Consider the following 60,599-nt stretch of genomic DNA (forward strand, 5'->3'; position numbering starts at 1 on the left):
TGACAATGCGCTTAAGAATTTTTTACATTCAAGGTTTGATTTGAAAAGCTTATACATAACACCTTTAGAAGTATCAATCCCAGCATTTCACGCTAATATAAAATGATCCTTGATTTTTATTGTATGAACAGATTATTACAAATATTAGATATTCCACAAAAGGAAAAATATTCTATGCATACAGCCGATTATTTTGTCCATCCTATTTTCTCTCCCAGAATAAGTGACAGAGTACTTAAATACATGTAAAATACCTGTGTTTTTATATCTGGGCTAAACATTAATTTACAGCAATAGGGCATCATTCTGGTAAACACCACGATAGATTAAGGAAAGCGTCCCGCATCACCATAAACTCGTACCATGTAATTTAACTTTTAATATAATAAAATAATTGTTAAAGAAATAAATGAACACCTTCAACAAAATCAAGGTTTTCAAAACCCTGTATTCACAACCATATGATAAAACTGGCACAACCATTTTATGAGATAAATCTAACTGACATTTGACCACAAGGGTAATTTGCCAAATTTTCTGATCACCACACCATGTACCCCATGGATTGCTTTTTACCTTGGTTACATGTTTTCTAGCTTTTAAAGAGGACCCAGATCTAGTCTTGGCTACATTAACTTTCAGTTTCCACTCTGTGCAATAAACGTGAAATACATTCAAAAGATCGTCAACATACCAACGTATTAGAAGTTTCAAATACGTAGTAAAGATCTGTAACCTGATTATCTTATCACGCCAGCAAGAAATTTTCTAAATCGTATACAGAAACAAGAAAACTGGAGATAAATTTTCTCCCTGGCGGACCCCGACATTACAAAAGAAGAAAAGAAAGTTGTCGCGTCATTCACTTTCATCAATGATTTAATTTTCTACTATATTTGAAGAAGTTACGTACCACTGATGCCGTACTTTAAAAGTTTACTCAACAGATCATCCTTGTGTAAAAGGTATACATTGTTCAAATGAAAGGTCACATACTTTTCAAAGTGGAGATATATTTTGTAATCAAGCAACAGTGATTTCTCAAGCATCACTGAACTGAAAAAAAAAGACATAACTTATTTGAAAGCGTCCTTAAATAAAGAATATAAATTCGAAATTATTCAATTGATCGCATTCTCAGTTAGCGCAGTCAAGTTTGTTCAAATCATGATCGCATTGGGTAGGGGCAACAATACAAAATCAAAGTTTTTATAATTGTAAAACATGTATATTAAAATCTTTTTCTCAAGAGCCATGATTTAATCATTATTACATGCCTAGATATAGACCATCTTATACGTAATCCACCAACGTGTTCTTGTTCTTCATCTTCTTTCAACTATAGTCCAGCTGGACATGTCATTACTGTTGATGTTAATATAGTTGAAAATGAGGACCTCAAATCTCTTATTCTAAATATGTCCTATATACAGGGAACCTCGGTCTTTTAATTGGCGACAGAACTTCATCTCTATTATGAATTCTGTTGAAGATTATGCCAGACGATGGGCTACATATGAAGAAAAACTTGATACTGTCACATTTACGATGTCACATGTTTGTACAGTATGTTATCAGTTATCCTGTAGGGTCCTCTAGTCAAACACCCTTCAGAGAACCCCTCGATACCTGTATTTATTCACCTGAGTTAGGATTTCACTCTCTTCGGACCGTATTCCACGCAATACAGTAGCACGGGTTCCTGCAAATTCTCTTTATGATCCTTAGCTCAAAAGCACTAGCCAAGTGGACTGCACTCGTTTTTTGCTCAAAGCAGGCAAAACAGAACAAGTTTGAGAAAAGAAAATGTCATTCATCTAGTAAATGACGAAAAGTATATACAATACAGGGGGTAATTACAACCAAGTAAAAATTAAGATCATATGCTGGAAATTACTAGATGACCCCCTGTTACATTAGACACATGAAAACAAAAGTACGTACCATCTATCCTTCTGTGTTTAGTAAACCAGAAGTGATAAAAGAATTAGATAGGTTACATGAGGAATATGTTTTGGTTCCAGCTGACAAAGCTAGTAACAACATTGTCTTTGTTTGTAAGGCTCATTATTACAACTGTATTTTAAACGAACTTGGCATTAATTCCACTTTTGGTAATCATACTTATACTCCAACTGCCCTTTCAAAAGACGAAATTCTTCAAAACCATGCTACAGTTTTAGACACATTTAATATTCCAGTCAATGGGTCGAATGAATATGAGTTACCGTACCTATACTGGATTCCTAAACTACATAAAAACCCTTACAAACAAAGATACATTGCTGGATCCAGTAAGTGCTCTACCAAGCCCCTATATTTGCTCCTCACGAAAATGTTAACAGCTGTGAAGGAGAAACTTCAAACTTACTGTGCGACTACATATGCCAGAAGTGGTGTTAATCAAATGTGGATTCTAAAAAATTCTAAAGAACTTTTAGTAAACTTGAAATCACAGAATTTTTCCCAAATCAATAGCATTAAAACCTATGACTTTTCAACACTATACACGACCATTCCTCACGATAAATTAAAGACTAGACTTTTTGACATCATAGACAGTTGCTTCTTCAATAAAAACGGAAAACGGAAATATTCATATCTAGTGATCAGTCATTCAAAAACTTACTTTGTTAAACACCACTCTGATTCCACGCACAAGTACTCTGAAGTTGAAATAAAAAATATGCTAGAGTTCCTCATTGACAATATCTTCGTGGTCTTTGGTGATCAGGTCTTCCAACAGTCTGTTGGAATTCCCATGGGCACGAATTGTGCTCCTTTGTTAGCTGACCTGTTTTTATATTCATATGAAGCAGAATTTATTCAAAAACTTATACGTGAGAAGAAAAAATCTTTCGCTGTGACCTTCAATTCGACTTTTAGATATATCGATGACGTTTTGTCTATTAACAATGATAGCTTTCATTCATGTGTCGATTTGATATATCCCTGTGAGCTCGAAATAAAGGACACCACAGAGTCGTCCACTTCTGCTTCATACTTAGATATTTTATTGAAAGTAGACATTAACGGCAAACTGACAACTCAACTGTATGACAAACGGGATGATTTCAGCTTCTCCATCGTCAACTTCCCACATTTATGTAGCAATATTCCATTATCACCTGCATATGGTGTTTATATATCTCAACTGATTCAATATGCAAGAGCTTGTTCTGGGTATAGTCAGTTTTTAAATCGAGGTAAGGTACTGACAAACAAGTTGATGGTACAGGGATTTCAACAGTCTCGATTGAAGTCAGCATTTCGCAAATTCTATGGTCGTTATAACGATCTAGTTCGTCAATACAACCTTGCATTGGGTCAAATGCTGTCTGACGTGTTTCATACCGATTGTTAAGCCGTTCTTGGCACACTGATTTGACTGCGGATAACTCCGTTTACCTGATCAGGATATGGGGCTCACGGCGGGTGTGACCGGTCAACAGGGGATGCTTACTCCTCCTAGGCACCTGATCCCACCTCTGGTGTGTCCAGGGGTCCGTGTTTGCCCAACTATCTATTTTGTATTGCTTGTAGGAGTTATGAGATTGATCACTGTTCGTTATCTTCACCTTACATACATCTATGAAATTAACATTGAGAAAGAGAACATATATACACAAAATAAAAACATCCGATAGGGGGTCGAACAAGAGGACCCCCTATTGCATACACATATGTAAAAAGACTAGCATAAAAATATTGCCTGCCCTTTTTGTCAAACTCCTAAGTTTAAGTTAGAAATTCGTAACAGACACGACTTCTGAGGTGAGTAAAGCATTTTACTTTTACATTTTTTCTTGTTAATTTTACGGTCCTGGGATAACTGTTGTTTCAAAGTGTTTATAATTTTGTTTGATAAATTATTTCGTTTGTATAGTGTGCATTTATCTAGGAAATAGTGAGTAGAACGTATCCATATGGCTCTCGTATTTTTAGTATCATAATGTGAATGTAATTCATACTGATTCTAAAGCGTGTAAGTCACAGTAAATGCAGATTAGTTTCTAGTGAACTAAGTGTGTAATTTGTGAAGTAAGCATTTTATGCAACTTTAAGTAATGCAGCGCTGCCGCGTGTAATTACATAATTTCCCCTAAGTATGGTGGACTATGTGAGTAATGACTTGTATCAATGTGTGTAACTTAATGTGTATTTATTGTGTATGTAGGTCCCGGTGTAATGACTCGTGATACTTGGTGTTCAACGTAAACCGGACCAAATGTGAACATGCATTGCTAGTAACGAATACCTGAGCCAGCAGTGGATAATGACTATGTACAATATGTCTGCAATATAAAGCGAAAACGTTTGAAATCTTGTTTTTGATTGTTAATCCTGGAAGCCAACACGGTCAACCTGTAACAGATACATTGTCAGAATGAGTTAAATTAAAACAAAAGTACGTACCATCTATCCTTCTGTTTAGTAAACCAGAGGTGATCGAAGAATTGGATAGGTTACATGAGGAATGGTTTTTTTGGGGTTCCAGATGACAAAGCTTGTAACAACATTGTCTTTGTAAGGCTCATTATTACAACTGTATTTTAAGCGAACTTGACAGTCATTCCACTTTTGGTATTCGTACTTATACTCCAACTGCCCTTTCAAAAGAGGAAATTCTTCAAAACCATGCTACAGTTTTAGACACATTTAATATCCCAGTCAATGGGTCGAATGAATATGAGTTACCGTACCTATACTGGATTTCTAAACTGCATAAAAACCCTTACAAAGATACATTGCTGGATCCAGTAAATGTTCTACCAAGCCTCTATCTTTGCTCCTCACGAAAATATCAACAGCTGTGAAGTAGAAACTTCAAACTTACTGTGCGACTACATATGCCAGAAGTGGTGTTAATCAAATGTGGATTCTAAAATCTTTTAGTAAACTTGAAATCGCGAAACTTTTCCCAAATCAATAACATCAAAACCTATGACTTTTCAACACTCTACACGACCATTCCTCACGATAAATTAAAGACTAGAATTTTTGACATCTTAGACAGTTGCTTCTTCAATAGAAATGGAAAAAGGAAACATTCATATTTATCGATCAGTCATCCAAAAAACTTACTTTGTTAAGCACCACCCTGATTCCACGCACAAGTACTCTGAAGTTGAATAAAAAATATGCTAGAGTTCCTCATTGACAATATCTTCGTGGTCTTTGGTGATCAGGTCTTCCATCAGTCTGTTGGAATTCCCACGGCCAAGAATTGTGCTCCTTTGTTAGCTGACCTGTTTCTATATTCATATGAAGCAGAATTTATTTACAAACTTCTACGTGAGAAGAAAAAATCTCTTGCTGTGGCCTTCAATTCGACATTTAGATATATCGACGACGTTTTGTCTATTAACATTAATAACTTTCATTCATATGTTGATTCGATATATCCCTGTGAGCTCGAAATAAAAGACACCACAGAGTCGTCCACTTCTGTTTCATACTTGGATATTTGATTGAAAGTATACTATAACAGCAAACTGACAACTCAACTGTATGACAAATGCGATGATTTCAGCTTCTCCATCGTCAACTTCCCATATTTGTATAGCAACATTCCATTATCACCTGGATATGGTGTTTATATCTCTCAACTGATTCGATACGCAAGAGCTTGTTCCGCGGATAGTCAGTTTTTAAATCGAGGCAAGCTACTGATAAACAAGTTGATGGTACAGGGGGTTTCAACAGTCTCGATTGAAATCAGCATTACGCAAATTCTATGGTCGTTATAATGATCTAGTTCGTCAATACAACCTATCATTGGGTCAAATGCTATTTGACATGTTTCATACCGATTGTTAGGCCGTTCCTGGCACACAGATTTTGACTACGAATACCTGATCAGGATATAGGGCTCACGGCGGATGTGACCGGTCGACAGGGGATGCATTTCTATCGCATTTTCAATACATGATGTATATAGCCAACCTAACCTCACCCTGGTATCTGAACCCCGAGGTCACCAAGTCCACAATTTAAATAGAGAGTTCAATGTCCTGTATAATCTTGCAAACATTTTGCCTCCTTGATGATCAGAAGAAAAGAAGATTTTCTAAGGTATAATTCTTTTTCAACATATGATCAATTCAATTAGCCCCAACCTAGGGTATGAACCCAGGGGTCATGAATTTATCAGTTGGTAAAGGACTCAATGCTCATTATAAGCATGCAAAAATGTTATGTCCAGAACTAAACAAGATTTTCTAAGATATAATGTATTTTTATTGATTATCAACTTAGCTACATCCTGTGGCATGAACCCTGCACCCAGGGGTCATAAATTGCACAGTTTTGATTGAAGGCTCAATTCTCATTACACATGTACATGCAATTATAATTGCCAACAGATTGAGTGTTTGATGTCCAGAATTAAAGAAAATTCCTAACATATATTAATACATTTTCAACATATATAACCAACTTAGTCCCATCCTAGGACCTTAACCCTGAGGTCATGAATTTCAAAGTTGTAGAAAAAGGCTCTTTTTTCAAAGATGAGTCCATTAGTTTATCTGCTTAATGTCCTGAAGTAAAGAAGGTTTTTAATTTGATATTACATCAATTTTGATGGTTTTGGCCACACCCTCGGGCCCCAGAAAGAAACCATGAAATTCACAATTTTGTTCCCCTCGGCCCATCGACGTTACAGTATATACGAAAATTCGTTGAAATAGGTTCAACTGTCCCAAAGAAGAAGCTGAAAATGTTCAAACGTTTACGACGAACGAAGTACGACGACGGACAGAAAGAGGTAAAACAGTGGGTCATCTAAGCAGCACAGGTGAATTAAAAATAGCTATTTTGCAACCTACATGCTGTTGTTTGCCTTTAAATATAATGAACATTTATTCATTTAAGCACCATCATATTTGAATATAGTCTCATTACGCTATCATTCTTGTACATGAAAGGTGAAGATAACGAACAGTGTTCAATCTCATAACTCCTATAAGCAATACAAAATAGAGAGTTGGGCAAACACGGACCCTGGATATACCAGAGGTGGGACCAGGTACCTAGGAGGAGTAAGCATCCCTGTAGATCGGCCACACCTGCCGTGAACCCTATATCTTGATCAGGTAAACGGGGTAATCCGTAGTCGGAATCAGTGTATCAAGAAGAGCCTAACAATCTGGATGAAACTCGTCAGACATTCATTATTATACCCGCATTTTCTGAAGAAAGTTTGAGTATATTATTTACCCTGGTCCGTCTGTCACACTTTCTTCTTCCTCAAATTCCTCTTTTAAGCAGTTACCCGTTAATCTTTTGGAATATGATAGGTTCTGTCCTGTAGATTAGTAATATTTAGGCTTCGGAATTTTCAATTTTACCCTGGGTCTCAAATGGAGATCGAAAAACGATGTTTTCTCTAAAATAAAGAATACCTGGTTCCTAAAATTCATTTTACAATTGGAAGATGATTGGTTGTGTCTCGTAGATGTGCACTAACTTTTCGGAATTTTCATTTTCACCCTAAGGGTAAAAAACGATGTTTTGTTTTTCTTATAAAAACAAACAGGTTCCCAGAACTCTTCATACGTTATACGCAATAGTCAAATCATCTTTTGGAAGATGATTGGTGGTGTCCTGTAGATGTGCAATAAGGTTTTGACATTTCATTTCACCCTGGGGGAGCCTGTGGGGATCCGGGTTAGAATATGTCCTCAGTACCCCTAACTTCTCGTAAGAGGCGACTAAATGGGGCGGTCCTTCTGATGAAACCTTAAAAAAAACGAGGTCCCGTGTCACAGCAGGTATGGCACGATAAAGATCCCTCCCTGCTCAATAGCCATAAATGCCGGGCATAGGCCTAAATTTTGCAGCCCTTCATCGGCAGTGGTTACGTCTCCATATAAGTGAAATATTCCTGAGAGGGACGTTAAACAATATTCAATCAATCAATCATCACCCTGGGGCCAAAATGGGTGTAACCAAACGAAGTTTTCTCTTTTAAAAAAAAATATGGTTCTCAAAAATCCTCTAACAATTTACGGAAGAGCCAAATCATCGTTTGTAAGATGATTAGTTGTGTCTTGTAGATGGGCATAAAGTTTTCGGAATGTTCATTTTCATCCTGGGGGCGAAAAGGGTTAAAACGACCAAAATTCCCAGAGCGTCTCTTACGCAGTATCCAAATCATCTTTTGGAAGGAAAATGGTGGTGTCCTCTATATTTGCAATAAGGTTTCAGAATTTTCATTTTCACCCTGGGGGCCAATTGGAGGTTGAAAAACGCCGATTTTCTCATTTTAAAAAACTCCTCTTCAATTTAATGCGGTAGCAAAATCATCTTTTGGGAGAATATTCGTGGTGTCCTTTACATGTGCAATAAGTTTTCGGAAGTTTTTTTTTCACCTTGAGGAGCAAATGGGGTGTAAAACGACTAGCACAAACCTGGCGTTTAGTGCATTGTGTCATGTGCAACAAGAATATATTTGCTTTAAGGGTTGGAATCTCAACCATTTTAAAGATATTTGAACAATCCCCAAACACTTGCCCATCAGAATACTAAATTGATGTATTTTGATACTTGTATGTGCAGCAGAAATATATATGGTTTAGGGTTAGGACCTCAATTGTTGTAAATATATTTCGACAATTATTAAATATGGTTTGGGATGAGCCTAGAGCATTTGCTCAGCAAACTACTCAATGCATCTTGACATATACAGCAAAACATATATGTATATGGTGTAGGGAATATCATATGGTAACTATTGTTACATCTTTACTAGTTACACAAGTACGACGGAGAATATATTTAAAGGCGAACACTAGCGAGCAGGCATTACTGTCTTATGACAGCATCTAGTTGAAAAATTGAAATTGTATTTGACCCAAGAAATGGTTTAATTGCAACATCTGAGGTAAGTCTTAAAGGTTTCATTGATGCAAGTTTCATCACTGCAGAACACAAAGGAACTGGCATTGAGAATGCCACGGCTGATTAATTTAGTCACTAGTCCAGAAAATACTGGTCCTTTGCAACATTTGATGCACGTCTCATTGAATGTATCGTGGAATTGTTTATGCATTTCAACGCTCATTGTAATTTTTTTGGTACATTTCAACGTCGTTTAAATTATTTACATTTCCCCCGCCTTCATGCGATGACAGAACAATGAAAAATAGTGATAAATGTTTCCCCCTGTGTTTTTTCTTACATTTGATTAAATTAGTTCAGATAAAAATTATCCCTACAAAACACTGATCGCGCAGTTATTTCGGATTTAGAGGTCTGATTTGTTCTTATTTGCATTGACCCCTTGTATTTAGAGTATCGCACATCGTTTGGCAACCTTGACGTTAACTTTGCTCTCCTAAATTTCTTGGATTTTAACAGATAAAGATTAATGAACACGAAGTTGGTGGGTTGACACATGGCTTCCTGTTTGTTCGCATGTTGCACATCAAAGAGTGAGTGGAAGGAAATTCGTAATTATAAACACCGTATTGTAGAATTTTTTCGAAGAATATTTCACCTTCCGAAACCATCAATATCACTTAGGTTTCCTATTGTATATTTATCTTGTTTCATCATAGCAGGGCTTTAGAACAAAATCTTAGTTTGAATGTAAAGTGCGTTCTATTTCTGCTTTGCTAGCTAGAATTACTTCGGAATTGTTAAATTAAAAGAAATTTCTTATGGTCCATGGAAGATAAAAATCTTGAGATTTTGAGAAGCTTTAAGTACCCATGCTGACGAACTCCCCATTGATATATTGGGCATGATTGCCATTTGCGACATGCTTTTTCAGATCTTCATTACGTCAAAACTTAGCATTCAATTGATACTCACTTTTCATGTATGTAACACCCAATTTAAATATGACCTTAACGTTGCCATGATTGTGCTGAAAATACTATTAAAATTTTTCGATGAAAGAATTCTCACCATACATTATCGAGTTCCATATAAATGACTTTAATTTTGGTTACGCAAATATACCGAAGGTGTGGCATTTCTAGAATGAGAAATTCGAGAGCAATGGCTAAAGCGAAAAAAATGTTGCAAATCAGTATCAAAACGACGCAAGTATTCCTCGCGATAAATATATTTTTTTTCTGATGATGATCGTCAAATTATACAGTGTCTTATAAATATCGGCATTTTCAACAGTAATGTTTTGTTTCACCAAGAGAATTAAGATGATTATTAATCGGAAAAGTGACACCCACAAAGAAAATAATAATTTCATGATAAAGGTGACAAAAAAGATTGATACAGATTCACCAAAGAAAGAATCCGAGTGGAAATTAGCAGCATTAATACTTCCAGATCATATTTCTTTATTCAAGGACCTAATACCATCAAATTTGTCAACATCTTATTGTCCATTGTTGTGAAAGTAATCAAAACTGATCAAAGTATCCGTTCCAGCATGTCATTGCACTAATGAGGAATATTGTGTATGTATACGAGGATTTCACCTTTTGCCAAATGAAATTCCACTAGAGACGAATTCAGTTATTAAGAACTTTACACCACGAAAATAATATTTCAGTTATTAAGAACTTTACACCACGACAAGAAACATATATATATATAATATAGATATATATAATTGAACCTCAAGACATTGTTTTATCAGTTTGGGCATCTCAAGATATTCGATATATCTATGCATTGGGAAAAAAGATCCTTGGTGGTAAGACATGTCAGCAGTTTCGGAATTTTAAATATAAAACGAACTTTGCTCAACCTCCAGTACAGAAATTGTCTGATGTCCATTTATGGAATACCACCAAGAGTTAGACTTTCTCCCTGTTTAAAATGTACAGATCATGGAAAAAAATCTTATCAATCTGCGAGAGCTTAACAAGAATTATTCATGTATACAGATTTGTTACTTGTTTGTTATGAACTATAATCATCACAATATGTTTTCACGATAGGATTGTGGTGATGGGAGCACATTATGTAGAATCATGTATATGTATATTTACACTAAGCATACCTGTATTCATCTGTAGTTTGTCTTACCTTCGGAATTAACCAAGTTTTTGTAGAATCAGTACTGTCAAGTCAATCTTGAAAGACCAAAATCTACAGAAACTGACATTGTGGTGGGGATGATTCATTAAAGGGTTTATTGTGAACAGTATCTAAATACTTTCACGAAAATTTAGAAACATATTTGTAAAATGTAGAACAACCAATCAGTCTTCCCATTTGATTCAATAGATCGAACATTACTCCTCCATATGGAAGTATGTACGATCTCTCTAAAGGTAACCATGATTTGGGACGAATATCATGATTGACTTGAATGCAAAATGGCTTTTTGTATGATTTGTATTGGTTACTTTTGATTTGTAATGCTTACACTTCTCCTAGGTACTTGGTCCCACCTCTGGTATATTCAGGGGTCCGTATTGCTTAGGAGTTATGAGATTGATCATTGTTCGTTATCTTCACCTTTCAGCAAATATATTGAAATTGTGTTGTTTGATGTTTACCAGTTACAAATGTATGTTACACAACAGATAAAATAATTTCTATACTTATTTTCTCCTCCGAACTTTGAACTGTACTACAAGAATACTGCATACACATGTATTCTAACGATATATTTACTCCATTAGAACATAATAGAGTAAAAGGAAGTGGAAGAAAGAGGCAGGAGAGAAAGAAATGGGGGTGGGGTAGGGAAGGTAATTTGAAGGGGTGGAAGGAGAGAGAAGACTGAGAGAATAGGAGAGAGAGAGAAGAATGAGGGAAGAGGAGAGAGAGAAGACTAAGGGAAGAGCAGAGAGGACAGGCAGAGCAGACAGAACAGATCGGAGTTACGGGTGTTCTCATCACAATATAATTTCCGGGTCTATTCCCGTGGATCCTATAGTTAAGGAATGAAAGAGAAAATCATGTCAGAAGTCGATAGGACTACCCTAGGTAGAGAGTCCTTGTAAATATTAATCCTATCGGAATTTTACAAAATCCTAAGGGTTTTCCTATGAGAGAATTAAAAAAAAATCTCAGAATGTTAACAACTTCTGATAGATTTTTAATCTCTTCAATATATTTTTTGATTTTCTTACTTCAATATTTTCTCTTAAGTAAAATTAAATTTCTTACAGGACTTTCAAAATGCCCATAGAATTCAGTTTAAATTCCACAGGAAATCTAATTTTCCTGTGAGGTTATTTTCCTGGTTTTATTTTAAAGGTACATGTGCATTTCTTTCCCATGACACGTTTTCATTTTTAGGACGAAAACAGAGGATGACGTTGATTTTTACTTGGGACTTGTCACGTGTATACGCCATCCTGCTACAATGTACTGGGGAACGATCTGTAATTCTAATATCTCATTAAACAAGTCGCTGTATGCAGTGAACTAATACACATTGAAGATTGATGCAGATTTTATTTTGAACAAACAAATTTATATAACAATTTTCATTTTTTAAATCTTCATATGGTTTTTTCAAAATGGAATCGTCAGGCCTGAATTACGTATAGAAGTAGTTCTAATATTCAATAACCAATTAAATGTATTCATTCGTGAAAACACTTCGTTGAACACACATTAGTCTCCATTAGAAAAAGATCGTAGGAATTATCAATTGATGCACCGAAACTTCGAACAAACAGGCTATAAGTAAATAACGTTTTGTAAAAATATCCATTTCTCGAATTCTAGGAGTGAATGGGTCTTCACCCTCGCAGAGCTGTAAAGCGGAATCTTTTTTCCAAACTGGAATCTGAAAAGATATTCAAAAAGAACATTGAGCTACTTTAATTATCATCTAGACAATTATATGCACTAAAAAACTTTTAAGACTCGTCGGCACCCACTACCTGCATTTCATTGTTCAGTTAATTGCTTATCATTGGTTATTTGAAAAAAATTCCAGTTTTGATACGAAGTTTAAGCTTGCAACAATAAAAACAAAACTAGTTCAAAAATACAATTAGATAGCCATAAAACATATTTCTTGATATGAACTGTTCTGTCAGCTGGAATTGTGTAGTAAACATGTGTACATATTGAAATTTTCATTCATCTCAGTTACACGACTCTTTGGTTTGTCGGCTTAGAATTAGGTTTTCCTATCACTCTTACAACACTCATTCACGTGTACTTTAGATACAGTTAGATACCATTATCAGTCGTAACGTTTCACTCTAAAACTGCATCATTTGTTTTACAGAAATCTACGGAAAGTGGGAAGTTTAAACATGACAACACATATAAAATCTAATCAAAGACAATACGTCAATGACCTCTTATGTCAGAGTTAAAAGGGCAGACTCTTTCATCAAAAATCAAACTCCCCCATCATTGCATGTTCCACCCTCCAGGTGCTCCGGACCAGGGCACTTCCCTCAACCTTTGAGATGAATGCGCTTTTGTCAACACCAACTCCAATGTCAAGCTTCGGTTGATTGTTCGATTGCATTACCTAATTAGTGTATTTACAGTGATTGATTCTGATACTCAAAGCCTGTTGAAAACCTCACTTTTAATTTATCCCACACCATCGCATAGTATCTATTACTACCGTAAGCGCCTTGGGATGCAAATTACAACACTAGGAATTTTTTTCATGTCTGCAAGTTGAAAGCAACGAAAGACTAAATAAGGATTTTTTACACGCCATCTTTAAGCGACATGACTGCGTTTCCGCCCCTTTTTACCCTTTGTAGATTTCAGCCCTTGTACACGTATTTAATGACTTGCAAGGTTTAAGCTGGTAGTTTCCTGGTGTGTTTACACATTAGTCTAAATAGAATTCCAAACAACAGCTACCGGAAGTAACCGCACGGGCGGATAACGAAATAGAATGTGGTCAAATCGGTATCTTTTGGATCTTATAACACGAAATAAATCAAAGAAATCGTATTCATTATGGAAATTCTCCTTGTAGAAGAAATGTTATACGCACGAATTTATAAATATCGCTACCCGTATTTCATGGATCTATTTCCAAGCTAATTGCAATTTTTGTTTATATCAGCCAAGCGCTAAATGAGATAAGACGCAGCGGTTTTACTGATATTTACGGTGAATCAATTTTCGTATCATATAATTGCTACATGCCGTAAATAAAGATATTTTTGTTTAAATTATTCTTTATTACTATTCCGAAAAGTGATTTTCAATTCGAAAACCAAGACAGCAATTATCTAAGTTGGAAATTTGCATATCGGTATCAAAATCATAGTGCTAATTGCGTCATCTCTCGGAATGATACACAGTCCGAGAAAGGAGAAAGCGCGGCTGTGTACTGTACGATTAGCATTTTCTTCTCCTAAACGTAATGCTAAACAACATTACATAACAATATAACGCTAATAAAGTTGATAGAATTATAAAAAGGAAAATGTCTTGAACCCATAATTGAGGTATGTCACGAAATTAAACAAGAATCTAAATAAAGGTATTTTGTTTGCGTAAAAAGAAAATCTTGCTATTTTAATTGCTCCACATTAATGAAAACGTTATTCATAAATGCTTGTTTCCATCAAATTGTGATCTATCATTTACTGAAGTGACAATTGATGACTTGTGTGTACTCGCAATACGAGTTATTGCGCAAGGTAAAATTACCTCTGGTTGTCATAGAGAGTTGTTCAGATGTTCATTGTAATATCAAACTCTAAATGAACCGAATATTCCAAACATACCCCGAACACTAGCTCTAGATGTGATGTAATTGTTTTCGACATACTCACCGTACCCAATGTAAGTGGAGTGTACGATGCGTTGTCATCATATACATGTACAACTATTTGCATCCATGTAAAAGATCAGATTAATGAGTAATGTTCTGCTTTCTGAAATGCTTACATCTAAAAATACTACTCCTCTCCATATGAGTGAAAGATTCTCGAGAGGGACGTTAAACAATATACAAGCAACCAATCTAAAAATACTACTTGTCTCCATATGAGTGAAAGATTCTCGAGAGGGACGTTAAACAATATACAAGCAATCAATCTAAAAATACTACTTGTCTCCATATGAGTGAAAGATACTCGAGAGGGACGTTAAACAATATACAAGCAATCAATCTAAAAATACTACTTGTCTCCATATGAGTGAAAGATACTCGAGAGGGACGTTAAACAATATACAAGCAATCAATCTAAAAATACTACAATATTGTAGGTAAACTCTTCGTTTGGATTTGGTACCATCAAAGGTTTTGGGCTTCATGGATGTACGTATCATTTGACGTCCACTGAAAAACTGTCTTGAGGATTCGGTTAAGCAAACTTTTCTTAATGGCGGGTGATTTTTCTGCTCAGTTAGGGCCACCACTCCAGCATAAACAAAGTAAGCAGTAAGCATTTCGCAACTAATTGGAAAAGGGAATCTGTTTAGTTTCACGATTTACATGTATGTGTTGGTTAGTTGAACTAGATAAATAACTGTCAAGACTTTTAAAGATTTCTGTGAATTAGTCAATTATTTATTATTCATAGAAGGTAATAATCATTGACTTTTATGAAGTGAATTCGATGAATCAACTACCTTCGGTGAATATTGTTCTCCTGGGGTAAACTTCATCGTACTTCATCTCATAAAAGTGAATTAATGTACAGTTGTATATTCTTCCTTTGGTTTGAACATATTTATTGAACTTTAAATGGTCAGGTGGGATTGGGCACAAGCTCCGTTACCTAGGACACCCTCTCCCTTCGTACTGGAAATAGCTCTGTGTTCGTTTGCTGAGGTCAAGAATTAAACATAGCTTTCCCTAACACCCGGGGGGGGGGGGGGGGGGGGGGGGGGCATTGCCACGGAGACGCATTGAATATATATTTACTAAGCAATATACAGTTTTTGATACAACCTATTATCACTGTCACAAATTAAAGCAAGTCTGTAAGATTTACAGATTATATTGGCAATGCAAAAATAGAACGCTTTCTCTTTATTAGAACGCTTATGCATTAAAAGAAATGACTCGGCTAACAGAATGTGTAATACAATATTAAATAAACGGTAAAAACTAGTAGTAGGAAATATTTTCAATTTACTAATGGTTTGTCAGTAAAAAAAATATATACAAAGTTAATTTCAATGCATTTCATTTCTCGACAATAGCACTGAACTTTCAAATGGACATTAAAAAACTATATATTAAATATATATTTACAATGTACGCATCGATTATACAATTTACCTACATGTTTCCATTGTTTGTGTACACACAAACCGGACATCCTAGACATTTTTGTACCGCGTTTAATCCCAGTATCATAGTTGTATACAGCTTTAAATTCCTTCATAGTTATGTTCATTGTTGACTTGTATAAATCTGTCTGCATACAGTTTTCATGTATATTCAATTTTAAAGAAATAAACTTCCTTTTTAAAATACATGAACTACAACTCTTCACGCCAGTGCACTCTATAATGTATACCGCCGTGAGACGCTATGTATACCGCCGTGAGATGCTATGAAGTACATCGCCGTGAGACGCTATGACGTATACCGCCGCAAGACGATATGAAGTACACCGCCGTGAGACGTTGCAGTTCACACCCTCCAATATATTTTGAAATGAAGTTTATTTCTCATTTGTACATTCTACTTTCATTTCTGTCGGAATTTCCGGTCGGTAAAACAGACATACTATATTTATCTGTATTCATACGCGCATTGTTTACAGCTGCAATGCATTCATGAGGCAATGACTAGCAATACAATTTGTAGATTGTAGATTTCATACAAAATCAAAACATTAAAAATACAAATATCATGTTAGGGCAATTCAATATTCACTGTATAGGTTTAATTTCTTAGTTATGGCCTACAAAGAAAATCGGGAATTTTTCAGTGTCAGCGTAACAAATGATTAGATTTCCTTAGAACTAGATCACTTAAGTACACCTGTTGGATAGCGTACATTATTATATTACCGACAATATACATACTGATATTATCATTTAAATACTGGCATATCATGTGGTAGACTGAAGTGGGAATTCACCAACCGATCTCATATCAAAACTTCAATTTAAGTTAATCCTTTGTAGTGTTCATAGCTTCCGTACAAATTTTGTCATTTGCGACTGCAATTTTCTTTTTAAAAAAGCAAATTAAAATAGAAGAAAACTTTTTTTAAAAAGGGGGGGGGGGGTAATTTAGCCTTGTTCTAGTACAAAGAGTTTGGTTGATCGAGATTATCCGAGTTGAAAGTTACACAAACGCAGTCACCCGGGTACGTGGGTCACACTGGATTGCTAAATTAGATATTTAATTTCATGTACAGAATGAACTTTATCGCACAAAAAGGAGAAAATTGATTGTATTATACTGATTTAATGCTACTTGAATTTATTAATACTACCATTATCTAGCCTCTAATGACTAAAATTTTATTCTTGCTCAAAACAGATATGAGTTTTGAAATTAATTGTTATACAATATCTTATGGGTTATAGAACTTGAAAAGTGATCGATGTGAGACCTGGGTGTTTCTCTGGTAAACAAAGGAAAGGTTATCTATACTACAGTTTATCTGTTTTTCTATTGAGCTACAGCAAATCATATAACGTGTCATACAGTTATATTAATCTAGAAAGCATAATTTTCACTGTTTCGTTAATTAAACTCGTATCTGAAAATGCCAAATTGACGGAATGATTGCATATTATCGTCAGATAGCATCATTTAATTACACATTGATTTGGGTGAATAAGGACAAGGCAAATGTGCAAATATTTAATCAACCGTTAAAACGAGAAAACCGGCCACGTTTTTTCTATATTTCTGATGATTCCCTTGCCCCATCCTCCCCCAATGCATTGAAAATGCCTTTGATCTTTAGAACAATTAAAGATGGTGTTTAGTTTTTACTTCAACACGCTATAGGTGACTTGTTTTTGTTTCAGTGGATTCGGGGTTCCTACATTAGTTGTGGACATAACATCAGAGGTACCTAGAAAAAAGATTATACGGTCGATGTAAAGGATAGAATTATCAATTACCTAAATAATATTTGCCACTCAAAAGGTTTCCATTTATGCATACTGTACGTAATTCCTGAAAGCTTTTGAATTGTGCTGTCGACCGGGTTTGCCCTAAATTAATCGGCAAAATGAGATTTTGATCCTGTATTAAATAACCACCACTCAAACACTTTTGTCCATTGTTCATGCATATTTGCAGCAACTTTCAGTCTGAGTCAACTGAAAAACAGAAATAGAAAACAGTTCAATTCTTACCTGCATCGATAGAATTCGTTGAATAATCATACGCATCGTTCAATAGTCTTCCAAGAATACTTTTGAATTCTTCATCTGAAAGCTTGTCTTCAAGACTTGGAACTCTTTTGCCACGGAGACCGAAAAAGCGAGCACGTTTACTGTTTCTCACAGGGGGAATTTCCAAATCGTTGTAGAACCTTTTTCCTCGTAAGGGAGCAAATCCAAATCTTTTCTCAGCACTGGTTACTGGAATGCCAGCTTTTTGTAGGTCTTTATGGGTTAATAAGAAGTTTATTAAAGGTTTATTTACTCGCTGTGCACTATCTATAGAGTCGTCCGTGTCTGATGATTCCTAAAGAAAGAAATAACAAAAAGATTTAGTTTGAATTTGTTCACTGGGACAATCTTGTAATCATTCAGTTCTCTCTTTCATTAATTATCTTTCTACCCAACAGTAGTAGCTTTTCTTTATTTCCCAAATCATTCATATTTTAGATTGTTGCCTGGTTGAACTTTTATTACACTTCTTGTGAGCTTAATTTCCAAGTAGTCAATCTTCTCATTACATTTTCAGTGAAGGTGCATTGCTTCATGTACATGTATAAATCATAATTTATTTTTTGAATACAATGATAACTTGTTTTCAAAATTTACACAAAGTGCCTATGAGTCTACAGCACTTACAATTCTACTCATTTTATGAGATAGCTTTTGTATAATACTTGATATTGTTAATAGCAAAATGAAATTGCCTTTGCATCCGAGGACTATTTGAAAAGAGAAATAACTACATAAATATACATGCATGTAGCTATGAGTGGATGTTTTGCTAAAAATATCAATCGTTATGACAGCAAAAACCACACCAGACTGAATATGACATACATTTTTAAAATGTCCAACTCATCAGGGGTTTTATGATGCAATCGTTCCTTGCATCGATCGATTCTTTCGCCTGCATGCTGGTCAAAGTTTGCAACTGTGACTAATATGTTTTGAGGCAGATATACAAGTACAAGTGAACCTCCCAAGTCCATTTTTTAAAGACTTTGCATCGCATGTATAACTTGTTCCACGTGTAACTTTATGTGTGACGTCTGAGTCAATGTACTTACTGTTACAATTGCCGGATGCATTTATGGACACCAATTGTTCATGTGTATTTTACACGGTAATGACGTATACAATATATATAGTGTAGAAATTGAATTACAGGCATTGATACTATAAATGTGGTTTTATTAAATTTTCAGTTCATACCTCGATGAACAATATAGTGTTAATCCTACAATGTGGTGTAACAGGTGCTATACAGGGAATACTAATACTTCAATGACACTAAATATTTAAAAAGTTACTATAAGGTCATTGGTTACTCAATCGAATTTAGTATAGAATTTTATAAAGTTTGTACAGGTATTATCGACTACTAGTACACGATACATATCAAAGTAAGACATTTTCCCTGAGGGGCTATTATCTTCTTAACTCAAATTAATGAATACAACGAAAAGGCACAGGTAAGTCAAAGAAAACCAACCTTTCTGTTAAATCTTTGTTTAGTGTACGTACGTAGCAAAGCCTCGTGATATTATATACTGGAATTGTTTGCCGAAAACTATTATAGCACAAAGTAGTATTGAAGTTGAATACGGTGCAAACTCGATGTCAATTTCTTGTATAATAAAAAACAACGTTTACACTGGGGTTTTTTGTGTGTAAATATTTCTGTTGGCATTTGAGATTGTTATCATAGTCTGTTGTCCGGTACCGTCTAAACTATTGTAAAAGGCCCAAATTTGATCAAATGGATGTGATAAATCATTGTAAAAGCGCTAATGAAGAATAATTTGGTAAAATGGATATTTTCTCCCGAGATTCATATGAAATTTGACACATAGGTCACACTAGATAAATCTTATGGTTAACCAGGAGCGCCTGAAACTACTTAAAACTACGTCCTTACAAAGTATCGCAAAATTCTGGTGTTCACTTTATTTATTCCCACACATTGTGATCTACATCTTCAATATTACAAAACAACACATTTGTCTTTGTTTACGCAGAAGCACAAGATTGAGCAATTTTCCTCAGCAACAATATATCAGATGTGCAATTACAACTGATTTACCATTATTTTTTTCCCTTTTGTAGTGAAAATAAAATTTTGTTATATCTGCCAAAGTTAGGGGAGAAATTCTGCAGATTTTGAAATGTTGCTTTCTTTAAGTAAATACATGTACATGAAAGGTGATGATAACGAACAGTGTTCAATCTCATAACACCTATAAGCAATACAAAATAGAGAGTTGGACATCTATCAAGGTCATCACTATGCCTCTAGTTCCAATGCAACGCTTGGATTAGTTCGATGAAAATCTAACTAGTTGAGTACCTCTCGTGTTCACTTCATATAAAAAAAAAAATGGCAAAGTAAGTATCTCTCTCTATGTTTGTTAATCGAGTCAAATAATTTTGGGCTAACGAAGGAGTTGAAAAAGCCTCGAGACGGGGCTGTCTCATACACACAGTACTGAATGCGCAACGTAACACCACATTATTATGGATACTAGTTATATTCGCTCTTTGATGATCACCAACGTTGGTCTGCGTTAGCACCCAGAAGATAAATGAAATTGGCATGTTTCAGTGATTAGAAAATGTCAAGAATTAGCATGATTTAGTATTTAAAAGATGTCAAAAATTGGCATGTTTAGTATTTAGAAGATGATCAGAATTGGCATGTTTTAGCACTATAGATAATGACTTTAACTGACATGTTTTAGTACTTAGAAGATGGCAATGATTGGCTCATCTTAGACCTTTACAAGGTAACCTTAGACTGTGATGTTTAAGTACTCTGAAGGAGACCAGAACTGTAATGTCTTAGTACTTTAGAAGATGACCTGAACTGTAATGTCTTAGTACTTTAGAAGATGACCAGAACTGTAATGTCTTAGTACTTTAGAAGGTAACCTGAACTGTAATGTCTTAGTACTTTAGAAGGTGACCTGAACTGTAATGTCTTAGTACTTTAGAAGGTAACCTGAACTGTAATGTCTTAGTACTTTAGAAGGTGACCTGAACTGTAATGTCAGTACTTTAGAAGATGACCAGAACTGTAATGTCTTAGTACTTTAGAAGGTAACCTGAACTGTAATGTCTTAGTACTTTAGAAGGTGACCTGAACTGTAATGTCTTAGTACTTTAGAAGGTGACCTGAACTGTAATGTCTTAGTACTTTAGAAGGTGACCTGAACTGTAATGTCTTAGTACTTTAGAAGGTGACCTGAACTGTAATGTCTTAGTACTTTAGAAGATGACCAAAACTGTAATGTCTTAGTACTTTAGAAGGTGACCTGAACTGTAATGTCTTAGTACTTTAGAAGGTGACCTGAACTGTAATGTCTTAGTACTTTAGAAGATGACCAAAACTGTAATGTCTTAGTACTTTAGAAGGTGACCTGAAACTGTAATGTCTTAGTACTTTAGAAGAGATACCACAATTGGTTTGTGTTGGTATTTGAAAATGACCAGAACTTGCGATAGTACTTTTGAACTCGACTTTAACACGGCACTACAATTCTCGTACTTTGCTGAGTGGTGTTGTTTGCCGTATGAGCAGCAAGAAACTCTCGTTCACAAATTATAGCACGCAATGTTTTTCTAGTGTGAAAAAACGCCAATATATGCTATTCAATTGCATTAAATTTTTCCTTTGGTAAACAGCTTTCGAACGTCGAATAACCAAAAAAAAAAAAAAAAAAAAAAGTAAGAAAAAAAGAAGGTTAATAATAGTAGAATTTTCGTTTTTGCACCTTATAACTCAAGAAAACTTCAGTGACTGCTGCGTGTAAAAAATTAATCTGTATAGCAAGAAGAAGTAATTTGTAGCCGAGGCAAAATCAAACAGCGGCCTTCTGACTGGAAACGAAATTCAGTGACCGCTATGTGTAAAAATTTAATCCTGTGAAGCAAGGAGACGAACCTTTAACGCTTAAACTATCGCCTTAATATCGCATGGGATTGATAATTCCTGTCACAGGGTTGTGTGAGCGTGTCGTAGATCACTCTTACTTGGGCTCTTTTATTATATCTCACTTGCCTTTTACGAAGTGATTGGATGCCATTTAAAATAATCTGATAAAATAATTTCCTCGTTATTATCCTGTGGTTTTTATCAGAATTTGCTTTCAATCCTAAAAAAATATAAACGCAAAATAAAGAGCTAGGAAAATCTGTATTATTGACTTTCCTTTATGTTAAGAAATGCACCATTCTCATCTTTCAAATTATCTATACGTCCAAACACTTTAATTATATACCAGTACCTACGGTCATTGTCCACGTATTCATAATGGAATAGATACATGTACACGGAAACTGCAAATTACGAGGAATTTTCTTAATCTCAGGACTATAATTCTGTTAAACAAAGGTCAATCAGAATCAAACCAGGATTTCTTCCTCTCATCATACCGAAGTTCAGAATCGAAATTACAGACTAATTCCAAGACATGACATTCGTTCTTGATAGACATAATTTGGCATTAAATGTAATCATGACAAACAATACGTAGATCGCGGTTTGATTTCACTAGAAACATTACATATCCTTTATTAACTCGAAATTGAATTTTAAAATAAGAACGATTGTTCGTTTCTTCTCTTTTTAATTAGATTGCAATTAAATTTTTATTCTTTTCTAGGAATAAATGAATTAATTTCTTTCCCCAATACAATGCAGTTTGCACATTTAGAGAGAAAAATCATCAGCACTATAACGTTGAATTTCATTTAGCTGAAAAATTAATGAAATGTGTATTTTGATTCCCCAGCAATATTATATACCCGTTATTAATTAAAAACAAAATAACGAAGGATCTCTTTTTTATTAAATTTTAATCAAACTTAACCTTTTCTAGGAACTAAGCCGTATGTAAATTGAGAGAGGAAAAAATAATCGGTACCGTGTTGAATTTTATTTTCCTGAAAAATTAATGGAATGTTATTTTGATTTCCCCTGTAACTTTCATATCTGTTATTAATTCGAAAATAACGAACGTTTTCTAATTTCCATCTCTTTTTCATTGAATTAATTAAACTTTTACCCTCTTCTAGGAACTAAATGAATTACTTCCTTCCCCATAAACATTGCACTATGTAAATCTCGAGGGAGATAATCGGCATCAAGTTACTTTGCTGAAAAATTAATGGTATGTGTTTGAATATTTCTATTTCCAATGCTTTTGCCATTAATACATCTACAAGTTATAATAATAGCTATTTCTTCATTTATATAAATGCGTTACAGTTGTGAAGAATGCGCGCATGAGTAAGTATAAATACATGTATATTAAGTCGATTTCAAAGACTGGGAATTCCTACAGAAATGAAAGTAGAATGTAAATATAAGAAATGAAAGTAGAATGTAAATATAAGAAATTAACTTCATTTTTGAAAATACATGTAAAGTTGTCCATTGCACAAGATGAACCTATCGGACTGGTAGTAAATTTGACCTTGGACACACTGACTTGCCGAGGAATATGATTGATTGATTGAATATTGTTTAACGACCCTCTCAAGAATATTTCATTCATATGGAGACGTCACCATTGCCGGTGAAGGGCTGCAAAATTTAGGCCCATGTTCGGCGCTTATGGCCTTTGAGCAGGCAGGGATCTTTATCGTGCCACACCTGCTGCGACACGGGACCTCGGTTTTTGCGGTCTCATCCGAAAGACTGTCCCATTTAGTCGCCTTCTACGACAAGCAAGGGATACTGAGGACCTATTCTAACCCGGATCCCCACGGGACGCCGAGGAATAAGTTGATTGATTGTTTATTTTACGTCCCGTCGAGAATTTTTCATTCATATTGAGACGTCACCAGATGACGGTGAAGTACCACATTTTTGACATGCTTTGCGCTCAGGACCGAAGCTGTGAGGTTTTTTTTTAAATCGTGCCAACGCCTGCCGCGACACGGGGCCTCCGTTATTATATCCGAAAAACCCGTGATTCCCACTTCTAAATCCCGCGTGTTTCGCGAAGGAGCATTAAGTTGGACGCGGCCATGACATGAGCGGGGCTCGAACTCACGAACTCCCAGTTGCGAAGCGAGCACTCTACCACTGTAGAGCTACCGGGGAATCATGCGCATGTTGATGTGTATGAGCCTACCAAGTATGAAGTTTAAGAGTAAACCATTCTCCGTTGCATCATCCATTCTATTCATATTTAACATGTTTTGCCTGGTAGCTAGTTTAGTGACGTTAACCTTGGATATACTGACCCTCTAAGCATTAGGGATCATATATCAGATTACCAAGTATAAAGCGTTCTCCATTTACCGTGTATACTCGCTGAAGTTGGTTCGCCTATAAGTCGGTTGTATAGTTTTTAGGTCATTTTGGAGGGAATTGCCATTGACCCATTTGTAAGTCAGACTAACTTTTTTCAAGAATCGGTTTACATTTCAAATCAATGCTCTAATGTTTTTACCTGTGTTTCAAATAATATTTTGAGAAATGCGCCGATATTTGATACCCCCCCCCCCCCATAAAAAACAAATCAATTTCTTATCAATACTCTTATGTATTTATCCGTGTTTCAATGTTTTGGGATATGACATCGATATTTCACTTTTTATTCTCGGCAAATTAAACAGTTACTACTTTGTTTATTTCGTCCATGTTTAGTTGTTTTAAAATACTAGGCTATACCGTATATACTCGCCTAGAAGTCGGATTTTTTGGGGTTAAATTTTGGTCCAAAACACTATGTCCGACTTATAGGAGTGTCCTAAGAAGATTAGTATTATTCTGGACGGCGTAAGGTATAGCCTATTATTTTTTAAACAACAAAAACATGGACGAAATAAACAAAATAGTAACTGTTTAATTTGTTAAGAATAAAAAAAAAAAATGAAATATCGATGTCATATCCCAAAATATTATTGGAACACAAATAAATACAAAAGAGTATTAATATGAAATTGATTTGTTGAGAAAAAATATCAAATATCGGCGCATTTCTCAATATATTATTTGAAACACAGGTAAAAACATTAGAGCATTGATTTGAAATTATCAACTGATTTAAACAAGAGGTACTGTGAGCAATGCTCACTAAGAATACCCCCCGCTTACCCCAATCTCCGAAAGGGTGTTGTTAATAGACATAAATTACCTCTTTCCTGAGTGTTAAAACATGGTATGCCTTTGTAGAAGAAAATTGAAGATATTCTCCGAACATAAATCCATGGAATAAACCTATAATTTTGACCTTGAGATCATAAAGAGGTCATGAATGTACATGACACATAGTCTCATGGTGATACACCCATGTCTTATGGTATGACTATGTCAAAACCCTGTAATCAATTTTGACCTTGAAGTCAAAGTTCAAGGTCATATAGAGGTCATGAAGGTACCCGAGGGAAAGCCTTCTCCAGCAGTGATGTGGGAGACCTACCGATCAGTATGTGAGGGAAAGCCTTCTCCGGCAGTGATGTAGGAGACCTACCGATGAGTGTGTGAGGGAAAGCCTTCTCCAGCAGTGATGTGGGAGACCTACCGATCAGTGTGTGAGGGAAAGCCTTCTCCGGCAGTGATGTAGGAGACCTACCGATCGACATTACCTACCATGTGCAAAGCAATATTTCATTCCTTCTTTGAAGTGGGGGGGGGGGGGGGGGGGGGGGGGTTAACAAAAAATAAAACCCGTCAAATCCAGTTTCAAAGTTTGATGATCTCAATATATGTTTAGAGATCCTCAATCACATTTCTCAAATCATGTTGCCATGGCTTACTCTTAGGTACCATAGTTATCATCCAGAAAGGAGACATTTATTTTTGTATCATCAAGGAACATAACACGAGAATGAAATCCGTTGACTTCGATACACTATGCAGAATACAGAGTGTTCGCCAACAGCCTTTATGCAATAATTAGGAAACCAACGTGTTAACGCCAGCCCGCCTTTCATCAAAGAAGTCTCATAAACTTACTTTGGTTATTAACTGGAATGGTGGTGCTTTAAGAGATCTAGAAATATGGATGACGTCAAGTATGGCCTGATTTTACAGACGTCCTGCGTCAGGTATACAAGAAGAAAAAAAGACGTGGCGTAATATTTGAGGATTCGTAAATACATTTTCCGGCTGTGATGATGTTATTTCAAATTATCCGTTATGTTTGAATATTTACATTTCCAATGTTTTTGCCTTTGATGTCGGTACAATATATAACGAGGAGCCATTTTCTCGTAAAAGTGTTGTAGTTTAGAACATTGCGCGTATGAATTTTGATAAATATAATATGTCTATTCTAACGACTGGGGATTCCGAAATGAAAGTAGAACGTAAATTTAAGAAATAAACATACATGTAGGTATGAACTGCCACGCTTGACGTCAGTATATTTTTTATGAAGCGCGGAGCTAACGCGCTGCAAGTATTCCGGCACTATGCATCGCAATTCATAACCTTGCGCATTTTCAAAAATGTTTATTTTTTAAATAACAATATTTGAAACGCTAAAATATTGTATAACGGCCACAGTGCTTTGTCTACCTATCTACATGCAATGTCAAGTCGAAGGGTTTCTTAATAAAGGAAAACTGTAACAATATTAAGTTCCTTGTCACACTCTGTTGAGTGCAACTATAACTCTCTCATAATTGTCGTCACTTACCGCAGAATTCCAGATCTGATCAGACGTTCCTGTCGTAACAGAATACGAAGTAAGGAAAAGTAGGGAGAACAAGGCTTGATGCAAATTCACCATTCTACAAGGTTTTTCTTTCTTTCTGTGGTTATTTGTTGAGGAAACTGCAAATATATAAATTGTATTGAAAATATTTCAAGCAACAATTCATAAGATTAAGAAAAGTAGCAGTGTTTTGTATCGTTATAAGAAATAGAGGTCAATTATAGGTGTCTATTCACTTCGAGTCCCGTGGGGATCCGGGTTAGAATTGGTCCTCAGTACCCCTTGCTTGTCGTAAGAGGCGACTAAATGGGGCGGTCCTTCGGATAAACCGCAAAATCCGAGGTCCCGTGTCACAGCAGATGTGGCACGATAAAGATCCCTTCCTGCTCAAAGGCCATAAGCGCCGAGCATAGGCCTAATGTTAGCGCCCTTCAAAGGCAATGATAACGTCTCCATATGAGTGAAAGATTCTCAATCAATCAATCAATCAATGGTCCATCGCTTTCTTATTGCACAAATTCCGAGAATGATTTTGATTGCAAAATTATATGGACCAAAAGTTGAAAAGATTTCTTTATTCAAAATACTATTTCGTCATCCCGTGTATGACCTTCCATGCACACCTAGCAATAACAAAATAGGCAAACAATTAAACTAAACACGATTAAAAAGCAAACAGATGTGACGAAGTACCATCGATGGAATGTGAAATTGAAAATAATGCGGTGTTGTTTTGTTGTCATTATGGGGGTTATGACGAACGCAAGCATTGTGGGAAAATTAAAGGACAAACATATCAAGCGCGTCATGCAAATGTTGAATGCGTTTTTGATCTTTCAATATTCATTTTTTCAACCATGTTATGTAAAGTGATAACAATAAATGGAACATTAAACCAAGTGGTCGCATGATTTTTTTTGACTGGCTGGAAAAGTTCGAAGTTTGTTTCTTTTGGGTTCGTCCGGTAATTCATTGAAAATAAAATTAAGAAACTTTACAGTCTGCTTTTATTTTTGTTGATATTATTTGCTTAAAACAACATCCCAATATATCAAATTTGGGACATTTCACACATGTCGTTTTTAACAATACGAAAGTTTCGAGATAAGAGCTCTTCTATATAGAAGGTACACTTTACATTTAGTGGAACTTTTGAATGTAGAAGTGGGACAGAGTGGACCTACAGTCAGCGAGGAAGATGATGGAATGTATTAAGAGAGGCTTCTGTTTAAATATGTAAATGTAAGAAATACAAAATTCTATCGAAATAAATGTTTTACATTTGTACTAAAGTGGGAACATACAAAAAATAACAATATCATATTTGCAAGTAATAACCTAGATATGATACGCAAGAGCAGCGAAATCACGTGATATAATACACTGTACGAATTCCACGTATTTAATTACTCCCAGAATACTTATCATTTACTTTGTGTATCATTGGAATTCGAGTGATGAAAATGCGTAACTTACTGAGCACATTCACCTTTGCAGTGGTGGGTATTTGCGTTCTCTCCGTTGCGCAAGCTTCACTTTCACTAGTGTGAGTAGCGCACGGAACTCTGGGTAGAGAATGGGGTATTTGTCCCACCCCTCTTGTAAACAAATTGTTTCGCGCCTAACTGGTCGAGAGTTCACTAAAGGAAAATAACTTGGATGTATCGCGAAGATATGATCGTAGTTTGGCATCGTGCCAAGTACTCAATTTACACGTCATCAGAATGTACTCCTGGGAATTGAGCTTGTTCAAACATTCAAAGAAAAAAATTTTTTTTACTGTAAATATCATAGTAAAGTAATTTCGCTGTGTTCTGTAAATTTGATATTGAATTATTTTCACTGAATTTGCACAGTTAGCATTGTTTCGTGAATATATGCAGAGTAAAGTGGTATCTTGGAGTATGTATGAACCTTCAACCCCTCTAACCAACAATAAACTCGTCCACACAACGCCTAACCTGCGATGCTCGTTTACAAACATAAAAGAAAACAAACATATGTTAATATAATCATCGTCTCTTTGTCATTTTGTAAAACGAATATATGTTTATATGGTGCTCATTATTTGAAATTAGGTTCCCTTGTCTAAAATTTTAGCTTTTGAATATAGGATTCTATTGTTTGGAGGACGTTTTCTGGGACATGCGTTATTTCAAATTAAACGAGGACGTGAAGGGGCCCACATCGAAGACCTTTACAATATATTCATGTTCGCAGTGCAAAATGACACAGGGAAGTTGAACTCCCAAAAAGCTATCAAATATAGATATAAAAGATTATTTTGGAAATAATTTTAGCGACAAAAAGTTAACATAAAAAAGAGTACCCGATTTCACTGTAAATAATCTGCTTATAAGTAGTTTGATATAAAATTTGGATTCTTTTTACGAGGTAGACAACATATACATTCCGTATTAAGATGTGCATTAATTGATCATGGTCAAGAAAACAATAAAAACATAAATTCGTCTCCGATTCCTGTCATATTTCGTTGATTTAAAACGCTTTTCAAACACGACAAACATTTTACGAAAACCAATCTTTTTGTGTTAATAGAGCCCTCACATGAAATTTCAATGCTAATTCTCTAATGGTATCTAGACATCATTACGTCATTCGCAAATCAAGGGAAAATAACTTAAAGCAATACAGGTCATCCTTGCTTCATGTAGACTTTTTATGTCAAGGAGAAAAAAGAACAGCAATGGTTTAGTACTGACGTAATATTGGTAAAAATAAATGTTAGGATTTTTTCAAACACGCTGACCCTCTGGTCGTTGTGTTACTTCTCTCAAACATTCAGCCATTTTGATAGTTCATTTTCTACAGAGGGCACCGTTTGGTTGAAATTGATAAATTCACCCTGAATTTACGCTCACTAGCTGTCACTACAGATGTAAATTTCAAACATTTTCACGCCGCAAGCGATTAAAGCCTTGCACTAAACCCAGATGGGCAGTAAATTCAACTCACATATGCAAAACTGCCTTGATTAGACGCAATTAAGTTCACCAAGGAGTTCTGAAAGGGGACCAACGCACATGACTTACGTGGTATACACCTTTAGTGTTCTGAACTTAGGCCAATATGCAGTGAGGTTTTCGCTATCGTGCCAACAGTAACTGTTATATAAGACCTTGATTTTGAGACCTGCGATTTCCCCTTCTAGTTGGCAAAGATTACAGTCGCTACCTATTTTAACGGTCTGTCGAAGTCAATGCTTCCCACAGCCTACTGCTCAACGAACTGATCTACCGCAGCAGTAACGCGCACTGTTAAGGGGAAAAAAAGATTTTTAAAGCCAATTTGATTATAGGGACATTAATGGCTGACAAATCTTATTTTCTGCCTCTTTATATTCTATCTATCAGTTGGGGTTCCAGATAAGAATAGGTCGTCAGTACCCCTCGCAAAATTCGAGGCCCCATTTCACAGTCGGTGTGGCACGATAAAGATCCATCCCTGCTCAAAGGCCGTAAGCGCCGAGCAGAGGCTTAAATTTTGCAGCCCTTCGCCGTCAATGGTGACGTCTTCATATGAGTGAATAATTCTCGAGCGGGACGTGAAACAATACACAACCAACCATCTATCTCTCTATTAGAATTCATTTCCAATATCTTTTGCAGGTTGCTGCAATTATTGTCATATCCACATGCATTCACTTTCCGCGGATAGGAGGTTATGGTTAATATGTGCAATTACATTACCACTACACCAGAGAGACTTAAAACCTATACGTACACGTATAGTCGAATATAGGAACTCTATAAATATGTGATATAATAGTCGCCCTTGATGAGTGGACACTTGTTAACGACTGTGTTGGACAGAATCTATACGAGTTTGCTAAACCGGATTATGAGGGCGAGGAAATATTTATTTTCCCATTACTGGGTTCGATTGACCTAAGAGTTATGTTACTATTACGATAGAATTTCAACCCTTTAGGTTTCAGTGATAATGTTTATATGCACGGAAATAGGAAAGGACTCTGCAAATCAATTTACCGTTCTACAACAATGATATTAAAGATTCTCGCTTAATCCCAAGTTATTGAAATCAATTACACCCAGGTACTAGTATAAGAAAGGTTATCTTCATGAAGGCGAAATGAAAAACGAGGTGATTCATCTCGGAGATCATAAAGGAGATAACAGTGTGGTAACCATGAATTTAATTCAAACCCTTAAATAGAAATCTATGATAGTTTGATGTAGGGCTGAATCAAGAACTAGTTGTTTTGAACCGTGAAAACAAACAGTCGTAAGGCAGGTTCATTTGATCAGCGGATGCAAATCAAATCATGAAAATTATTAATCATAACTCCATGCATTTTGGTATAGAGTGTGCTCTCTGGGATTCTTTTTCTTTCGATATTGATTTGTGGAAAGTAACTCAGAATTTGGGTCTACAAAATAACAATGAAACTTATAAATGTTTGTTTATAAGTTTGATATACCCCATGTATCACATTTCACCAATACGACCCAGTAAGACCGTATATCTGTTGTACATTTGTAGTGAAGCTAAGAATTAGGAACCACGCGTCGTGTCAACTCCTTTAAGACACCGATACTAGGTGTTAGAAGTCTCTTACCAACTGAGACAAGATTAAGGCGAACTGCTACTGACAAATTCTTATATATATATAGGTCCCTGCTTATACTTTATTTGTAAATATACGTGGTACTTTTTTGTAACCAAGAGGCCCATCGACCATGAGCTTATCCAAGTCATCATGCTCTTGAAAATCAGAGCAGCCATGTCAGAATTAACAATTAATGCGATCAATTAAGTGATTAATTACTAGCTAAGAAGAATAAAAGGTCCGCGATTGGTAACTTAGGAAGAAACGACGGTAAAGAGACAATTCAAACCGGCTCAGTCAATCAGAAACGCTACCCGTCATTCCGATTCACGTCTTAAAATTGCAACATATGTAAGTGACTTCACATATCCAGCTGGCTATAACTATTCAATTCTATTTCGATCAGTCAGAAGCCAAAGCGGTCGTCTTTGTTAGAATTTTGAACAACACGTGGACCTTGGTAATCAGAAATATAGAAATGTTACTGAGCGCAATATAGAGACAACTAAAACAGGAAGAGAACTACCGAACGTTTAAATGTTTAGCAGGAGTCTGATAACACTTCTAGTGTTTTAATGTTTAACAATTCCGTCAAAATCATTCATTTTAATTTTGTACCAGAATGTACACATGAATAGTAACATTATTGCAGATTTTCTGGGTTATTCAACCATTACATGTACTTATAATGCTATACTGAATTTTAGAAATGGTTTTATTCTCTACAATGCTTATATATATTTTTCCTATTCTGATAGTAATTTCTTCCTTACGGAAGTATAATTTATAATACCAATAACGGTAGTCAGAACCCCAGCTACGCCGAATCGGAGGCGTTAAAAAGGGACATCTACGGTTTATTCGCTAATCGGTCAGCATAAGTCGTTGTCTTTCGGATGATGCCTTAAAACAAAGCCTCCTTGTCACGGTAAAGAACCCTTACTGTTAATGATTCTCGAAGGAATGTAAAATTGCAAACTACTAATAATTATATAAAATCTTATGAAATGTGGAAGGTTCTGTATCTTGCAATGATTTTCAAATATGTACATGTACTCTCTATATGGATCGCAATGCACTACACTGGTACTTAGTGACGAAAATCATCATCAGGAAACTAAACCGTGTATTGTCATGACTCAAACACCGCTATAGTTGTGGGGAAGACTGTTCCCTAACATTGTGATTATATATTTAATCCTTCGTGGTGCTATATATTTGGTTAAACGATAAGAAACTCCCGAGAATGAATTATATCTATGTGTAGTCTAATAACGTTTCAATAGATCGAAATACGCTTTACTTTGACCAAACATGTGGAATGCAGTTGTTAAAAAAACAATAAGAACCACACGATGGCTGCTAAAGTGCACTACTGGATCAAAGTGGACCTACTTTAATTGCAGGGGAGTGTGAAGAGCTGTTTTAAGTTCTTTTTTTTTTCATCTCGATATCTAGATGTAAATTTACACGTATTAATATTTTATCACGATGGCACAGATAACCAGCAAGCGTAATGAAAATAAGTGGAAATTAGTTTTTTCAGAATACCACGTATCATTACTATTGTCATCACGTAATTAATAAGAAGTCAAGTATCAGAAATCGTCCCTCTATATACATGTATGATTCTGTTCATCCTGACCCATATTGTACATGTATATTTCTTAATCATACAAAAAGTACTCTTATTTGCAAGACATTAAATTTTATTCCCCTTAATATTTGTTAACAATTATAAATGATCTAGAAAATATCTGCTTTAACTGGAAAAGTTCTAAACACAATCGACCTTTTTTCTTTCCCCGTCTTGTCTTTTTTCCCCCAATATCCCATTTATACATTAACACTTTCAGTTATATTCATCTTACCTTAAATAAATAGGGAAATCGCATTAAATTATCTTATTCGCATTGACGTTTAAGTTTCATTTTATGTTTCACTTACCTTTGAAAATTATGGTAAAAATCTCTTCAAAAAACTAGTGATAAACTATCTGAATGTCTTTTATATGTGGATCCAAAGTCAGCATCGTTTGCATATTGGTTTCAGTGCGTAGGGCGCGTCATGTAAGGTGGCATTATCGATAAATATTAATGGGATCGAACGATTGGTCAACACTTTAGCGTCAGAACGGTAAACTGAGACTTTGGGCAGTAAGATTGATTTTTCTAGAAAGTTTGTCCCAAAAGCTAGATCGAAAGTGATTGTTACGTGATCTGGTTCAGCGCAAGATGATGAACCAGTCGGTTTTGTGACAGGTGATATTACGAAAACTTCACACACACACACATTATATATATATATATATATAGATAGATAGATAGATAGATAGATAGATAGATATTATATATATATATATATAGATATATATATATAGATATAGATAATATATATATATATATATATATATATATATATAAAGCACATAAATAGCAATGAACTCTTAAATGAACATAACTGCCCTAAGTGAAGAAACATTTAATATAAAGCACAGAAAATTTCACTTTATTTGGATACCCACTTCCGCCCCTACCCGGGGTCGTGAGTTCAACCCCAGGTAGGGACGGAAGTGGGTATCCAAATAAAGTGAAATTTATATATATATATATATATATATATATATATATATATATATATATATATAATTCCCAATTAGTATTTCAAAATTCATGATATCTATTGCAAAATTTAAAAAAATGATAATGATTTTTGTACAGAAAGTTGCAGGTTCATATCAGTTTCTTCCCACATTACGTGACGTCAAATATCTTTTCAAAGTTTTAAAAGACACACCATTCATTTACAATCACTTCTCATGTCATTACACCCACTAGTAGAATGTATCTCTATATGACTAGTCATTGTATTTGTCATGTTACGTTGCGTATTTTAACTCGGTTAGATCTGAGAATCGCCGCTCAAGCAGACCAAACACACGGGGAAATACTAGTAAGGCAAAATCCATATGTGAGGTATTTAAAAATAACCTTAATTCCAATTTTGAATAACGTGTTGTCTATTAAATTTATTATTATTAAGGATTTGTTGTATATATTTCTATTTTCTCCAGGTCTTCTGCCTATAATTACCACCTTCCGGAAATGATATTTGGAACCACGGATACGCCATTGTCATACGACAGTGTATCAGCATATGTTAACTGAAGACCAGGATATTCAGAGACTCCGCGGTTAACTAAATCTGCCCAGAGTAAGAGTTACCTGGGCTATGGCAACAAATACGGTACATCTTTAAACAGACAATAGTTGGTTAAATTAATAAAAACCCGAACTACATATATTATTGATATTTGATTGAAAGTAGATATTAACGGCAAACTGACAACTCAACTTTATGACAAACGGGATGATTTCAGCTTCTCCATCGTCAACTTCCCATATTTAAGTAGCAATATTCCATTATCACCTGCATATGGTGTTTATATCTCAACTGATTCGATACGCAAGAGCTTGTTCTGCGTATAGTCAGTTTTTAGATCGAGGCAAGCTTCTGACAGACATGTTGATGGTCCAGGGGTTTCAACAGTCTCGTTTAAAATCAGCATTTCGCAAATTCTATGGTCGTTATAACGATCTAATTTGCCAATACAACCTATCACCTGCACATAGTGTTTTTAAAAGTCTCTCAACTGATTCGATACGCAAGAGCTTGTTTTGCGTAAGATAAGTTTTTATGTGCCCACCTGTTGTACGATGTATATACGTCCGGCCGTTCGGGGTTTTCCGTTTCTATTTCCTCTCCTCTGTCACATGTCATTGTCATGTAGTTTCGTTGTGGGCCACTTTAGATCATGATGCAATGCCGATCCATTTCAACTTCTCTTGCAGAAATTTTGCCCCTTTATTTGAAAATTAATGTTATATGGAGGGTATATAATTTGTAAGGCGAACTCCCGCAATTTTCAAGAGAGGAACTTCTTTTTGTACAGAGTATTTGTATGGTTGTTGAAGTTGTGTATGTGGTAAGGGTTTTGATTTTCTTCATTTCTTGAGAAAATTACAGGTTTTTGAAAATCGTCAGTTTTGAAGAAATATTACATAAAGAGTACATGATTTGTCTGTCTAACCCCTTTACACTTTTCAAGTGAGAACCTTCTAACTTTACAGAGTATTTGTATGGGTATGTCATGTAATTCCACCCTCCTGTGATGTCATCAGATCAATGATTTATTTAGCTTTATTTATGGATACTAGGAACACACATTTGGTTGGAGTCTTTTCTGATAGTTATTGTAAAAAAAAAATTGGTTCAACATAAAATATTTCATAAGTCAAAGTTGTATGTGAATAATCAGTGATATGTTTCAAAGTATTGAATCAATTCAACTTGAACTTCAATAAGGATAATCAGCAAAATCCACTATGTAGACATCCCGCTGATGATTACTATGTACATACGTGCACCTTGGAGCCTCAGTGCCAAAAGTTAAAAGTCAGTTCCAATTTAAAATATAACATATTTACACTGTACAATTATATTCATTCAATTAGTCTCTCACTGCCACCTTGAATGCATCAAGATCCGGGACAGTTACAACAGCTGGTGGTAGCTGATTCCACAAGATGAGGGTTCGTGGAAATAATGAATATTGATATGCTGTTATTGATGTACGGATTGTTTGAAATTTAAGTTCGTGCGAATTTCTTGTTGATCTTATTAACGCCGGTATCGGATGGTAAAATACGGGAACAGCTATTAGTTGGTGTACAACTTTCTTCTTTCTTTTCGACGGGCAATAAATCTGTTTTTATTTAGTTCTTTACAAATTCCATTATGCGAAAGATTTCCTTTATTTTTCAGACATTTGGTACATTTTTGTAAAGAAACAGTTTCATAAAATTGTTATCAATACTATGTAGTTATAACCAGTTTTTGGGAAATTCTGATAACATTGTTTATGGAAAATTGCAGTTTTCTGACATTGATATATGATTTTGTTTATGTATGTCTCGTATGTTAAAAAGTGTGATGACCTATATATTTTATTTGATAATTGTTAGTTTTAATTCTAATAAATGGAAATAAATACACTTTCTATACACTTTTATAAGATAAAAATTGCGAGTATGGAGTTACCTCAATTAATTAAGGTGTACATGTGGCAAGGATTTTGATTTTCTTAAATGTTTGAGAACATTACAGGTTGTTACACTTGGTCAATTTTGAGGAAATGTTGCATGATTATATACTAAAACATGATTTGTCTGTCTCTCCTCCCACAATGTTTTGGTGAGGACCTTCTTATTATACAGTGTGTTTGTATGGGTATGGAAGATATGCATGTGGCAAGTATTTTGATTTTCTTCCATGTTTTAAAAAAAATTACGCGTTGTTGAACTTAATCCGTGTTTCGGAAATATTATATTAAACAAGAAATGTTTATTTAAAACTATATGCCCCCGTGGTACAACATTGAAAACGGTTAAACACATGAATCGTTTAATTCATAGTAATGCAAAAACAATTAAATATATTGAGTGGACAATATCTTCCCATGACCATTGACCAGAGTGGATTTACCTTGGCTTTTGACCATGTGACCTAAAAGTCAATAGGGATCATCAACTCCTTACGATGTACCAGTGTACCAAGTTTGATGTCTGTCAAAGAATAATGGGAAGACAGTATCTTCCTATGTTTAGAGTGGATTGACCTTTTGTCCTTAAAATCAATAGGGGTCCTCTTCTACACATAACCAACCCACATATGAAATATCATTACGATCAAGTGAATGGTTCTCAAGATATTGAGCGGAAAACGTGGTCTACCGACCGACTGACATACATGTACACATACCGACCGACAGGTACAAAGCAATATGCCCCTCTTCTTTGAAGGAGGCATAATAAAGGATATGGTTTCTCCTTTTAACTCCTCTCAAAGTTTTGAAGCTAGGACCTTTGTAAATAATTTGGAAGATGTGCATAGTACAAGGATTTTGATTCTCAACAATTTTTTTTATTTTCTTTAGTGTTTAAAATATTTAGAGGCTGCTAAACTTGGTCAAATTTAGAAAAATATTTACACACAGAACTATTTGTTTGTCTATCTACCTTCTGTTACAGTTTTTAAGCTAGGACTTTTTATTCATACGATGCAAAAGACTTGATGTAACTGATACTACATTGCATAAAGTTTTAAAACTCAAAAATGGCTTAAGAATAACGCCCAATATAAGCATGTGACGGGAGTAGTATGTACCGTTTTAGGTACTCATGTTAAATCGAGGCAGGTTACTGAAAAACAAGTTGTTATAGGGGTTTCAACAGTCTCCTTTAAAGTCCGAATTTCCCAAATTTTATGGTCGTTATCTGTCATTGGGTCACATGCTATTTGACGTGTTTCATACCAATTGCTTGACTGTTCTTGACTACGAATCACTCCGTTTACCTGATGAAGACATATGGCTCACAGCGGGTGTGAATGGTCGACAGGGGATGCTTACTCCTCCTAGACACCCGATCCCTCCTTTGGTATATCCAGTGGTCCGTGTTTGCCCAACTCTTAATTTTGTATTCCTTACAGGAGTTATGAGATTGATCACTGTTCTTTATCTTCACCTTTTTTAAACATAATATCTTAGTTCTCCTCATATGCTCCCCTTTTTGTATTTGGGTGTTTAGCTTTAGAGGAATTTCATTGATATATATATATATATATATTCTAGTGAGAGGATATTCTTATTTCTAATTTGCCGTAATTACGATTATCGCTTGGGACACCCCAAAAACCATTGTATACTTCGCTTGGTCCAACGGTCACACTCTTATACATGTTAGCGAGCAAGTGTGAAGCGCGTGGAAAAGTCCGAGCTGAAGCCGCAAATTCGTCTTGAGTGTTGTTTTTTTGTTTGGTCACAAACCCAGAATCACTTATCACAAATGGCAGAGATCTCGCAAAATCACATCTCCTTGATATTATATTACAACATGCATAAATTATCTCGAACTTGTGGTCCCTTACACAATGCAATGTACCTCAATAGGTCTAATGTAATGAGAGATTTGTTTTAACAAAACACACCGCTGGGTAATGTTATGTCTTTTTTTTTTATTTCATTTGTTATCTCATCAGTTATGAGATTGATCACTCTTCGTTATATTTGGCCGAGTGGTTAGTGTATTGGGCTCAAAATCACACGGCTCTCACCTCTGGTCCATGCAGGTTCGAATCCTGCTCGCGCCGGTAAGTGAGAAAGTTTCCCAGTTTACTTTCGGAAGGTCGGTGGTCTCTTCCCAGGTACATTGTATCTAGGTTCTTTCTTCCACCAATAAAAACTGGGCACCACCATATAACTGAAAAATTGTTGAGTGTGGCGGAAAACAGCAATCAATCAATCAATCGCCTATCTATGAAACATCATCTTTCTGGTATGTAATCTTTGATAAAGTCATATCCACCAATTTAAAACGTCACTGCTATTCCCTGAGAGGTTACAAATGAGGTCAAAGGCTATCGGTACGGGTGACAACAATGGTAGTTTGCTTCACTAATACCAGGTATGACCACCATTAGCGTTTATGATGGCACGTAGGCGATGTTCCATTAACTGACAAATGGTCCGAATGCTTCTTTCGGGAGTAATCTGTTACTCCTGCAGCAACAACCTACCCATTTCTTGTGGATTCTGCTGTTGAGGCTGGTAATTGCGCACACGTCTACCAAGCTCGTCCCAAACGTGTTCAATCGGATTAAGGTCTGGAAACATGGCGGGCTAATGAAGGACATTGGTGTCATTTCCTTGCAGTTCCATGTCAATTTCGCATTGTATGTGCGCACGCATTGTACCGCTGAAATCTAATGCGTTGCCGTATCTGTGCTGCTCTATCAATGTGCCAACACGGGTTGCAGGTCGTCTTCTATATACCTCTAAGCTGTTGGGTTTCCGTGCTAAATGACCAGTTAGAAGCGAAAAGAGGGTGTTGCACATGACCTTCATCCAGATATAAATTCTTATTACGTATTTGTCATTTAAATATCTGTAGGATTCCCCAGAACTAAGGGCAAGCCTAAAACATTTTATGTTTCAATACATTTTAGTTTAAATATAATGTTTGAAATCATGAATATTGTCTTATGTTTTTCTTAGTACCGGTGTCAGACAATGTATACGGTTATGAGTATGAATATTAAATATTTATAGCATTCTATATCACTACAGGCAAAAAGCTCTTATACTCGTATTTATTTTCTACAACCATCTGCACATGACTCTGATCACAAAACAAAATATGAGAAGTTTAATAAGCATTTATAAATCAAGTTCAACAAAACTCTTAAGTACATGTACCTGAAAACATTGATTTAGGCATTTTCAACAGATTACTTCATCAACATTTTTTTCGTTTTATCCATTCAAACTGTTTAACAGTTAATTTCTTTGTTTGGCCTTTTTCTTTCAGAACGTTGCAATTTTTCGTAAAAGGCACAATTCCTTTGTCATCACCTTTCACTTAGAAAAACATTTAAATTCTCGTTAACAGTCTGGACTAATAAGCACAGGTATCGCATGCTGTATTCAGCGTTTTGTTGCGAGTCTCATTCACATATTGGACAGAACATCATTTACAACATAAACAAAATAAACAATATTCTGGTTGGAAATTATGTTAACTCGAAACATTGTAATAAACAGAAATTTGACATGAAACATTTATAAAGACTACAGGTGTATTTCAATTGATAAAATCTACAAGTAGATGGAGAACATAATATGAAAAAAGTGTGTCTGTGGGATTCGAATCCGGTCGTTTAAAAACGATAACATCTTTACATTGAGAACCTACCCACTGACCCACGCAGTATATCATAAATTCACATGGAAAATCAACGTGCAGGCGAAGTTGAAAAAAAATATTTGTGAAATCGTTTCGATTTTTTGAAATTTATTTTTTTTTTTTTAAATGTTCCCAAGAAACAACCTTTCAAAACGACAGTGTTTTAGTGGAAAACTCGAAGAACATTATTGTTTATGTTAAGTTTATTTTGTTTCATGGAGACAGTTTTTATGAAATTCAGATTTTTGAAATTTATATTTAAAAAAAATAATGTTCCCGAGAAACAAACTTTCAAAGCGACAGTGTTTAAGTGGAAAATTCGAAGAACATCAGAACATGTTCATGCTAAGTTTATTTTGTTTCACAGAGACAGTTTTTATGAAATTTGAGGGATACTCCCGCCTTCTAACGCTAAAACTCATACAAATCGCTTATTGCTTAATTAAACCCAAATTATTTTGACTAATTCTTGTCAATACACGTCTCTTAAATTTATTTTCAACACTACATGTATTTGAATCAAGACATACGTTTCAATTAGTTTTATCATATATTTGAATAATCTTATTTTAACGATCTTTCATGCCACACCTTTTGGGAAATTGACATGAGACGTGCAACACTTTCTTTAACTCTGTGATGCTTCTTCCGCCAAATCTGTCTCGTTCAAGCACGCAATTATCTACGTAGCTTTCATGCGCATGTCGGTAAACTCATATTCTGCCGTCCGCATTACTGACTGAATCTTCATTCGTCAGAAAACAAGACCCACGTCCAACTCGAGAGTTGATTTAACCGCTGTCGGACACACTGCACTCTGTGACGTCGATTATTGGGTTTCAATTGTAAACTTTTATAAGGTCTTCTGTAGAGAATCCCATGACGTTTCTATATTCCAGAAATAGTTCTACGGTAATTTGCCCTTCTGTGGCGTCCTATTGCTTGCTTTGCCTTTGTCACGACAGTCCTAAACCTATTCTGCAAGTGGCGTTACCATATGAACATCTATGACGTTGTGTTGTTTAAAACATAGTAGATCAGGGTTTAGGCCTAATCGTAACTACTCGGCTATTTCCGTAACCGCAAATGAACCTCGTATATGGATCGACGCCATCAGAGTCTGTTGCCATGTGTACACAAATACAACTATGACGTCACAGTCGTACGTTATGATATGAAACGCGAGCTTTCAAATGCATTTGAGATATCATACATATCTAAGGTATTCTAATACTATCTATTTCCACTTACATATTTTATTAGAGTGAATAAGATGTTAATATAATGATACCAAAACTGAATGTGCGGTGAAAATATAAATAACACATTATACAGGGATTCAGTTCTGGCCCTTTAACCTCATCCACAGGCGCGCTTCCGGCGAAGAAATGCATCGATTTGATGCAATTCTTGCGCCGATCCACGTCCGAGTCTTCTTAACGGTTACGGAAAAGGACGAGCGCGTGATATGATTGGGTTTAGGCTCTGTTTGGCAACGACGTCGTATATGTTTTGGCTATAATATCTTTAAAACTCCATTGTTATTTCGGATTTCAAACATTTCGGTTGAACATCACTGAAGAGACATTATTTGTCGAAATGTGCACCTGGTGCATCAAAATTGGTACCGTATAAGTTTTACATTATGACCCCTGGGTCGAGGCCTCTGCTGGTGGACTGTTAGTCCCCGAGGGTCTCTACAGCCCAGTAGCTAAGTACTTCGTTACTAGCTTGAAAATACGGATATATATTGAATTGCTGTTATAAAATTTAGAAATGCATTTCAAAATTAAGGATTATCTCCCTCATGCATAGCTCTTATCCTTGGATGAATTTGACTCCACTTTTTTGGCACGCTGGTTTTGGCTATAATAGTTCTAAAACTGCATTGTTCTTTCGGATTTCAAACATTTCGGTTGAGCATCACTGAAGAGACATTATTTTTCGAAATGCGCATCTGGTGCATCAAAATTGGTACCGTATAAGTTTTACATCAATCGGCAGATCGTGCTAGCATGAACGTTAAAACGCCTAAATTCGTCCCTCTGACTGACGACTGCTTGCATCATACCGTGTGTTTGATTTCGCAAATCATTGCTTAAACGTGGCATTTTTTTTTTTTTTTTAGCTTTCTAAGTTTTTTCAGTTGTGTGTAAATGCATTTGCCATCGACAAGGTTGTTTCAGGATGGCAAAACTGGATTTTACCTTTTCATTGCTGCTTTTGAATAGCGTTTGGAAATTTTCTTGCTACTCACACCATGTAAACAATCAACATGAGTCAGTTGATTTTAAGCATCAGGCCGATGTATGGTGGGGAATATTGCAATAAGGTTTTCTAAAAAAAAAAATCATCAATGTTCTGATACATGTTCATTTATTTAGAAAGAAACGGTAAGTTTTCCTTCTTTAATACAAATGGCACTAGTCTTATTGATTATTTATTGACTGAGGGTTCCCGATTAACAAATGTTACCGATTTTGTAACTGGACAGTTCAATACTTTTTCTGACCACTCACCCGTATCTTTTACACTGAATTTCACGATGTCACGGATCTGTAATTCTACAACAAATACTCGTACTTATAATAATGTCTCATACAGAAAAGACGTTAAGTCTGTCAGATGGAACGATAGTAATACTAATTTAGTAAAATCCTCTCGGAAGGACAATTTAGATTCACTTTTAAGCCAGTTAGATGTAAATATATTGAGTCAATATGATATGAATGATTGTGTAGAGAATTTTAGTACTCTACTTAATGATATCGTATTGCCTTATTGTGACGTTCGCACATCAATTAGCAATGATGTTACGAATAATCATCGATCTGTTAAGATTGATAAACCATGGTTCGATAATACGTGTAAAAAAAATGTACACAGATTACAAGAACGCTCTTTTTAGTTTTAATAAGTCTATGACTGATGAGAACCATATAAATCTTGTATGTAAAAAATCGGCATATAAGAAGTTAGATTGAAACAACAGTATTTGAAACATGAAGGTGATATGATGGACTACCTTAGAAAATATAACCCGAGAGAATTTTATAAATGTTTTAGTAAGACAGAAGCCTAATGTAAAATGTGGTATAAATGGCGAAGAATATTTAGATCATTTTCGTAATCCATGTGACTCTCATGAAAACCAAATTTAAATGAAAGTTTTAGTGAAAATGCACAGGCTGCTGTTTTTGAAGAATTAGATGTACCTATATCCTTTGATGAAATGAAAAATTGTATGAAGAGGCTGAAAAGTAATAAATGTTGTGGAGAAGATTGTATTGTAAATGAAATATTTTTACAGTGTAGTGAAGTTATTATTCCGTGTTTACACAAATTGTTTAATATAGTTTTTGATAGTGGTTATTTTCCAGCGTTATGGTCAGAAGGACACATTTTAACTATTTAAAAGAAAGGTGCTTGTAATGATCCGAATAATTATAGAGGAATAAACCTTATAAGTTGTCTTGGTAAGCTATTCACCTCAGTGATAAATCAAAGATTGTTACAGTGGGACAAAGTAAATAACTATAAGTGATCAAATCTAATATGTCTACTATTGGTGCTATTTTTGCTTTACGGTCGCTTGTCAATCGTACTTTAAAGAACAAAAATTGTATTGCTGCTTTGTAGATTATAAAAAAGCGTTTGATCTTATTGATAGAAGCAAGCTATGGTGTAAATTAATTAGGCAAGGATTGCAAGGCCAAATATTTTGTATTATAAAATCTATGTACGATAATGTCAAATCATGTGTCAAATTTAATGGACATTTAACATATTTTTTTGATAACAAATGGGGAGTTATGCAGGGGGAAGTTTTATCTCCCCTATTTTTCGCACTCTATGTCAGTGATTGTGAAATGAATTTTTTTAAAGACAAACTGTCCAAGTATCGAAATTCAACTTATTAACATTTTTCTTTTAATGTATGCTGATGATATGGTTATCATCTCAGAAACTGCTGAAACTCTTCAGAAAATGTTAAATTCTCTGTATTTTTACTCTAATGAATGAAATTTGAAAGTAAGTGTAGAGAAAATAAAAGTTATGATTTTTCGTAATGGTAAAAAAATTAGTATTGATAACAAATAGTTATATGACGGGAATGAACTTGAAATTGTAGATAAGTTCAATTACCTGGGCATGACTGTATCTTACAATGGCAAATGAGTAAACTCAGGTGACCTATTGCAATTGGTTGTCGTCCGTCGTGCGTTAACAATTGAGCAGATTTAACTTCTTCTTGATAACTACCAGTCCAGCACCTATGGGGCCTTAGGGGCAGGGCTAATACAGCCCAAAATTGACAGAGCACGAAGGCCTCTACCAAAATTGTAAATTTCTTGATCCCTGGGGTAGGGGTTCTGACCCCAGGACGGGGCCAAACTTGGTATATAGTGTTTATGTGTAAACACTTAAATAACATCTTCTTTAGTGCTATTGATATTAAATTTAAATTAAATGGATATTTAGAAAGAACAGGTAGTCCTATACCAAAATTGTAAATTTGATGATCCCAGGGATAGGGGTTTGGTATCAGGGTGGGGCCAAAATGGTCAGTTATTAAATGTGTAAACAATAGACATTTTTCACTTCTTCTTGATAATTATCATTCAAATTCTTTTCCAATTTGGTATGAAGCATCTTTGGAACGAGGGGGATATAAATTGTAAATTTCAGGATTCCTACACCCCTGGGGCCTTGGGGGCGGGACAAAAACTGCCCAAAATTGACCAATTTTCAAAAATCTTCTTCCCAAGAACCGCACATGTTTAAGAAAAACTAAATGCATAGTGATGTAGAGCAGGAAGACCTCTACCAAAATTGTAAATTTCATGATCCCCGGGGTCGGGATCTGACCCCAGGGCGGGCCAAACTTACTATATAGTGTTTATGTGTAAAACACTTAAATAATATCTTCTTTAGTACTGATACTAAATTCAGGTAGTCCTTTACCAAAATTGTAAATTTGATGATCACAGGGGTAAGGGTTTTGGAATTAGGGTGGGGCCAAAATTGTAAGTTATTTGATGTGTGAACAATAGACATTTTTCACTTCTTCTTGATAACTACTATACCAATTCTTTTCCAATTTGGTATGAAGCATCTTTGGGACAAGGGGGACATGAATTATAAATTTCAGGATTCCTGCACCCCTGGGACCTTAGGGGCGGGACAAAAACTGCCCAAAATTGACCAATTTTCAAAAATCTTCTTTTCTGGAACCGCACATGTTTAAGAAAAACTAAATACATTAAGATGTAAAGCGGGAAGGCTTCTACCAAATTTGTAAATTTTCATGATCCCCGGGGTCGGTTTCTGACTCCAGGGGGGGGGGCAAACTTAGTATATAGTGTTTGTGTAAGTTTGCTGATACTGTATAAAATCTAAATGCATACTAAGGAATAGCAGTAAAAGATGTACAAAAAATGGTGTATTCACAACCCAGGGTGTTGACCCTAGGATGGGTCAAATTTAGTTATATCTTTTAATGTTGATACACCTATCATATCATTTAAAGCCTTTCATCAGTGCACTTTTGAAGGCATTTAAATTTTAAGAACACATCTTGTTTTATACTTTTGCTGAATGTTAAAATTTAGCTTAAATATTCAGAACAGGAAATTTGTTTCTGATTTCATAGCCCTTGGAAGTAGTGATAATTTTTCACTAGTACTCAGGTGACCAATAAGGCCTGTAGGGCTCTTGTTTTAATTTTACATGCATTACTCACAGTAACTAAGTTGGCGAACACGATATTGCTCAAAGACAGCTGCTTCTTCAATAAGAATGGAACACAAAACATCCATATCTTGTGATCAGTCATCCAAAAAATTATTTTGTTGGAAAACACTTCGATTCCACCAACACTGAAGTTGATATCAAAAGAAGCCGGAGTTCATCATTGACATTCTATACATAAATGTGATATCAAAAGAAGCCGGAGTTCATCATTGACATTATATACATAAATGTGATATCAAAAGAAGCCGGAGTTCATCATTGACATTCTATACATAAATGTGATATCAAAAGAAGCCGGAGTTCATCATTGACATTCTATACATAAATGTGATATCAAAAGAAGCCGGAGCTCATCATTGACATTCTATACATAAATGTGATATCAAAAGAAGCCGGAGCTCATCATTGACATTCTATACATAAATGTGATATCAAAAGAAGCCGGAGTTCATCATTGACATTCTATACATAAATGTGATATCAAAAGAAGCCGGAGTTCATCATTGACATTCTATACATAAATGTGATATCAAAAGAAGCCGGAGTTCATCACTGACATTATATACAAAAATGTAGTCTTAGGTGATTAGGTCTTCCAACAGTCAGTTGGAATCCCCATGAGTTCAAATTATGCTCCTTTATAGCTGACCGGTTTTAATAATTTTACGAGGCAAAATTTCGTCACAAGCTTCTTCATATGAAGAAAAGGCCTTCAATTCGACATTTAGATCAACTAACAACTCAATTTTGTGACAAAAGGGATGGCTTCAGCTTCTCCATCGTCAAATTCCCATATTTATGTAGCTATCTTCCAATCTCACGCGCATATGGAGTTTTTGTCTCCCAACTGATTCCATACGCAAGAGTTTGTTCTGCGTATGATCAGTTTTAAATCGAGCAAGCTATTGACAAATAAGTTGATGTTACAGGGGTTTCAGAAGTCTCGTTTAAAGTCAGTCTTGTACAAATTCTATGGTCGTTATAACAATCTAATTTACAAATACAACCTTTTATTAAGTTGAATGCTCTTTACATACTAACTTTGACTACGGAATACTCTGTTTACCAAGACATAGGGCTCACGGCGGGCGTGACTGGTAAGTGGTAAACTGGGGATGCTTACTCCTCCTAGGCACCTGATCCCACCTCTGGTGTGTCCAATGGTCCGCGTTTTTCCTACTCTTAATTTAGCATTCTTAATGGGAATCATGAGAATGATCACTGTTCGTAATCTTCACTTTTTCCTTATACATTACAAAGAGTGAGTGAAAAGATATGTGCACACAGTGTACACTGTACAGAAGTTGGAAGTGAACTGTCAGAGTAAAATATACAAAGCTGTATCACTCTATACTCAAAATAATCGCAGAGTGTTATGGTCGATTTCGGCTATCCATATCTTTGATTACGTCACTACAATACTGAATATAATACACGGGCTCTTGTTATGGACGTTGAACAAACTTAAACTGAAGCAAAATCCGGAGAAATGACCCGAATCATTATTTCTGTTAATTTATGACCCAAATTTAAAGTAGAATAGATGAACATAGGATAGCCAGACAGATTAGGTAATTCTAATATGTCTTCGTTAGTATGGAATAAAACTTTCAGTTTGCCTGTATATTAAAATGTACTAGGGTACGATAAAAGTACATATTGTAGTTTTTTACTCACAAAACATTATTCAAAAATGAATATTCTTTGCAATATAATTAGATATCAGTTATAAAAAATAGATGATTGTCATTGAAAGATGAATTACAACTATACAACTTTATCTTTCTTGTATTGAAGGGATTACTTGTATCCAATTTCTATGAAAAGTGTTAATCATATTCTTCGATATAGGTGTGCTGTGAAAAACATTTACCCAAACAATTTTTACAGTGACGCATCGAACTTCGTTGTACGATCACTCAGGACTCACACGTAACGGTATGAAATTGGATACTAGTAATCCACTCTAAACAAGGAAAGACAAAGTTAAAAATAGTTGTGTATAATCCTCAGTATATATGTAGGAAAGCGTCATCAAGTGATGTATATACGCTTTGCCAGGATGTTTGGAATATAAATGCTGAGAACGTGCATCACTTGTATTTCAGAGGACAGTGAATGTTCAGTGACATTCTAAGACAAAGCAAGAAACTGTTTTGCAATATAGTGATGTCGGTCATAGAGCATCTTGGGACAATAATGTCAAAATTCCAATGAAATTGATTCAGTGGTTTCAGCAACATAGGTCAGAGACACAGGCATTGACAAAGGCAGCATTCTTTTTCACTTGTTAAATCTTTTCATCGTAAACAAAATCAATATCGAATGTATTGTTAGTGCTTAATTCAAAAGAATATTTGAGAGATTTGAAGCTGTATTAAAGAAGAGGTAATGAATTAAAACGAATAAGTTACATGTATATGTAAGTCGTTGGTAACATTTGGCTATACAATGAAGGAATAAACACTGTAAAATGTAATTGAATATTACACAAATAGCCCATTTTTAAAACATCTTTGTCTTACAGCCTTAGAAAATATTCGTAAAGAAGCGTCCAAACGTTTGTGCGGAGTATACACAAAATTACAAAGTACATCTCTCTCTCTCGTCTCTACTTTTGGAACTAGTATCAATATGTAATGTGGTACCAACTTACTAACTATTTGACATGTAATGTTTATTCTTTTTGTCTGTTGATCATATATATTGTATAAATATAAGGATCCGATTGGAAATAAGCTAATTCAAGCTTTTATGGGTTATCATCATCATTTGTCATGTTATTCACACAGTCACTTATTCTTTAACTGTTATAACTGCATGATGCTATAGATTATGCAGGTTTCAATTTGTTATTCTAAATTTACAATCATGACATTCTGTGATGTTTTATACCTGAATAAAATGGAAAAAAATGAAAATGAAATATATTGAAAACAACACGCAAAATAACATTTCTATCACGTGATAGATCTCGATTACTAAACTATAATTGTCATGTAACTGAGCAACCGATATCCAGAACTTGGTCGAGCATTACTGATACGTTGTATATTAACCGAAAAATAAAAATTAAAACTTTACATATTCAGATACTAGTGTATCAAAAATCCTAATAACTTGATATACAGGCATAAAGGAAAAAATATTAATATTTAATTTCCTTTTGTGAATAAATCATCATTGGTATCCTGCGTAAGTATGAGCACACAATAGACAATTCATCGTGCACTCTAAAAACATCAATACTTTGATATATGATATCAAATGATAAAAGCTTTGATGTACTATAGTGAAACTTTTAATTTAAAATTGTAAAATGCCATGATGTGCTAGCCTGATTTTATTCAAGTGAGTTAACTGTATCTAGTGGAGAATGTAATTTGTATTTTTTGACACCGTTCCCTAACGCGTTTCACTGGCGCGATTACTTGCCTCATGTACAGGACATATGAATATTACAATTGTATCATCGACTGTTTGATGTTTAAATTGTTAATTGGTTTGTTGTGAACATGTTTTGAGCGTGTCATTACTTTTGATACCATATAGTTTGTCGTATTATGTAAGAGGCGACCTTCGGATGAGACCGCAAAATCCGAGGTCCCGTGTCACAGCAGGTGTGGCAGGTGTGGCAAAGGCCGTAAGCGCCAAGCACAGGCCTAAATTTTGCAGCCCTCCACCGGCAATGGTGACGTTACGATATGAGTGATAAATTCTAGAGTGGGATGTTAAACAATATAACAATCAATCATAAAAGTTGATGATTTGTCTTTGGAAACAAAGAAAGATAACTATGATTTAGGTTAAAACCACGTATTTCACTAGAGAAATCAATGGAAAATGGAAACTATTTTACCCCCTCCCTCTCCTCCGAGAAATACAAAGTCCTTATTACAGGTAATATACATTGTCATTTAACAAATTTATACCAATGTTTTTTGATTTCACGGGGGGGGGGGGGGGGGGGTAGGGGTATCTTTAGACACCAAAACACGGCAAAAATGTTCACTCTATGAGGTTTAACAATGAAAATTGAAGATGAACTATTTTTTACTCAATGATTTAAAGTAATTTGTCAATTTCAATGGTTATTGATATCAAAAAGTATTTGAAAATCTGTGATGTTTAAGCCTGATTTCAAGAAAGAAGTCGTAATTAAGAGCAATTAATCAATAAACACTGGCATTGGAATCAATAACCAATTACTATAATGAATTCTACTTTGCATTAAAAAAATCTCTTTTGCAAAATTGCAAAGCTTTTTAAAAATATACGAGATGAAAATGTAGGCGGGAATTCAGACTTAACGTGCGTAGTTCTTATACACTGTAATCTTAAGTAACTAACAATAGTTTACTGCTGTAATTCTTATCATGGGGTGCGTGAACAGGCTCCGATAACATAAAACTGAAATGGGCTCACTCGCTGTCAAATAGTTAAAACTCACAGATCGACTAAGTCTTTTGCCCGGAGATTGGTGACCTCTATAATGTAAATGGATACTTTTTCTGTGAATTTTCATATTTTTCAAATTGTATTTAAGATATCATATGGAATTCTTATGTTATAGTATTTTACCTTGAAATTATCACCTTTAAAATAAAATTAGGTAATATTTTAGTCATGTGAAGCTCAGGGCATCGGGAACCAGATTATCATCTCGTTATTCAGACTCATATTTAATCTGTCGCATTTTATGTAATCATAAATCGCTGACACCTTTTCAGGAAATGTGAAATAACTTCATATTCCTCACCATAGAAATTCACCGAAAGTTATTGTAATAGAAAACTTCCAGATGATATGTCAGTTATAGTTTGAAAAATATAAAAAATAATCCTAGGATAAGTGTCTAACAGATACTATTACCCAAAGACCTCGAGGCAAAACACGCCGTCACGCTGCGGGGAACTCAATATAGAAGAAAACAAAGCGAACCCTTATTTTCTATACATGCATGCAAAGACAAATAGCATTAATTCACGTACGTCTGACTGTGTTGCATAAACCTTTAATCATATTTCGATTTTAATCTTAATCAAAGTTGTTTCATGTTGTCCTTTCTCATTATAGTTTCGGCAAGAGATCAAAACCTCCAACACTTGTGTGATTTATTAATTGTTCTGCATATCAAGCGAAGTGCGAGCAAGGTAATAAATAGCCATGGATTCTCCACAAAAGTATGGCTCCTGGGTCAGGACCTGTACCGATCACATAGTAAATTGGATCTGACATGGTCTTTTAAATCACGATGATCTGTGTGTGTATATACTATGGTAATAAACAATGACCCAAACGTTATCAAACTTACGGGAATCAAAGTTGATCAAAATTTCTTAAACCAAAATATAAATGTAAACAAAAGTATAAAAATATATCTCAGTTTTCAATACAGGAAATTGATATTGCTTTTCTTTGTTTTGTATATACGTTATAATTTGCCTCTACTAAGATGAAGAACAGTGATTAATTTCATAATTCCTGTAAAGAATACACAATTAAGAGTGGACCCCTGGGCATACCAGAATTTATATCGCCCAGGGGGAGCAAGTACCCCAGTCCACCGGACTCACCGGCCGTGAGACTTATATCTTGATCAGGCAAACGGAGTAATCCGTAGTCAAAACCAGTGTGTAAAGAACGGCCTAAGAAAAATAGTAAAATCTGTGACACATTTATCACTGGAAATTCATTTATAACTAATCTCACCGGGCGTAGTTTCTGTATCAAACCTTTTTAAAATTTGACCTCTAACTTTTCTAACGTTGTTTACGTAGTTGAGTGTAACTTTTGTGGGCTGATTTATGTCGTGGAAACTAAGGGGTCACTAAATAAAAGAATATCGGGACACATATTTCAAATCAGTAATGGTGGTAATCAACTTCTCTATGAACATTTCCATTCCCCAGACCACTCCATCTTCTAGAAAAACATTACCGGTGCCATCATACCAACAACCCAACATTAAGTACCCCTTTTCATAGACAACGAGAAGATTACTAGATCAAGATTGATTAATTGATTGATGTTTTTCCGCCACACTCAACAATTTTTTCACTAGATCAAGACTCTGTGGACTGCATTTCCATATGGGTTCAACGACAACGTATACGACGTAGGAAATCTTACTAGTCCATAAGGAAATAATGTGAATGTTATGGGAAATTTTCCAAATACACAAAGACCTAAAACGCAGTCATGGCCATCGTTTATATAAAAGACCAAACTATACACGATGTTACACTTGATTCACGTTTACCTTACGTCAACAGACAATTAGGTCCACATCATATTCGCACAAAACTTTACTCTGTTCCATTGAGAGTTTTGAAAACGTTATTTGAAGAAGCCATTTGAAGCTAGTCCATACTTGAATTTTACAACACCAGATTACAGACTGAATTATATGATTATAGATGTTGCCCATCACAGTCTCTTTAAACCGAATCATGCCGTCAGTTCCTTAAAATTAAATTTGCTAATAAAGGAATAGACGCCGTCAACATAAGCAACATTCTTCGTCATAAAAAAGTTCAGTCTTGCATTCCAGCATATTCCAAGTTCAAATCTACACCCTGTATTGCCTACAATTTTTCTTCTATTATAGCATCCAAAATCTGTAATTACAAAACACTTTTCAGTGCCTAGATATAGACCATCTTATACATAATTCATCTACACCTTCTTGTTCTTCGTCTTCTTTCAACTATAATAGTCCAGCTGGACAGGTCATTACCGGTGATGTCGATATGGTTGAAAATGCGGACTAGAAATCACTTATTTTTAAAGGTCATAAATTCAGAGAACTCCGGTTTTTCAATTGACGACTCTAATATGAATTCTGTCGACGATTATGTCAGACGATGGGCTAAATATGATTGATTGATTGGTTGCTTTACGTCGTTTTGACTTTATTTCGGCCATTTTACGACAGTGAAAAAAACTTAATACCATGTTAGAATGAATAAAGAGAAATATTAAAATCACGTATTAATCGTCGGCGTCGGTGACCTAGTGGTTAGGCTGTCAGACTCTCAACCTAAAGGTCGTGGGTTCGAGTCATGGCCGTGGTAGGGCCGATGTTGTATCATTGGAAAATGCAATTTCCTCACTCCACCCAAGAGTAAAAGGGGTACCTGGCTATAGACAGTGAAAGATATTGTTAGAATGTTAGGGTATGCTTACCAGGAAGCTGAGAAAGTTCTAGATTAATAATGTATTGTAAAGCTGCTTTGAAAAAACGCTATATTAAAACCATAAAACCAATCATAAAATTATTATCACTATTATTATTATCAAAACAAAAGTGGGTACCATCTACCTTTCTGTGTTTTAGTTATTAGTAAACCAGACGTGATCAAAAGAATTAGATATCTGACATGAGGAACCTTTCATAGCTTCCATGAAGAATGTGTAACAACATTGTCTTTGTTCGGAAAGCTCATTATTACAACTGTATTTTAAATGAACTTTAATTCCAAATTTGTTAACCGTACTTATGCTCTATCAGTTTTCCTTTCAAAACATTAAATTCTTCTAAAATTATCTTTCAGTTTTAAACACATTTAATATCCCAGTAAATGGGACGAATGGATATGAGTTACCGTACCTATATCGGATTCCTAAACTTACAGAAGCCCTTACAAACATAGATACAATGCTGGGTCCAGTGAATGTTCTACCAAGTCCCTATCGTTGTTCCTCACGACAATATTACTGATGTGAAGGAGAAACTTCAAACGTATCGTGCCACGACGTATGCCAGAAGTGATGTTAATCAAATGTGGATTCTAAAACACTCTAAAGAACTTTTAACAAATTTGAATTTTTGAATTTACAAAACTTTTTCTCAAATTAACATCATCAAAACGTAACACCTTTAAACGCTTTATACGACCATTCATTCCGATAAATTAAAGACTGGAGTTTGCTTCGACAATGAAAATGGAAAAAAAAGAAGTATTCGTATCTTGTGATCAGTCATTCAAAATTTACTTTGTTAAACACCACTGATTCCACACCCAAGTACCGGGGTATATGAAGCTGATATTAAAAAGATGCTGGAGTTCCTCATTGTCAATATATTCGTAGTCTTTGGTGATCAGGTCTCTCAACACTCTGTCGGAATATCCATTGGCACGAATTGTGCTTCTTCATTAGCTGACCTGTCTATATCCTTACGAGGCAGAACTTATTCGAAAGCCTCTGCATCAGAAGATCTCTTGCCGAGATCTTTCACGCGATATATATATATAATATCGACGTTTTATCTATTAACAATACTTGATGTATCCCAGTGAACTCATAATAAGACACCACAGAGTCTTCCACATCTGCTTCATACCAACATATTTCATTGAGCATAGATGGGAATGGGAAACTAATAACTCAATTTTATGACAAACGGGATGACTTCAACTTTTCCATCGTCAAATTCCCATGTTTATGTAGTAATATTCCGTTTCTCGACTGATTCAATACGCAAGCGCTTGTTCTACGTATGGTCAGTTTTTAAATCGAAACAGGCTATTGACAAATAATTTGATGCTACAGGGTTTTCAACAGTCTTATTTAAAGTAACATTTTGCAAATTTTATGGTTGTTATAACGATCTAATTTGCCAATACAATATACCATTGGTTAAAAGGTTGTTATAACGATCTAATTTACCAATACTACATACCATTGGTTAAAACCTATCTGAAATGTTTCATACCAATTATGGTCAGTCTTTACACACTGGTCTTGATACGGATTACTCCGTTTACCCGATCGCGATATAGGGCTATATACAACCTCCATCTTAGCCAAATTAGTACATGCTTTACATTTTACAGTGCTTACTTTTTTTTCAACAGACTTCTCTTACAGTGCATTTTCACGGTAGCCTGTCATGGGTTCTTCTGTTTGGGTGAATTAATTTCCCAAAACGCTATCATACAAATCCTACACTATTCAGAGAAAACATGTTAGTTTCCTTTGGAATTTTAAGTTGAAATCATCCTAAGGCAAGATATAGGGCTCACGGTAGGTGTGACCGGTCGACAGTGAGTGCTTACTCCTCCTAGGCACCTGACCCCACCTCTGATATATCCAGGGGTCCGTGTTTGCCCTACTTGTAATTCTGCGTTCTTTAAAGGAGTTATGAGATTGATCACTGTTCGTTATCTTCATCTTTTCATGATTATATACGAGGTCCTGCAACAGCAGTAAAATATCGATACATAACTTGGAGAAAATTATTTTTGATATTGAATAATGACGTGGTTACCAAAAAACCCCAGTATAACCATATAATCAACATATACCCGACAACCCGCCTCTATCTCTTTCCATTTAAATATTCTTTATTTATGTATTAAGGTATTCTTCAAAATGTGTTTAATAATAATGATAAAAAAAAACAACTAAATAATACCATCATATGTTCATATCACATTGTACATTTATTTAAAATTCTGCACACATATCCTTTAAATATGCAATCTACATACATCTATTTATGTTAAAAGCTCGTTATTAATCCAAGACAACGTTGTAGGTCTGTTTCCAAATAAATCCAAACAAAAAACATGTTAAGCTGTAAAATCTTAGCATTTATTTCAAATGAAATAAAAGGGATCGACCTAAAAAGAAATAAACAAACAAATTGGTTGGGAGACACACCCACTTGTTGACTAGATGCACAAGACATTAAAGTATTACACACCAGCTTTCTCCCAGTCATAATACTGTTACAAAACACAAATGCGTTAATATGAAAAATACAATATGAAACTTTACAGGTAACAAGTGGTGTATAAACAGGGCTATCGAATTCAGTGTATTTTGAACCCCATCTGATTTCCATTTGCCTGATCTTTATTTCTCGATTTGAGAAAGACCCCGGATTGCTGCTTCATTGCATACCCCCATTCGGGAAATGTGGCCTTTTTAGGAATGTGCATTAAGTCTTACAAAAGTAACAGTTTTATGAAAGATATGTGCAACAAAGTAACAAGATGTAAGGGAACCTGAGTGAAACTGTTGTGTATGGACAAACATGTCTTGGGGACCGTATTGAACTTATCTGTATTATTACTGGAGATGCTTGGGATGGAGAGATGGTGACGAGATAAGCAATTTCCATCATTTTTTAATGAAAGGTGAAGATAACGAACAATGATCAATCTCATAACTCCTATAACCAATACAAAATAGAGAGTTGGGCAAACACGGACCCCTAGATATATCAGAGGTGGGATCATGTGTCTAGGAGGAGTAAGCATCCCCTGTCGACCGGTCACACTCGCCGTGAGCCCTATATCTTGTCTTAGGATGATTTCAATTTTAAATTCCTAAGGAAATTAACATGTTGTCTCTGAATAGTGTAGGATTTGTGTGATAGGGTTTTTGGCAATGAATTAACTCAAACAGATTGATTGAACATTGTTTAACGTCCCTCTCGAGAATATTTCACTCATATGGAGACGTCACCACTGCCGGTGAAGGGCTGCAAAATTTTGGCTTATGGCCTATGAGCAGGGAGGGATCTTTATCGTGCCACACCTGCTGTGACACGGGACCTCGGATTTTGCGGTCTCATCCGAAGGACCGTCCCATTTAGTTGCCTTCTACGATTAGCAAGGGGTACTGAGGAGCTATTCTAACCCGGATCCTCACGGGAATACCCAAACAGAAGAACCCATGGCAGGCTACCGTGAAAATGCACTGTAAGAGAAGTCTGTTGGGAAAAAAATTAAGCACTGTAAAATGTAAAGCATTTACTAATTTGGCTAAGATGGAGGTTGTATTTGAAAATCCGTAATATGTAGCTTTAGCAGACTTGTTGGCACCATACAGGACTTTTCTGATCTGGAATACTGTAAATGTTGTGTACTTACACTACACGAAAAATCGCTTTTTATCACATTTCCTGTACAATGAATGATTGACAAACGATGGACCTCCACCTTTTCATAATCTTTTATCGATATATCCCTGTGAGCTCGAAATAAAAGACACTACAGAGTCGTCCACTTCTGCTTCATACTTTGATATTTTACTGAAAGTAGACATTAACGACAAACTGAAAACTCAACTGTATGGCAAGCGCGTTATGGCGGTGTAAAGGCAAATTTTGACTCCCATAGAATAATGACCCCTTTTGCCCGTAAAAAAAAATGTCTTTTTCAAAAAATCAGTCCATTTCACGTTTAGAAAAATGACCCCCGTAGAATAATGACCCCCTTGTAAATTTTATTAAGGATTATTTCTCTGGTAATGTCTAAGGGAGGCAGTCCAACATTGTCATATTATAAGTAAATCTATCATTCATATTAGGAATTGTAATTTTGTTTCAAAAATAAGAATTTACTTGTTTTAACAAAAGAGTGACTCGTAATTTTTCTGTCGATAAGCCCAACCTCTGCAGACCTGGATGGACATGCTGGGGGGTTACTATGTCTTGGAAATCCTCTAATTCTGATCAGCGGCGGGAATTGTGTTCTCATACGGATATCCAAGGAATTTCGAAAGGGGGGGGGGGGGCAAATTGCGCCCCCCCCCATCAGCCATTTTTATAGGGTTCTAAACCTGGAATTAATCTTAATCAATCACATCTTTTTGTAAATTTGCTTCCTCTACATTCTTCACACACACACACACACACACACACACACACACAGAGAGAGAGAGAGAGAGAGAGAGAGAGAGAGAGAGAGAGAGTAGAAGGTGATACACTTTACTCTAGTGCGTTTCTACACGGTGATAGCAGGTGCACTGCATTTACTGTGATATGACAGTGCGGCGTTTTATTTTGGGTGTTTTGATAATTTAACACAATAGGCAGTGGCGTAGCTGGGCTAAAAATAATGAGGGGCACCAAAGAAATCCACCTTAAACACATTTTGACTTGACAGGCCAAAAAAAAAAAAAAAATAAAATAAATAAAAAAACACCTTGTATGCCATTTCCTACTGACTTCATTAATCAAGTTTCATGTATTTTCGTGTCTCCCGAAGAAAATTTTGAAGAATTCAAGATTCATGGCCTTTGGAGGGCTTCCGACTGTAATGACTCATTTTTTTTATTTGTGGGTACTAACTAACAATCCTAATCTGATAAAAATGAGATCCTCCATCTGCTCCTTTGTATTTATGTTGTAGAGACAATATGAAAACAAAGGAGCGGATCGGGGATCTTATCCTAGTCAGATTGTAAAAAAGCCTTACTTAAGGGGGGGGGGGGGTTACAACCATACTTCTTACCCCTTTGAAAAGTGTGGGGACATGTGCCCCGGCTGTATCTTCCCCTATTCCCCTGTACTGTGTACGACATACTGCATTTTTGAACATTGGAATGGGGGGATGCCCTTCTAATATAAATGAAATGTAACTATTTTCACCGTGAGAACATTTTTCTTGTTACTAACAATTTTATGACGGTTTAAAACGTAACTCGGTCAAAAAAATGTAGTACGGAGAGAATAGGTTATGTACATGCAAGAAATAATGCTTTGAGTGCTGAGAACCCGCATATTAGAATTAAGTATTTTTTTATCCGTGGTATATTCTCATCTGATTAATCTATGTTAATTTTGTGTTAAAAAAGTGAGGGGGCACAAACCCACTTGTGCCCCCCCCCCCCATCTTCCAAAAGTGAGGGGGCACGTGCCCCCGTCCTCTTGTCCTACACCCCTGATAGGCATAAATTATCCAGTGAAATGCTATAGTTTACCCAAAGTTATCGTTCGCATACTCACTAATACCTCTATCAACACTTACTCATTTTTCAAAATTCTTGAAAAACGATAATGACGTGCAAATGAAATAAGCTATTGACTTCAGTTGCAAAAAATGTATGTCAATTCGTCAGTTTTAAGAAGATTTTACACCTGTCTGTGACACAAGAAGTATTGTATTTAGACGCAGCTCTTTTTTATGTGTGTGTTTGATTACAGAAGATCTATACATGTAAACACATTTTTAGAATGGAACTCCCCTTTTGAGAACTAAAATTTATGGTAGAACCCCTTTTTGAAAATTCCCTGGATCCGTCCCCGAAATATGCGGGGGTTTTCAGTTGTAATTGGTCATGGAACCTACAGTGGGTTTCCTCAAATTTAACGAACTAGTTCTTACTATTATTTTATTAACCGTGAAAAAAATTTACACATAGAATAAATTTGATAAGAGGAGCAGCAGGAACGATAACTCTGGGTAAATAATGACCTGAAAACCCGTATCAACTCCTTTAAAATCAATCAATCTGCTAAGAAAGGGAGGGGATCATTTTTTTTTACGGGGGTCATTATTTTTCAGGTATGACACGCAAAATAATGACCCCTGGGTCTTCTTTCTACAAAATTATACAATTTTTCTACGGCTAGGGGGTCACTTTTCGATGTCGAAAAATGACCCCAGGTCATTATTCTATGGTGGTCAAAATTTGCCTTTACACCGGCGTGAAGCGTTGGAGTTTGTTCCCTCAATTGTTTTTCTAAAATGAAGTTTATTTTTTATACATGTATTTATATTCTTAATCCATTTCTTTCAAAAGTCATGTATTTATCAAGATCCATACGCGCATTGTTTACAACTGGTTACATTCATTAAGAAATATTGCTATTATTAGAATCTATAGAGAAACGATGGAATTGTAAATATTGGGTAATGAAACCACAGATACATGACACAAAGCATTATTTAACTGAGAATCGAAAAGGTGAAAACAAGGAAAGTCGGTGAATATATATATATATATATATATATATATATATATATATATATATATATATATATATATATATATAAACCGTTTAACCCTTATATGCACCCTTTGACGCATTTTAGACAGAAAATGATATAAGCTGGTGTCATCAGAGTAGAGAAAATATTTTCACGTATTTCTATATTACAATACAAATGATTCTTCGCAATTATTTTGCTATACATTTCTCCATAAAACGATGATCAAATATCGAAAAATACTCCCGTACGTGTGAAAGTTTGTAGTGCGCGCGTAGAACGAGGTGCATTCTCTCTGATACATGTAGTGTATGTTTCGGTGTAATTTTCCATTTTAAAATGTATATTATGATGTTTTATGATTTCAGACTGAATAATGTTGAGGGTTCATGAATTCACTTGAATAAGAAAATACACAGTGTACAGTAATTTTTGTGACATGGAATAACCTATTTATAAGTTATAAAATACTCGTATATGCACGTTGATAAAAGAGTAGCATTCGTAATCTGTTAATACATTTTGCCCGTTATCAACAGCTAAATTACAAAGGAATTACTTTATGATATAATAATAGGAGGCCGACCAAATTAAATGCTGATACTAGGGAATCTAATTGATCACATTAATAAATATACAAATTATGAAGTCAAAATTAAGTACCCTGTATTTGTTTCCTTTTACAAAATAAAAATCAAGTACGAGTGCGGCCTGTTGTTATAGGTATTATAGGCCAACCCTTTTCCTTAATTAGCACCAACTTTTCCTTTAAATCTATTTTGTTTGTTTGATAGTAGAATACACACATAATGAAACGTTG

The 60,599-nt window shown here is 35.3% G+C and overlaps 1 protein-coding gene across 1 annotated transcript; it reads right to left on the reverse strand.

Annotated features, from left to right (window-relative positions):
- Positions 1 to 12,367: 12,367 nt before the first annotated feature.
- LOC125683530 (uncharacterized) lies at positions 12,368 to 33,696 on the reverse strand. The gene is made up of 4 exons (XM_048924779.2): positions 33,442 to 33,696; positions 26,886 to 27,022; positions 18,205 to 18,538; positions 12,368 to 12,724 (listed from the first exon to the last, which is right to left on the reverse strand). The coding sequence occupies exons 2-4, from the start codon at positions 26,976 to 26,978 to the stop codon at positions 12,678 to 12,680; spliced, it is 474 nt and encodes a 157-aa protein (XP_048780736.1). The 5' UTR covers positions 26,979 to 27,022; positions 33,442 to 33,696; the 3' UTR covers positions 12,368 to 12,677.
- Positions 33,697 to 60,599: the final 26,903 nt, after the last annotated feature.

Source organism: Ostrea edulis, chromosome 6, assembly GCF_947568905.1.
Source record: "Ostrea edulis chromosome 6, xbOstEdul1.1, whole genome shotgun sequence".
NCBI lineage: Eukaryota > Metazoa > Mollusca > Bivalvia > Ostreida > Ostreidae > Ostrea > Ostrea edulis.

Excerpts from the sequence above, each read along its gene's own strand:
- LOC125683530 (XM_048924779.2), bottom strand. The coding sequence starts at position 26,978 with ATGGTGAATTTGCATCAAGCCTTGTTCTCCCTACTTTTCCTTACTTCG. Across the intron at positions 18,539-26,885 it reads ATCAGATCTGGAATTCTGCG|GAATCATCAGACACGGACGA; the intron begins GTAAGTGACGAC and ends TTCTTTCTTTAG. Across the intron at positions 12,725-18,204 it reads AACGAATTCTATCGATGCAG|ATTCCAGTTTGGAAAAAAGA; the intron begins GTAAGAATTGAA and ends ATATCTTTTCAG.